Source organism: Stenella coeruleoalba (assembly GCF_951394435.1).
Source record: "Stenella coeruleoalba genome assembly, chromosome: 4".
NCBI classification, from domain to species: domain Eukaryota; kingdom Metazoa; phylum Chordata; class Mammalia; order Artiodactyla; family Delphinidae; genus Stenella; species Stenella coeruleoalba.
In genome coordinates, this window is record NC_137149.1 from 85,830,398 (window position 1) to 85,895,358 (window position 64,961).

At 35.1% G+C, this 64,961-nt stretch overlaps 1 protein-coding gene across 1 annotated transcript; it reads right to left on the reverse strand.

Annotated features, from left to right (window-relative positions):
• Window positions 1–5,188: 5,188 nt before the first annotated feature.
• Window positions 5,189–39,617, reverse strand: LOC307185332 (UDP-glucuronosyltransferase 2C1-like; the record flags this gene model as incomplete). Its single annotated transcript, XM_079919480.1, has 6 exons — window positions 38,641–39,617; window positions 32,453–32,601; window positions 25,704–25,835; window positions 13,376–13,463; window positions 11,811–12,030; window positions 5,189–5,468 (listed from the first exon to the last, which is right to left on the reverse strand). Exons 1-6 carry the CDS (start codon window positions 39,359–39,361, stop codon window positions 5,189–5,191), a joined length of 1,590 nt encoding a protein of 529 aa, XP_079775606.1. The 5' UTR covers window positions 39,362–39,617.
• Between the last annotated feature and the right edge of the window lie 25,344 nt (window positions 39,618–64,961).

Here is a 64,961-nt window from a genome sequence, read left to right on the forward strand (position 1 = left end):
AAGTTTTAAATGATGCTTCCTTATACAATTTTATGTTTTACTTTCCTTAATCCTATTCTTCAGCATACAGTTCCATATATAATCTCTCAGTTCCTGCTGGTAAATATTGGATAGGTCCTCCAGTTCTTTTGAGCTATACTATGTTTCCTCCCTTGGTTGATCCTTCTTATACCTGGCTTTATACCCTGTGACTTAACCCTAGTCATTGGCCTGTGGCCAAGAGGGGAGATAAGAGCAGATACTGAGAGGGACATAAGATGTTCTGTAGGGTAGAGGACCCTATATCATCCTCAAACAATGGAGAAGTGCTACCCCTTCACAGAGAGGAGTGGGCTCAGGGGAATCTAGGAATTCAAGATTTTCACATACATTAACTATTTCTCTGATGTCTTGGCATTCTTTTCTTTCTCAACCAGGGTCCTGCTCTTCAAAAAAGTTAAAACTACGTTGGGAATTTAAGAAGAACTGGAAATGTTTTATTTTAAAATAAAACTGATTTTTCTTTTTCTTTTGCCTTCTGCAAGAGATGAGAATTGCTTTATATTCTGACAAGGAGGCTCCTCTGGCTTTCTCACTTAGTCTTATTACGATGGTCTAAAGTTCTCATTCTATCATATTTTCCAAAGCACTAATTCTGCAGAAACAAACATGTACCTTCATTTTCCTCATAATTTCTGCTTTTTCCATATTTATCAAATACATGATATATCGCAAACACTGCTACCTTCTATTGGGTTTTAAAACGGGTCATGAGGCAGGACCAAACTCAAGGCTGGAGAAGTAGCTTCACCTCTTGACAGGAGGAGTTACAAAGAAAACGTAACCATTTATATTATACTGCAGTAAGAAACTTCATTAAATATAAATAAACTCATGAGGAACTACATCTTTCAAACATGGTTTTAGTAAAAAATCTACTTTAAGCATAAGAAAGTATGACTACTTTATGTAAACTTTATGTTTGTTTGCCTTACAAACCAAACATTTCTAAGGGCTCACACCTGATGTTCCTGCAGCTTTCAGAATGATATCTCTGATATCTCTTCTCCAGATCAAATTTTTCTATTACTGTATCTGTGCTATTTCTCTATTAGGAAGGAAAATTGCTTAGTTATGGATGAGTTGTCTCTGGGCATTGTTATTACTCCTTCCTTCTCAATGGATTAAAATTCATTTGCTAAGGAAAACTAAAGCTTTGGGGATTAACATTAGAATTATTATTATCAAGTATCTATTTTCTGATTCTACTATTACTGCCAATATGCTTTTACAACCAAGTCAGTTCTCCAGCCTAACTCTCCAGATTTTTTATGTCATTCCTTGAACAGGCACCCATCACAGCATTGTTGATTTAGTCTATGGATAGAAGCTGACAAAGGAGATATTTTGACCAAGCTATAATATATAAAAGTGCTAATTTTTAGCTTTTTGCTGTTGAATCTCTCTTTTACCCATTCCTCCTTGCTTAGTAATATTTTTCAGTTTTTCCAATACTTATATTTTTTCTTGAAACCAGAGACACAAATTTAGATATGGGAAAACACTTGATAGATTAAATCATGCTATACTTCTTCATGGACTTGTTCTTTCCAGGCAGTTATCAAGCAACCTTTTGTTTATATTAAATTGCAATAATCAATACATTTCAGGAAGTTCCAGCTTACCTAGGAAGAAATATATAAATGACATGGAGATGGAGGTGAAAGACATCATTTCACTTAGTGCATCTCATTCATCACTCACCTTACTGATCATGGATTAACCAGGAATTTAGTCCTGCAATAACCTTTATTCTATAAAATATACATAGGAGGATGAGTCTTTTCGCTATGGAAGGGAAGACTTGTTGATTCCTGGTGAGATCTGCATCATTAGGGAGGGCTCTTAAGCCACTGGGGTTTCTCTGCTTGCCTTTCTTTACACCCCAAAAGGAAATTCACCTTCCCATGTGTAACCTGTTTATTCTCTGGTGGCTGACTAGGTGCAACTGGAGACCAAATTGAGACACATGTGAGTGATGCAAATTCTTTATGCTGCACTTCCATACTTAGCATGGAAGAAATTATAATCTTTAGAAATCAATTTCTCATTTAACCATTTATATCGACCTTGGGGCATTTCTTCATTCTCAGTGAGCATGATGAAATAGCAGTTTTATATCAATAAAGGAAGAAAGGTCTAATTTGTTCCAAACTCTCCATGAGTTTTAGGATCATCACTATTGCTAACTGCATGATGAGATTTTATGTCTAGGAGTCCTGGAAAGGAGACAGGATCTAAAATGAAGCATGTTAACCAGGGCAAATGATCCACGATGTGGGGAGCTTTCCCTCTGTAGAAGAATCATGATTTTACCACCTGACAAAGGTGAAAAACAGGTGCCTGCATTTCATGGTGTCATGTTGACTTCTGATATCATATAGGAGTGGTTTACATCTGAAGATATAAAAAGGTCATCTCTGTGGGAAATTAATGGAGGAATTGAGAGTGAGACATTAGAGCCAGAATCTAGAACCATGGTAGAATTGGAGTGGGATTCATAAGCAAAGAACCTGCAGAGGAAATGACATTGAGAAGCCAAGGGTAGGTAGTGATTCAATGTGCATTGCTGAGCTGATAGTTCCTTGTTCCATAGGCAGCAGACTCAAAAGTCCCAACTGTATTGCCGTTTGAAATATCACCATTGATAGTCCCATAAATTTGGGGAGTATGGTAGGTCTGAGGCTGTAGGTTAATCATTATTTTTGGTAAAATATGTAGAACATTACAGTAACAAACACTCCTCATCAGAAAAGGGAAGCAAGTTTGACAATCAAGACATACAACCATATGAATCACTTTTTATTTATAACAGATAGAGCTTCACTTTGTGTTCACACATATATGCATGTGCATATGTACAAAATACCTGCATACACCTATTATTATTTTCAAATAAGTCATGACACAGAAGATATTTGAGCAGGATTTCCTAACATATAGATTATATAATATAGATTATATGTAGTTTACAAATAGAGTATTTTAAATCATATTGTTTTAACTGACTAGGAAAGCCAGAGGTCATCAAACTCCAGGAAAAATCTTCTTATTGAAACTTAAACTGGAAAAATATAGCATATTAGAAAGGTTTAACCTCTGCATACCTAAAATTATTACCAGATTGTTAATTTAGTTAATATAATGATGCATAGATAATATAAATAGGTAAATATTTGTGTTTAAGAAAAGCTTTGGTCTCTATAAATAGAATATATTCATTTATTTTTAGGAGTAGTTTTTTTTAATAAACAGAAATTGCTAACAACATATCCAAATCTTGAGTTTAAACTCCCTTATATTATATCATTTTATAAGAATGAAAAAGTAAAGAGATATCTTGACATTAAGATTAAACTATGATTTTAAAGATTATTATAGGAAAGAACATTACCTTATTGCCAGAATAAATGATTTAGAAGTATGGTAAGTTATTGTTTTGATTACATGAATTAGATCTTAAAACAAACAGCATTAGTGCTTACATTTTTGAAACTTTATACCTTAAAGTATAATAATTATTTATTTCAAATCTCATAAAATTAAGAAAATACATTTTTTCTGCTATATTTCTTTATAGTTAATTTGCCATTTAAGAATAAATTTATATTTACATTGTACTTATTTGTGCCACTATTCCTGTTTAAAAAAACAGATAAATGCCCAAATAATTTTCATTTGTCCTAAGATAATTTTATATTATTTTCTAAAATATTTTTATATTTGATAGACTTACGTTTGTTCTATGATAGTAACTTTCAGTCTATTTTGCTTGGGTTATAAATATCAAAGTCCATAGTAAATTATTACTGAACTTGGTTGATATGTATTATATTGAATAATTTTTTGACCTCATGGGCAAATTATTGGCAAGCATACTGAGGATAGACTTTTTGGAAATGAAAGAAAGAGACTTTTTTTTAAATGGAGAATTTGGCAGAATTTCAAAATAAAATCACTGTCAGAACTCCCCAAAATTGACCCTGTATGGTTAGAGAAGAAGGAGAGGGAATATTCTTTTTTTTTTTGAGAACTTTCTATTAAAATTCAACATGTTGTCTTCATGTTTACTGCAGATTTCAGGCTGACAACTAGTTAATAAGAAGCCTAAGTACTTGTGCTTGGTATAGTGATCACAATACAGTTTGTGAGAAGACCAGGGGAAGTTATGGAGTAAAAGAAAAGGAAGAAATGAGAAAACTCACCGAGTTTCTGATTATATGTAGAAATCATCCTCACAGCAGATAGTATTTCAGAGAAATGCATTTTTCCCCCAAAGAATCTGCAGTGTAGTCTAAGAAGTTTGCTTATTTCCAAATGTGTTTATTGTAAGTAAAATTAATGTAGGAAAGAATTTTTTAAAAAATTAAGTTACTTTTAAAAAGTGGGTATTAAATTCCAATCATTTACTTTTGCTCCATCATACTATTAACCATGCTAACATATGATAATTAGTTAGTTTTCTGAAGCCACAAAGTGTTACAATACAAATGAAGTACTATCATTATTAATATCCAAATGAAAGACAATCTTCAAATCAAAGACAAAAAATAGTGTTTTGTATTCTAAGAGAGACAAAGTCCAGTGTGTCATATGAAAGGAAAGTGATGGTGTAAAATGTGCTTAATAGCAGAGTAGAAACCCTAACAGTCTCCTGACCTTCCTGATTGGAAGGGAAACTCTGACTAGAGAGAGTATGCTCTACACTACTTCTTGTAAAGTTCCTTTAGATAATATGTAATAATTCTTACATGCTGGACCCAAAATGATGTTAGATATTTAGGAAATATTCAATATGATCAGTACTGAAAATTGTTAATCATTATGTTCCTAAGGCCTCAAGCAGCATCTCAATTTGTTGAGCTGAAAGCAATGAATGAAGTAAAACACTAAGTCTTTAATGGTAGCAACTTCCATGTGTTTATTTGTTTATCATCTCTTTTTAGAGAATAGATTATTTTAAACCTTAATTCTAAATCATGTGGCACATTTTGGGGGTGAGTCTTTGATCTTTGACCTGATAAGCTGAGGAATGGATAAGAACCCAGGAGAGTAGGAGAGGAATCTGTTCAAATCAGTGGCTGGATTAATTCAGATGGAGTTTATCAAGGTTTCCAGCCCAACTGTTAAAAAAACAAAAAAAACCCCACTACTCTTTCTTTTTCTTCTTTGCAGTTTTACCAAACTTCCAGTAACAAAACAGGCAACATTTAGTGACCAGGAATATAAAAGTTGCCACGCATGCTAGCAGGAACCCAATCACATCCAAAGAATTGTACTGGTACCAGGTGAGGTTGTGGATGGCTGGCCGAAGGTGTTTGGCTCCTTTGTGGCGCATGATAAACTCAATCCAGAAGACTGCTCGGTCCAGGGGCTTCATAGGCTGATCATGGTGAATTCTTGATAACTTCATAGCATTCTCTTTATAGCTAAGGATTGAATAAATATGTAGATACTCACTTGAAAAATTTGTTAAGGACATGAAATACCTAAGATTTTTATATATTATCAAAGGTATATTACATAATTATTAATACATTATTTCATAAATATATCACTAAGGGCACAGAATGCACATGAAAGTTTGTTTCCTCGAGATATTTCTAGATAAGGTGGTCTATCAGCTGGAATTCATTGGATGTTTCATAGTCTTAGTAATGATTGGAGGTAGGGGAAAAAATAATTTCTAATTGGAAGTAGAATTTTAAATGTTCAGAAATAGGAATGTAGAATATGTGAGTTGAGAATATAGAATTTGATCTCATTTGCTGAGTATGGTATTGGGAACATGATAGTGACAGGAAGCAGCATTGAGGGGTAGGTCTATGAGAAAGGAACCCCTTCCCCTTCCCCCTCAACCTTCCCCAGGTTCTGTCTGGAGTGTTAGTGTTAACAAGAAGCTAGTCTTCAACAGTAGCAAGAAAGATTTCAGTCTGTGATCTTCACGGCCCTGATATTTCAATTGAAAACAAAAAGCTTAATATGACCCTATGGGCAAGAAGTAGGGCCTGAGATTGAGTAGATGCTGGAAACTTTGCTTCAAGCAACAGAGGGATGCAAGTGCAGTGATGAGAGGGAAAAATGGCAATAACTAGAACACTAACCCTTCTAATTTTAGTCAAGGAACAGAAGACCAGTCCCTGGTTTTGGTTTAAGTTTTTGAACGGCTGACTTAGAAAAAGGATTTCCTTGGATTTGTGAAGGACATGAAGAAGGGAGGTTATTCTCCCACACTGAAGTGCAGTCACCATTGATGGAGAATACAGAACATTAAATTATAGAAAATAGTGGAACAGCATGTAGAAAGTTCTGAGGAAGATAATTGTGGCTAAAAAAAAAAAATTATACAAAGTCCTGTTGCTCTTTGGTTAAAAAGAAAATACTACAGGCCTTTCTTAATACACAAGAATTTAAGGAGTAAATACCTCTGGATATATCTCAGGAAAACAAGGAAACAACAACAACAAAAGCTCCAAGACACAGAAACAAAATATTTGTCAGATAAAAAAATAATAAAATCGTTCAGGAATAGAAATACTGTAATAAAACATGAATTACATCAAGTCCATATAAACACCAAACTAATGCTAAACAATGTTGGAAATGTGGTCATGGACAAGATGTGTATGTTGTAAGCTTTGATAATGTTGTAATGATAATGCAGCTGACAGAAATTAACATGTGATGTTTAAGAGACATGGACTGGAAGTTGAGAATTGACTTCAAGTAAAAGTCATTCTATACTGACCAAAATTGGAAACATTTACAAAATAATTATTCTAATCTCTACTGTCAAAATTTTTTCATAGATTTATATGAAATTTTTAGTAAGAATTTATCTGATATTAAAGAAATATTTATCCAAAGTCTGGCAATACTTTTAATTTTAATGTTTTTTCCTCACAAAGTATATTTATTTGATTTTTATGAGAAAGAATAACATAATAAATATAATCATTCATCATTAGGAATTTATTTATCTATGATTAGAGCTAATCTTCATGTTGTTCAAAGTTCCCCACAATTTATTCACTGAAGTAAGTTTCAATTTACTGAAAGTTTGTAATTTTGTATAACATCTCTTCATTCCTCCAACTCCTAGCTCCTGGTAACCACCACTCTAGTATCTGTTTCTGTGTGTTTCACTTTTTATATACAAATATAAGTGCTATCATACAGTATTTTTCCTTCTCTGACGTATTTCATTTAGCATGATGCCATATTATCACAAATGGAAAGATTTCCTATTTTCTCTTTGCTGAATAATATTCCTTTATATACATATGCCACATATTCTTTATCCTTTCATCCACTGACAGAAACTTAGGTTGTTTTTATATTTGGCTATTGTGAACAAGGCTGCAATGAACATGGGAGTGAAGATATCTCTTCCATATTCTGTTTTTATTCCCTTTAGATACATACCCAGAAGTAGGATTACTGGAGAGTGTAGTAGTTCTATTTTTAATCTTTTGAGGAGCCTCCATACTTCTTTTTTATAGTCACTGCACCATTTGCATTCCCACCAAGAGTGCACTAGAGTTCCCCATTCTTCATATCCTTACCAACACTTGTTATAACTTGTCTTATTTTTTTTTAATAGATCTTTACTGGAGTATAATTGCTTCACAATCTATGTTACTTTCTTTTGTACAACAAAGTGAATCAGCCAAATGCATACAAATATCCCCATATCCCCTCCCTCTTGAGCCTCCCTCCCACCCTCCCTATCCCACCCCTCTAGGTCATCGCAAAGCACCAAGCTGATCTCCCTGTGCTATGCTGCTGTTTCCTACTAGCTAATTATTTTACATTTCGTAGTGTATATATGTCGCTGCTACTCTAACTTCACCCCAGCTTCCCCCTCCCCCGCTGTGTCCTCAAGTTCATTCTCTATGTCTACATCTTTATTCCTGCCCTGCCACTAGGTTCATCAGTACCATTTTTTTTAATTCCATATATATGCGTTAGCATACAGTATTTGTTTTTCTCTTTCTGACTTATTTCACTCTGTGTGACAGATTCTAGGTCCATCCACCTCACTACATATAACTCAATTTTTTTTAAGGCTGAGTAATATTCCATTGTATATATGTGCCACATCTTCTTTATCCATTCATCTGTCAATGGGCATTTAGGTTGCTTCCATGTCCTGGCTATTGTAAATAGTGCTGCAATGAATATTGTGGTACATATCTCTTTTTGAATTATGGTTTTCTCAGGGTATATGCCCAGGAGTGGCATTGCTGGGTCATATAGTAGTTCTATTTTTAGTTTTTAAAGGCATCTCCATACTATTCTCCATAGTGGTTGTATCAATTTACATTCCCATCAACAGTGCAAGAGGGTTCCCTTTTCACCACACCCTTTCCAGCGTTCATTGTTTCTAGATTTTCTGATAATGGCCATTATGACCAGTGTGAGGTGATACTTCATTGTAGTTTTGATTTTATCTCTAATAATTAGTGATGTCGAGCATCTTTTCAAGTGTTTGTTGGCAATCTGTATGTCTTCTTTGGTGAAATGTCTATTTAGGTCTTCTGCCCATTTTTTAATTGGATTCTTTTTTGGGTTTTTTTTTGATATTGAGCTCCATGATGAGCTGTTTGTACATTTTGGAGATTAATCCTTTGTCCATTGCTTCATTTGCAAATATTTTCTCACATTCTGAAGGTTGTCCTTACGATCATACACCATGATCAAGTGGGATTTATCCCAGGGATGCAAGGATTCTTCAGTATATGCAAATCAATCAATGTGATACACCATATTAACAAATTAAGGAATAAAAACCATATGATCATCTCCATAGATGCAGAAAAAGCTTTTGTTCAATACCCATTTATGATAAAAACTCTCCAGAAAATGGGCATAGAGGGAACCTACTCAACACAATAAAGGCCATGTATGACAAACCCACAGCAAACATCACACTCAATGGTGAAAAACTGAAAGCGTTTCCTCTAAGATCAGGAACAAGACAAGGATGTCCACTCTTGCCACTCTTATTCAGCATAGTTTTGGAGGTCCTAGCCACAGAAATCAGAGAAGAAAAAGACATAAGAGGAATACAAATTGGAAAAGAAGAAGTAAAACTGTCACTGTTTGCATATGACATGATACTATATATAGAAAATCCTGTAGATGCCACCAGAAAACTACTAGAATTAATCAATGAATTTGGTAAGGTTGCAGGATACAAAATTAATGCACAGAAACCTCTGGCATTCCTATATTCTAACAACGAAAAATCAGAAAGAGAAATTAAGGAAACAATCCCATTTACCATTGCAACAAAAAGAATAAAATACCTAGGAATAAACCTACCTAAGGAGGTGAAAGACTTGTACTCAGAAAACTATAAAACTCTGATGAAAGAAATCAAAGATGACATAAACAGATGGAGAAATATACCATGTTCTTGGATTGGAAGAATCAATATTGTGAAAATGACTATACTACCCAAAGCAATCTACAGATTCAATGCAATCCTTATCAAACTAATGGCATTCTTCACAGAATTAGAACAAAAATTTTTACAATTTGTATGGAAACACAAAAGACCCCAAATAGCCAAAGCAATTTTCAGAAAGAAAAACGGAGCTGGAGGAATCAGGCTTCCAGACTTCCAACTATACTACAAAGCTACAGTAATCAAGACAGTATGGTACTGGCACAAAAACAGAAATATAGGTCAATGGTACAGGATAGAAAGCCCAGAGATAGACCCATGCACATATGGTCACCTAATTTATGACAAAGGAGGCAAGAACATACAATGGAGAAAAGACAGTCTCTTCAATAAGTGGTGCTGGGAAAACTGGACAGCTACATGTCAAAGAATGAAATTAGAACACTACCTAACACCATACACAAAAATAAACTTCAAGTGGATTAAAGACCAGACACTCAAATGTAAGACCAGACACTATAAAAGTCTTAGAGGAAAACGTAGGAACTCCTTGACATAAACTGCAGCAAGATCTTTTTTGACCCACCTCCTAGAGTAATGAAAATAAAAACAAAAATAAACAAATGGGACCTAATGAAACTTAAAAGCTTTTGCACAGCAAAGGAAACAATAAACAAGATGAAAAGACAATATACCTTGTCTTTTGATGGTGGCCATTCTACCAGGTGTGAGGTGATACCTTATTAAGGTTTGGATTTGCATTTCCTGATGCTTAGTGACATCAAACTGCTTTTCATGTACGTGTTAGCCATTTGTGTGTCTTCTTTGGACAAGTATCTATTCAGTAACTCTGCTTTATAAGAGTTCTTTATATGTTTTGTATATTAACCTCTTATCAGATATGTACTTTGCAAGTATTTTCTTCCATTTTGCCAGTTGCCTTTCATTTTGTGGATCATTTATTTTGCTGTGCAGAAGCTTTTAAGTTTGATGTAGTCCCACTTGTTGATTTTTGCATTTGTTCCTTGTGTTGTTGGTGTCATACCTAAAATATTGTTGGCAAAACCCTTGTCAAGGAATTTTTCCCCTTTGTTTTCTTCTGGGAGTTTCATGGTTTCAGGTTATGTTTTACTATTTAATCCATTTCTAGTCAATGATTCTAAGTGATGGAACATAGAGTTCCAAATTTCATTCTCCTGCGTATGATTATCAATTTACCCCAGTACCATTTAATGAAGAGACAACCATTTTCCTATTGATTATTCTTGGCTCTTTTTTCAAATATTATTCAACTTTGTATATGAAGGTTTGTTTCAGTGCTCTCAATCCTGTCCTTTGGTCTATGTGTCTATTTTTATGCCAATACCATACTTTTAAATTTACTATAGTTTTGCAGTATAGTTTGAAGTAGGAAGTGGGATGCCTTCAGCTTCATTCTTCTTTCTCAGGACTTCTTTGGTTATTTGAGATATTTTGTGGCTTCATACAAATTTAGGATTGGTTTTTCTACTTCTGTGCCCCAAAAGGCTTTAGAAGCTGGTCACTCAGTTCACTCTTCCCTTCCTGGTGAGGAACTCTTTCTAGCTGGGAATTTCTCTGTTGGTGCTGAGCAATGCTGGCCTGGGGATGGGATGATGCAGGCATAAATAAGCTGTCTTCACTGTTCTTATGTGATTATTCTCAGAGTTTTTTTGTTCCACATTGTTGCTAAAATTTCTTAAGTGAACTTTAGAGCTCTCCCAGAGATATTTTTATTCATGGATAGTGTCTAATTGTTGATCTTTTTCAGGGGACAGGGAGGCTGGGGTCTTCTATGGCTCCACTTGGAGCTCTCAATTTTACTTCATTGACTTTCTCTTGAAATATTTTTAATTAAAAAGTAACATGATCCCATTTTTATAGGATTATTTTTCTTTTCTATTTATTAATTAGCACAAGGAAATAGCTGAGGTAATATTTCTACTGGTAATTGGTTATAGCTACATGAGGAGAGTTAAGTGGGTTTTCATTTTTATCTCCTTATGTTTTTGTCATATTGCCTGAATTCTTTATAATGGTAATATCTGCAATTTTTAAGAAATAAACAACAAACACTATTAATAAAAATAATAATATTTAGTAATAGCTTAGTTTATTTAAATAAATTTAGTATTACTTTGAGATTGTACGTTGTTGCCCAGTAATCTATTGCCCAGGTGAATCTAAATGCATTCATAAAATTTGAAAGGTATAAGCCAATCATATTTAATGTTAGCCAGCCCCTGGTGATTATGTAAAAGTAATCAATTTAGTAGAATAAAACAATTTACTCCTTTTAAAATACTGATGCTTCTCAGAAAAGAATATATTCTATACTCACGAAGGGTTGTTAATAACTGCTTTCAAAGTGTTAAGCAGATCGGAACTTGTCATTCTTTGCAAGTCTACTTCAACAGCTGCCCCTTTGGCTTTTATACGAGCAATATTATCATGCTGATCACCAAACAGAGGAATTCCCACCATAGGGATCCCATGGTAAATAGCTTCATAGATCCCATTGGTTCCACAGTGAGTAATAAAAGCTCTGGTTTTGGGATGACCTAAAAAGAAAAAAATATATATCATTATTCTATGTTGTAAGAGTTTCAGAAACAGAAAATCATGACACTTGTATAAATAATTCAATTATGGAGCATCTTCTATATAATTCTGTGCCATGAGGCCATATGTAAATGCCTATAAACTCTAAAGAAAGCAGCAATTGATTATTCCATGCTAAGCAGCAACTAGTGATTCCAGCAATTAAGTGATCCCATAAGCCTCTGAAAGGTTTGCACAGAGTTAAATGATGAAAAATACTTGCCTTTGGACAAGTTTTTGGGGTGAGAATTCTTTAGTAAACAGGACTGAGGGATTTAAGAAAAAAATGCTTCTGTGGTTGGGGAAGGGGGGTAATATATGCAGGGTTTCAATGTGAGAATGGCTAGAAAGATAGATGAGGGCAAGATCATGAGGTTTCTGTTTAGGAAAATGGAATTTGCCCTTTATTTTGAGTAATATGGAACCATTTATAACATTATAGTTGGTGAAATGGTTTATCAGATTTTTTTTCAAATAGTTATAGTGAGAAAAAGAGAAGAGAGGTGGGAGAAAATGGATACAGAGTCAGGATGATGCTGAAATATTGTATACAAAAGTTAATGAGAGCCTGATCTAAAGGTACTTTCCTTGACTCTGATTCTGAGGAGGGAGAGATTGTATCATAAATGCGAGAATTATAAATTCCATATTTATGTTAGAACTTAACAAAGATTCTATCCTTGACCAAAGTCTAGTCAAACTCCTCTGAACTCTCTTCTCAACTAGGCCCTGATTTGGGGGTTTATTTGTTTATCTCTGCATTGCCCAATTTTAGCAAGCATCCTACTAAGTCAGTTTAGCGAGACTCTTCCAACTTGATATCTGATCACCCTATGTAGCTGTTGCTTCATACTTCACCATCCCCCAAGTGATGTTTGCCTTCAGCAAGAATCTGATTCAGGCAGTTTTGCCAGGGTACCCACTTGGCCCTGAGGTTTCCTTAGTAATCTGCCATCCAGTGACACCCCCTACTCTGAACTTTGCCTACAAATTTCCCACTTTTCCTTTTTGCACTCAGAGTTGAGCCCAATCTCTCTGACTTACTGTAGAAGTCTATTGCAGTAGTAGCTATATGTATCATGATGGTTTTGAATAATGTGTGCCTTACAGTCTTTATCAAGTGCCATTTATAATTTTTTCTTTAACAAGCTCCACAAGAAATGTGAAGAAGACATCAAGGGTTTTTTGTTGTTGTTGTTTATTCCTTATTTTGAATAGAAATTTGTTGGATTTATTTGTTACTGAGTAATCATTCAGATTATCCCTCATTCACTTCCATTTAATTTTGCTTCTCTTTGGTCTTACCAAGAAGATCATTCTGTGGAATCCACTCATATAGTCGGGTATTGGCTCCTAAAGTTTCTGGTTTCTTTCCTGTGTATCTCCATAGGACCTGTTAAGATAAATGCCTTTACTCTAGAAAATTTTTAGAATCACATCCTATCAGAAGGAAGCAACTGACTGAGAATTAATCTGGTTCGGTGCCTCCAGGTAATACACAAGCAAACTGAGACCTGAAGTGATTAAGTAATGAATGTTTTTAAACCATTGATGCTATAACCATGTTTACAAATGCTTGCAATAATCCTAATCGATAGGCTATCATCATCAGGTTAATTCTTACTTAGGAGATGAAGAAAAAAGATAACCTGTACCTGAAACAATTACATAGTGGTGTTACTAAGCCATTCTGGTAAAGAGGATTTTTGAAACAGTTTTCAGAGGCAAAGGGGAGAGATGTTATTTACCTCACTAAGAAACTGTTAGTGCTTTGACCTTTGTTATATATATATATGTATGTGTGTGTGTGTATATATATATATATATATATATACACACACACACACACATTAATATAGAATCAAGCATTGCCTTTTTTAATTATAGTAAAATATACATAATGATATTTATCATTTTAAAGTATTGTAAGTATAGAATTTGGTGGCATTAAATACATCTATAATGTTTGTAACCATAAGCACTATCTATACCCCAGATATTTTCACCTTCCCTAACATAGACTCTGTACCATTAAGCAATAACTAACTCCCTATTTCCTCCACTCCCTAGCCCCTGGTAAAGTACATTCTACTTCATGTCTCTTTGAATTTGACTACTCTAGACTTGTGATATAAGTGGAATCATACAGTATTTGCCCTTTTCCCACTTAACATTATTTCACTTAGCATTGTTTTCAAGGTCATGCATGTTGTACCATGCCAGAATTTCCTTTCTTTTTAAGGCTGAATAATATTCTGTTTTGTGTGTATATCACATTTTCTTTATCCACTCATTTACTATTGTGAATAATGTTGCTGTGAACATTGGTGTGCAAGTATTTGTTTGAGCTCCTGATTTCAATTCTTTTGGCTATATAGCCAGGATTAGAATTATTGGGTTATATGATAGCTCCGTGTTTAATTTTCTGAGGAACGACAAAAATGTTTTCCAGAGAAGATGCATGATTTTGCTCTCTTACTAGCAATGCAGGAGGTCTCATTTCTCCATTAACACTTGTTTTTTTTTTTTTAATAATAGCTGTCCTATGTGAAGTGGTATCTCTTTGTTCTTTGATTTGCATTTCCCTAATGATTAACGATGTTGAGCATCTTTTCATATACTTTTTGACCACTTGTATACCTTCTTTGGAAAAATGTCTATTCAAGTACTTTCCCCTTTTTCAATTGGGTTTTTGTTGCTGTTGTTGAGCTGTAGGAGTTCTTTATGTATTGTGCATGTTAGTTCCTTGTCAGCGATATGATTTGCAAAGATTTTCTCCCAATCTGTACATTGTATTTTACTTTCTTGATAGTATCTTTTGATGCACAAAAGTTCTGCATTTGATGTAGTCCAATTTATTTATTTATTTTTTTACTTTTTTTACTTATACTTTGGTGTTATATCTATGAAATCCTGACATAATCCAATGTGATAAAGTTTTCCCTGAGAATTTTCTTGGGAAAGTGTTACAGTTTTACTGCTAAAGTTTGTCTCTGATCCATTTTCAGTTAACTTTTGCATATGGTGTAGGGTAAGGATCCAACTTCAATCTTTTGCATGTGGATATCAAGATTTTATCAGCATTATTTGTTGAGAAGAGACTGTCCTTTCCCCCAATTGAATGGTCTTGCACTCTTGTTGAAAATCAATTGACCATATATATGAGGATTAATTTCTGCATTTTCTTCTGTTCCATTGGGTTATATGCCTGTCCTTCTTCCAGTACAACAGTGTTAATTTACTGTAGGTATTATAGCATATTTCTAATTTCAATGTTTATAAATGTGACTCCTTTAACTTTGTTGTTTTTCAAGATTTTTTTGTCTGATTGTAGTTCTTATAGTTCCATATGAGGTTGAGGATTGGATTACTCATTTCTATAAAAAAGGCTGTTAGAGTTTTGATAGGCATTGCATTAATCTGTAGATTGCTTTGGATAGTAATGACTTCTTAACCATGTTAAGCTTTCCTATCTATGAACATGGGATGACTTTCCAAGTATTTAGGTATTCTTTAATTTCTTGCAGCAATAATGTTTTGTGGTTTTCAGCAGCAAATATTTTACTTCCTTAATTAGGTTCATTCTTAAGTATTTGTTTTGTTGTTTTCGTAAATGGAGTTTAAAAAATTTCATGTTCAGTGTGTTCACTGACATTTATATAAACAAAACTGATTTTTGTATGTTAATCTTGTATTCTGCACTTTTGTTAAGTTTGGTAATTAGTTCTAGTAGCTTTTTCTGAATTCTTGAGATTTTCTATGCATAAGATCATGTCATCTGCAAATACACATTGTTTTACCTCTCTCTTTCCAATTTGGATGCCTTTCATTTCTTTTTCCTGTATAATTCCCATGCTAAAACTTCTAGTATAAGGTTATATAACAGCAGTGAAACAATACATCCTTGTATTGTTCCTGATCTTAGTTTCCACCATTGAGTATGATATTAGCTGTGGGTTTTTCAGAAATACCCTGTATCATTTTGAGGGCTTTTCCCTCTATTCCTAGTTTCTTGAGAGTTTTTATCAGCAGAGAATGTTGGATTTTCTCAACTTCCTTTTCTGTGTAAGTTGAAATGGTCATTTGATAGTGTTTTTATTTCCCCTTCATTATAATCATGTAATGTATTACATTGATTGATTTACTTTTGGTAATTCAATGAATGTAATATTTATTTACTTTGCATAAATAGCATAAATACTATTTTACTACGGTGAATACTGTTTTCAACATTCTAGCAGATCTGATCTGCAAATATTTTCTTGAGTATTTTAATATCTATATTTAGAGATGATCATGGTCCTTAATTTTATTCTTGTGTGAGGTCTTTATCTGGCTTTTGTAACAGGGAACATCTGGCCTCATAGAGTAATTTATTGTTTCCTTCTTTCCACATTTTTTGAATATTTGAAAAGGATTACCTTAATTATTCAATTCCTTAAACATTTGATAGAATTTACCATTGATGTTATCTGACCCTGATTTTTCCTTTTTGGCAGGTCTTTGATTACTAATTCAGTCTCTTAATTTGATATAGGTCTGTTGAAGTAATCTGTTTCTTTTTTAGTCAGTGTAAGTAAATAGAGTTTTTCAAAGCATTTATCCACTTCTTCTAGATTGTCTAATTTTTGTTGTGCAACTGTTCATAATATCCTCTTTTATCTTCCAGTTTTATGAGATATAATTGACATACAGCACTGTGTAAGTATAATGTGTACAGCATTATGATTCTACTCACATACATTATGAAATGATTCTCACAGCAGGTATAACATTAAAGAAATTTTAAAAAAAGTTTCTTGACATGAAAACTCTTAGGATTTACTCTCTTAGCAATTTTCACATATAAAGTACAGCAGTGTTACCTAAATTTATGATGTCTATTGCATCCCTAGTACTTATTTATCTTATAACTGGAAGTTTGAACCTTTTAACCACCTTCTTCCAATTGTCCCTTCCCCAATCCCCTGACTCTGATAACCACAAATCTGATCTGTTTTTCTGTGAGTTTGTTTGTTTCTTTTTTGTTTTTGAAATAAAACTGACCTACAACACTATGATAGTATCTGTTACACAACATAGTGATTTGGTATTTCTATATGTGTCAAAATGATTATCATGATAAGTCTAGTTAAAACATGTGAAGATATTACATACTTATTGTCCATGTTCCTCACACTGTACTTAGCAAAATAAATACAAATATATGTACTTGATTAAGTTGCTGATCTCTTAAGATTAAATGCATTTTAAACAACCTTGCCTTTTTACTTCCCTCACCACACTTACTGTTTTTGACATCATATTTTAAATCTTTTTGTTTTGTGTATCCCTTAACTAGTTATTGTGAGTATACATGATTGTATAATTTTGTCTTTTAGCCTTCCTTCTAGCTTAATACATGGCTGATTTACTGACTTTGCAGTATATTTGCCTTTACCAATGAGATTTTTCCTTTTGCAATTTTTATGTTTCTAGTTGTGGGCTTTTCTTTCTCACTTAGAGAAGTCCCCTTAACTTTTCTTGTAAACCTAGTTTGGTGGTGCTGAACTCTCTTAGCTTTTGGTTGCTTGTAAAACTTTTGAACTCTCCATCAAATCTGAATGAGAGCCTTACTGGGTAGAGGGTTCTTGGTTGTAAGTTTTCCCCTTTCATTATTTAAAATATATCCTGCCACTCCCTTCAGGTCTGCAGTGTTTCTGCTGACTAGTCAGCTTTTAGCCTTATGGGAGTTTCCTTGTACTTAACTTGTTCCTTTTTCCTTGGGCTTTTAAAATTCTCTCTTTATGTTTTATTTTTGCTGTTTCATTACAACATGTCTTGGTGTGGTCTTCTTTGGGTTCATTCTATTTGGGATTGTCTCTGCTTGGATGACCATTTCCTTTCCCAAGTTAGGGAAGTTTTCAGCTATTATGGCTTCATTACTTTTTTTTTTTTTGAAGAGTTCACATATTAACAGGTTTAATGTTTTAATATAACTCCCTCACCAATTCTCTTTGTATTAAAATTTCAACTTGGGGTCTACAAGCTATGGGTGACTAATTTTCCAGTTCACAGTAATGCTAAAGATTTTTTTTCTTTTAATCTTTATTGGAGTATAATTGCTTTACAATGGTGTGTTAGTTTCTGCTTTATAACAAAGTGAATTAGCTATACATATACATAGATACCCATATCTCCTCCCTCTTGCATCTCCCTCCCATCCTCCCTATCCCACCCTTCTAGGTGGTCACAAAGCACTGAGCTGATCTCCCTGTGCTATGTGGCTGCTTCCCACTAGCTAACTATTTTACATTTGGTAGTGTATATATGTCCATGCCACTCTCTCACTTCGTCCCAGCTTACCTTTCCTCCTCCCCATGTCCTCAAGTCCATTCTCTACATCTGCGTCTTTATTCCTGTCCTGCTCTTAGGTTCTTCAAAACCATTTTTTCTTTTTTTAGATTCCATATATATGTTAGCATATGGTATTTGTTTTTCTCTTTCTGACTTACTTCACTCTGTAGGACAGACTCTAGGTCCATCCACCTCACTACAAATAACTCAATTTTGTTTCTTTTTATGTATATATGTGCCACATCTTCTTTATCCATTCATCTGTCGATGGACACTTAGGTTGTTTCCATGTCCTGGCTATTGTAAACAGAGGTGCAATGAACATTGTGGTCCATGACTCTTCTTTTTTTTTGAAGTTTTGTATTTAATTTAATTTATTTTTTTATACAGCAGGTTCTCATTAGTTATCCATTTTATACATATTAGTGTATATATGTCAATCTCAATTCATCACACCACTCCCCTCCACCACTTTCTCCACTTGGTGTCCATACATTTGTTCTCTACGTCTGTGTCTCTATTGCTGCCCTGCAAACTGGTTCATCTGTACCATTTTTCTAGGTTCCACATTTATGCTTTAATATACAACATTAGTTTTTCTCTTTCTGACTCACTTCACTCTGTATGACAGTCTCTAGGTCCATCCACCTCACTACAAATAACTCAATTTCTTTACTTTTTATGGCTGAGTAATATTCCACTGTATATGTGTACAACATCTTCTTTATCCATTAATCTGTCGATGGGCATTTAGGTTGCTTCCATGACCTGACTATTGTAAATAGTGCTGCAATGAACAGTGGGGTGCATGTATCTTTTTGAATTATGGTTTCCTTTGGGTATATGCCCAGTAGTGGGATTGCTGGGTCATATGGTAATTCTATTTTTAGTTTTTTAAGGAACTTCCATACTGTTCTCCATAGTGGCTGTATCAATTTACATTCCCACCAACAGTGCAAGAGGGTTCCCTTTTCTCCACACCCTCTCCAGCATTTATTGTTTGTAGATTTTTTGATGATGGTCATTCTGACCTGTGTGAGGTGACATCTCATTGTAGTTTTGATTTGCATTTCTCTAATGATTAGTGATGTTGAGCATCTTTTCATGTGTTTGTTAGCCATCTTTATATCTTTGGAGAAATGTCTATTTAGGTCTTCTGCCCATTTTGGATTGGGTTTTTTGTTTTTTTGATATTGAGCTGCATGAGCTGCTTGTAAATTTTGGAGATTAATCCTTTGTCAGTTTCTTCAAATACAAATATTTTCTTCCAGACTGAAGGTTGTCTTTTCATCTTGTTTATGGTTTCCTTTGCTGTGCAAAAGATTTTAAGTTTCATTAGGTCCCATTTGTTTATTTTTATTTCCATTTCTCTAGGAGGTGGGTCAAAAACCATCTTGCTGTGATTTATATCATAGAGTGCTGTGCCTATGTTTTCCTCTAAGAGTTTTATAGTGTCTGGCCTTACATTTAGGTCTTTAATTCATTTTGAGTTTAATTTTGTGTATGGTGTTAGGGAGTGTTCTAATTTCATTCTTTTACATGTAGCTGTCCAGTTTTCCCAGCACCACTTATTGAAGAGGCTGTCTTTCCCCTATTGTATGTTCTTACCTCTTTTATCAAAGATAAGGTGACGAGGGGCTTCCCTGGTGGCGCAGTGGTTGAGAGTCCGCCTGCCTATGCAGGGGACACGGGTTCGTGCCCTGGTCCTGGAGGATCCCGCGTGCCGCGGAGCGGCTGGGCCCGTGAGCCATGGCCACTGGGCCTGCGCGTCCGGAGCCTGTGCTCCGCAACAGGAGAGGCCACAACAGTGAGAGGCCTGCATACTGGAAAAAAAAAAAGATAAGGTGACCATATGTGCGTGGGTTTACCTCTGGGCTTTCTATCCTGTTCCATTGATCTATATTTGTTTTTGTGCCAGTACCATACTGTCTTCATTACTGTAGCTCTGTAGTATAGTCTAAAGTCCAGGAGCCTGACTTCTCCAGCTGTGTTTCTTTCTCAAGATTGCTTTAGCTATTCAGGGTCTTTTGTGTTTCCATACAAATTGTGAAATTTTTTTGTTCTAGGTCTGTGAAAAATGCCATTGATAGCTTGATAAGGATTTCATTGAATCTATAGATTGCTTTGTCTAGTATAGTCATTTTCACAATGTTGATTCTTCCAATCCAAGAACATGGTATAGCTCTCCATCTTTTTTTTTTTTTTTTTTCTGTTCAGCTTCAGTGTTTTCCAGTACTTTATCTTTCAGCTCACTGCTCTCTTTCTCTGTATCGTCTAATCTGCTATTGATTCCTTCTAGTATATTTTTCATTTCATTTTTTGTATTATTCATCTCCATTTTATTCTTCTTTATATTTTCTAACTCTTTGTTAAAAACTTCTAACTTCTCACTTTGTTCATCTAATCTTCTCCTGAGTTCTTTGAACATCTTTACAGTCATTACATTGCACTATCAAGTAGATTGTTATATGCACTTCACTTAGTTCTTTTTTTAGGGTTTCATATTGTTGCTTCATTTGGAACATATTCCTCTGTCACCTTATTTCATCTAATTTGCTGATTTTTTTTAATGTATATCTGGTAGGTTGGTTACATTGCCTGACATTGGAGAAGTGACCTTTTGCAGGAGACATCCTATGTGTCCAAGCACTGCACTCTCTTCTAGTAATGAGAGCTACATGCTGTAGGGCAGCTCCAATTTGGGCTTCTTGGGATCTTCTGTGCTGTATGTTGAGTACTATGAGCCCTTGGCTCTTCTGAAAGTAATCCCCACTCACCTTCAAAGCCAGTGTTCTGAAGGCTTGACTTCCTGGTGCGGGAGATGTGTGCTGGGGAGCCCAATGTTTGGCTCAAACTGTTCACATCTTGGAAACAACCTCTGCTAATTTGCTCACTTGGAAATACGAATCTTTTTTTTTATAGATGACTTTTGTTTTATTTTATTTTAATTTTTATTGGGGTATAGTTGATTTACAATGTTGTGTTAGTTTCATGTGTACAGCAAAGTGAATCTGTTATGCATATACATATATCCATTCTTTTTAAGATTCTTTTTTCATATAGGCCATTACAGAGTATTGAGTAGGATTCCATGTGTTATGCAGTAGGTCCTTATTAGTTATCTATTTTGTATATAGTAGTGTATATGTGTCAGTCTCAGTCTTCCAATTTATCCCTCCCCCACTCTTACCCCCCTGTAACCATAAGTTTATTTTCTACATCTGTAACTCTATTTCAGTTTTGTATTGGGTTGGCCAAAAAGTTCTTTTGGGTTTTTCCATAACATTGTATGAAAAACCCAAAAGAACTTTTTGGCCAAGCCAATAGATAAGGTAACTTGAAGCCTTTTTTTAGATTCCACATGTAAACGATATCATATATTTGTCTTTCTCTGACTCACTTCACTCAGTATGCCAATCTCCAGGTCCAACCATGTTGCTGCAAATGGCATTATTTTGTTCTTATTTTGGTTCTTTGTTCTTTTCTCTTAACCATACTGCTTCTCCATCACTCCTATCTGGCTCATTGTGGTTCCTTCTTTATATCTTTAGTTGTAGAAGATCTTTTCTGCTCATCTTCTTTTTCTCATCAGTAGTTGCTCTGCAAATCAGAGCTATTTTTGTGTGCCTGTGAGAAGAGGTGAGATTGGGGTTTTCCTACTCTTCCATCTTGGACACAGCTCCATCATATCCTCTGATAATATTTTAATCTCTGTACAGCCATTAGTAATCTCCCTAGGTTCATTTCTGATTTTAATTATTTGCATATACTCGATTTTTCCTCTTTGCGAATCTAGCTAAAGTTTTGATAATTTCCCTGACTTTTTCAGAGAACCAGCCTTTGGTTTTATTGATTTTCTCTGTTTTTTGTTTGTTTGTTTTGTTTATCTCTGCTCTAGTCTTTATTAGTTCTTTCCTTCTGCTAGCTTTTGGTTTAGTTTGTCCTCTTTTTATAGTTCTTTAAAATATAAGATTAGGTAATTGATTTTAGATCATTATTCTTTTTCAATGTAGGTACTTGCAGCTATAAATTTCTCTCTGAACTCTGCTTTCTCTGCATCTCTTGCTTTGGTCTCTTGTGTTTTCATTCATTTAAACAAATATTTTCATATTACTTTTGTAACTTATTCTTTGACCTATTGATGGTTAACTGCAATAGCATAAAAACATGTGCTCCTTTATAGATCCATCCATCTCTCTATAATTGATGACATAAATTACATACATATACATACTGTTCCTAATTACATAGATCAATAATTGTTTTTATAAATTTTTATTTTAATCATTGAAAAATTTTTTTTTTTTGTGTGTGTTACACGGGCCTCCCACTGTTGTGGCCTCTCCTGTTGTGGAGCACAGGCTCCGGATGCACAGGTTCAGTGGCCATGGCTCACAGGCCCAGCCACTCCACAGCATGTGGGATCTTCCCAGACTGGGACATGAACCCGTGTCCCCTGCATCGGCAGGCAGACTCTCAACCACTGCGCCACCAGGGAAGCCCAAGAAAAAATTTTAATAAATGGAGTACAACAAAAATAACAATAATACTAGTTTTTATTATTGCCTTTAGTGCAATTTTACCTCACTGCAGATCTTTATTTCTTCTTATGGTTTTGTGTTACTGTTTAGCAACCTTTCATTTCAACAAGAAGTATTCCCTTTTGCATTTTTTACAGGGAAAGTCTAGAGTTAATGATGTCCCTCAACTTTTGTTTATCTGGGAATGTCTTAATTTCTACTCTTTAAAAAAATTTTTTTAAGGCCACATTGTGTGGCATGTGGAATCTTAGTTCCCCACCAGGGATCAAACCCATGGCCCTCGCATTGGGAGGGTGGAGTCTTAAATACTGGACCACCAGGGAAGTCTCTACTTCATTATTGAAGGACATTTTGCCTGATATAAAACTCTCAGTTAACAAGTTTGTATTTCAGCACTTTGAATTTATCAATCCACTGCCTTTTGGCCTCCAGTGTTTCTGATGAGAAATTGGCTGATCACTTTATTGAAGATATCTTTTAGGTGATGAATTCTTTCCCTTGTTTCTTTCAATAGTCACTCATTATCTTTGTTTTTCACCAACTTGAATATAATGTGTCTTGGTGTAGGTGTCTTTGAGTTTATCCAACTTGAAGTTCACTAAGCTTCTTGGATTTGTAAATTTATGTATTTTATTAAATTGGGACTATGTTAAGCCATTATTTCTTTAAATATTCTTTCCGCCCATTCTGCCCATTTCTCTCTTTCTGGGACTCCCACAATGTGTATGCTCATTCACAGGATGGTGTCCCACAAGTCCCTTAGGCTTTGTTCATTTTTCTTCATTCATTTTTCTTCCTTGAACTCGATAATTTCAAATATCCTTTCTTCAAGTTTGCTGATGATTTTGCCTGCTCATATCTGGTTTTGAACCCCTGAGGTGAACTTTTCATTATAGTTATTGTAATTTTTAACCTCTGGAATTTCTTTTTGATTCTTTTTAAAAATAATTTCTTTCTCATTATCAATATTTCCTTTTGTTCCTCCATCATTTTCTTCTCTTTGTCATTGTCTTCCCTTAGTTCTTTGTACATCTTTAAAAATGTGGTTTTAAAGGCTTTTTCTAGTAATTCCAAAATCCAGGCTCCCTCAAGAATGGTTTCTCTCAGTTTATTTTGTTTCTTTGATTGGGCCATACTTTCATCTATCTTTGTATGCCTTGTGATATTTTTCGAGTATTGTACATTTGCTTTTTATAATGTTCTATCTTCAGACATCAGATTTGCCCCTTGTTAGAGTTTGATTTTGTTGTTGCTGTTGTTGAAGTGTTTCTCTTTGCTAGAAATCAGGGTGAGGTTAAAGTTTTAGGTCTTCTCAGGTATTTTATGAGCCAGTGTTTTTCTCTGGACATGCACATAATTTTGTAAATTCCACTATTTGTGAGGTTGTTTTTTTAAAATGTCTAATTCTCTAATGCCTGGCTCCCAAATGGAGAAAAAAGAAAAAAAAAAAAACTTATCCTTTAAAACCCCTGGAAGTTGCTTCTTCTAATGAATGTTGAAACAACTGGGCCCAGCTTCTGTGCATATACCTCAATGACCATGGGCAGTAATCAGCAATTAGAATGCAGAACCACAGTATTTGGAGGATAAGGTCTTATTGTCTACTGGTTCCACCAAATTACACCAGGAATGCAGGTATGTTGGCTGCCATGGGACAGAGTGATGAAGACTTTGAAGATGCTGCTATTCTAAAGGAATGACATTGACTAAAATTAACCACAGTTCCCGCTCAGTTTTTCCACTGCGAGTTGCAAGTGCTCAGTTAGAGTCCAGAGTTCCAATATAGTTACTTCAGACAGTTTTTGCTAGTACAATTTTGTTTAGATAGAGAGACAGGTCTTAGTGCTTCCTAGTCTACCCTGGTTTCACCCCTAAACATTGTATTTTAATGCAATTGAAAGTTTAATATTTTTATGAAGATGGAATTTAGATTAAATATTTAGATGGGTGCTGCTTCCACAAAACAATTATTGAAAGTAATTTGGTTATGAATACAATAATTATCGTGAGCATTTGTAACTTAAATTTACATGCAATTTTCTATTTTAACTAAATGTAGGGGAAAAAAGTGTTCATGGTGGTTTAAAAACAGTGCCACTCAGTTATAACCTAGAATGGTATAAATAAAAAGTTATAATTTTGGGGAACTTCAAGGAGTGAACTGCATAAATCTTGTACTGTATTATTAAAGATTTTAACTGTTTAAAATGAAGAGTATCTATTTAGGAGTATTCCAGGAATCTAAGTTGTCAATTCCAGGCTCAACCATGGCCTGGCATAAATCCATTAATTATAAGGAAATATAGTCCTAAGGCATCCAGTGAATTAAGGCTGTATTTTTGAATATCTATTCCTTTATTCTCCATCAAGGTAGTTGTAACTTGTGTATATGTCTCAGATTAAAAAATGAAGAAACAAACCAAAAAACTCAATAAACACCAAAAAACAATGTTAGATTACATGGAAGCCTTAAAACCTAGACACAAAGCTGACTGATTGTTTGACAGTAGTGAATGATTAAGTTTTAGGTCACTATTTAAAGAAAATTGTGCAATATGTTTTCCTGTTAGTAATGTCAGGTTTAAAGCAAGATAAGAATCAAATATCCTGTTTTACCATTTAGTATTTTTTCTTTACAGTTCAGTTAAATTGACACTAACAATACCAATAACTTTTCCTACGTTTTTAAGCACACTTTTAAGGATATCTTCATGGAATTTAAAGAAGCTGTTACTGAAAAAGTAAGATTATCTGACCTTCTGAGGAATCTGGGCAAGGGCTGATGCAATCACATTAGACTTTTCTTCTGTGAGGTTTTTGATCATTGACCCCAGAGTAAACACCACAACTCCATGTTTTCCAGAGCTTTGAACAAACTTTTCTAACTCCTGTGAGGGAAATAGTCTTTGTTATATGAAAGTTGATATTTACAAGAATGTCACACACTTTTCTCAATATGTCTGAATTCTTAGAACACTTCTGTTTTTTCGTATGTTAACCATTTCAGTGTACAAAATATAACCTGAAATCACTGGTTATTAAGCAAATTAAAAATGATTTAAATGGAGGTTCCCTTCAGCATGATAGAGGGTAGTGTGTGTGTGTGTTTACAAATTATTGACTACATGTTATCTTCTCCCAATTACAGAGCTCTTTACATGTCTGATTTAACTTAGATATACAGGAATCTTAAGAGATATGTATACATTTACATATGAGAAAGCTATCTCAGTAAGGTTAAGTAATTTGTCCAAGTCTACGCAGCAGTAGCTGGCAGAGCCAAATTTCTAGTTTAAGTTAAATAGTTCTGGTGCTTCACTTTATATTTAGTTTTGGATGCTAATAAGATTATCATTCATTTTTCTGCTGAATCACAGTCAGTATAATGACATATTTTTTGTATATTTACTTTTTTCTGTTTTCTAAATTTCAATTTTCTTTTATTTTGGTTACATTTTCTCTTCGTATAAGCTTCCACAAACACATTTAGAAATGAGGTAGACATATAAATTCCTGACCATATAAGACATGCAGAAAGAACTATAATGAATACTCTGAGGTTAACAGTAATATAGTAGAAATATATGGCTTTCCATTAAAAATAAAAATATCATATCTAATTATAATGAAGTAAAAAAAAAAATCTTTTCATCCTATGCTGAACTAGTAGCAAAACTAATTCAACCAAATAAGAGAAGATAAAAATGTGTAAGACTTAAAGTGGAAAGACAAGGAAGAAATTTATATTAAGGAATTAACTCACATGATTATGGAGTTTGGAAAGTTTAATCTGCAGAATAGGCCATAAGGCTGGAGACTCAGATAGGAGCCATTGCTCTAGTTCAAGTCTGAAGGCTGTCTACTGGTAGAATTCTTATTTTTCTTGGGAGTGTTCAGTCTTTTGTTCTATTCAGGTCTTCAACTAATTGGATGAGCCTCAGCCACATAATGGAGGGCAATTTGTTTACTCAAGGTCCACATATTTAAATGTTTATGTCATCAAAAAAATATCCTCACAAAAACTTCCAGAGTGATGTTTGGCTAAATATCTGGGTACCTGGCCCAGGTAAATTGATGTATAAAATTAACTGTTACACTGTATTTATAGATGGATTGATATAATATGTAAAGCTATCAATCACTTCAAATTTATTTTCAATTATATCATCATATTCTCATAAATAATGAATAAACTTTGAAAAAGAAAAAGGAGTACTGGAGACTATTTCAATCCGATAATAATAAACAATACAAAATGAAATCTACTGACCTGCTAACAAAGTCAACAATAGAATAAAGTAGTGAGGCCAGAAAGAGAACCATGAGTATGTGAAACCCTCCTGTATGATAAGATGATATAATTCATTGGGATAATCAGTGAGAAAATATCACACTAAGTGGATGGTTTATTAACTGGTGGTACAATAATATGTTCATTATTCAGACAAAAAAGGGAGGTGAATATTTACCTCCTATCATGTATTAATTTTAAAAATCTGAATGGATTAAATGTATCATGTTAAAATAGAATATTATACATTTAACAATAAAATATAGGAGAATGTCTTTTTAACCTTAGTAAAGAGAAAAGTATTTTAAATGAGATTTTTAAAAGTACAAATCATAATGTATAAAAAGATGGATTTGATTACATCAAATTTGGTACTTTATGTTTAAAAAAGGTAATTAGAGAAAATATTAACAAATATATGGACTCATAGGAGAAGATATTTGCAATGGCTAGATCAAGGATTTATACCTATTCTAAGTGATGGAAAGAATTGATATTACTTGGAAAAAAAAGATTATCCAAAAAATATACAAAATATATGAGTTTCACAAAGGGAAAATAAGGATAATTGATAAGTTTCTGAAACAATGTTCAACTTTGCTATAAATGGAGATTACAAATAAAATTCATCAGTGTGATATCCCTTTACCTCTGTGAAACTGACCCGTATTAGAAAATAGAATAATAATCAAGGTCTAGGTAAAATGTGGAAGATGTAACCCCCTAAGCATTCCTGATACCAAAATTCTCTGCTACAGTCAGAATGAATGAAATGAATTTACAAATTGAAACTTGGATACATATGAAAAAAATTATATATACTAATAAGAATGAGAAAATGTGAATTATAGCATAACATCATTTATATAATTAAACAACTCAAATCATTTCTACATATAGTTTAAGGATACACAGTTATCTGTTTAAATTGAAATAAGATGATAAACATTAAATTCATTTGACTGGGTGCCCACTGGTTGTGGGGTAATGGAAGAGAAGAAGATAAAGAAAAAATGTAAGAAAAATTAATCAAAAGAGATGTTTGCCATGGGCTGATTATGGAGTGGAATGAACTGAGAGTATGATTAATACATTCTGTTGCCCTGAGATGCACGAAAAACAAATTCTGTAATTCCACAAACTTATGTTGTGGCATTCAAAATCAAACTGACATTTTTATCATGTTGTAGTGCGAGGGAAATTTTTCACTCCTCTCCCCAACGTTTTCGTACGTCTTCCTTACAAGAAAGAGATGAAAGTCTGAGTCTTACTGCAGATCCCTAGTTGGGTCACATTCACTAGAGGATTGTTGTGCTGAGAGTTATAAGAACACACATACATGATTAACTGTGATTCTCCCTGTATTTCTTCAGTAGATGCGGCTAAAGTTTAAGAAGAAAAGACCATGTTCCAAAGATACTGGCACAAAAACAGAAATATAGATCAATGGAACAGGATATAAAGCCCAGAGATAAACCCACGCACCTATGGTCAACTAATCTATGACATAAGAGGCAAGAATATACAATGGAGAAAAGACAGCCTCTTCAATAAGTGGTGCTGAGAAAACTGGACAGCTACACATAAAAGAATAAAATTAGAACACTCCCTTACACCATACACAAAAATAAACTCAAAATGGATTAAAGACCTAAATGTAAGACCGGACAACATAAAACTCTTAGAAGAAAACATAGGCAGAACACTCTTTGACATAAATCACAGCAAGATCTTTTTGACCCACCTTTTAGAGTAATGGAAATAAAAACAAAAATAAACAAATGAGACCTAATGAAACTTAAAAGCTTTTGCACAGCAAGGGAAACCATAAAACGACAAAAAGACAACCCTCAGAATGGAAGAAAATATTTGTAAATGAATCAACAAAGGATTAATCTCCAAAATATACAAACAGCTCATGCAGCTCAATATCAAAAAAACAAACAACCCAATCCAAAAATGGGCAGAAGACCTAAATAGACATTTATCCAAAGAAGATATACAGATGGCCAAAAAACACATGAAAAGCTACTCAACATCACTAATTATTAGAGAAACGCAAATCAAAATTTCAATGATGTATCACCTCAGACCAGTCAGAATGGCCATCATCAAAAAATCTACAAACAATAAATGCTGGAGAGGATGTGGAGAAAAGGGAACCCTCTTGCACTGTTGGTGAGAATGTAAATTGATACAACCACTATGGAGAACACTATGGAGGTTCCTTAAAAAGCTAAAAATAGAATTACCATATGACCCAGCAATCCCACTACTGGGCATAAACCCAGAGAAAACTAAAATTCAAAAAGACACATGTATCCCAATGTTCTTTGTGGCACCATTTACAATAGCCAGGTAATGGAAGCAACCTAAATGCCCATCGACAGATGAATAGATAAAGAAGATGTGGTACATATAGACAATGGAATATTACTTAGCCATAAAAAGGAATGAAACTGGGTCATTTGTAGAAATGTGGATGGACCTAGAGACTGTCATACAGAGTGAAGTTAAATCAGAAAGAGAAAAATATCACACATTAACACATGTATGTGGAATCTAGAAAAATGGTACAGATGAACTTGTTTGCATGGTAGAAATAGAACACAGATGTAGAGAACAAATGTATGGACAACCAGGGAGGAAAAGGGGGTGGGATAAATAGGGAGATTGGGATTGACATATATACACTAATATGTAAAAAATAGATAACTAGTGAGAACTTGCTGTATAGCACAGGGAACTCCACTTCACTGTACAGTAGAAACTAACACAACATTGTAAAGCAAGTATACCCTAGTAAAAAAAAATAATAAAATATTTTTTAAAAGTTCAATTTTTTAAAAAAGTATACTTGTCTTTATGTCTTTATTCTATACTTTCATCTATTTCTCTAATGTCAATGGTCAGGTTTTCAGGAATAACCCCTCTTCACAGAAGCCTTAGGCATCTAGTTTATAGTATTTTGATCCACCCCAAGTTCTGTTTTTCACTCTGGGTGATGTAATGCTCACAAAATGCAGCCAGTAAAAAGTCATGAGTTCTTATTCCTTGACTACTAATGTGAGACTACTGCTTATGGAAAAGGCAAATCTATGGAGAAAGTAAAAAAAAAAGGTGATTTCCAGAGATTTAGGGACAGGGAAGGATGAAGAAGTGGAGCACAGGGAATTTTTAGGACAGTGGAGAGTCTGTATGACAGTATACGGGTAGATACATGTCATTACGTATTTATCAAAATATAGAATGTACAACACAAAGAGTTAACATTTTTGTATGCAGTGGACATTGGTTGAGATTAATGTGAATGTTGGTTCATAAAATGTAACAAATGTGCTGCAGGAGTGTGGGATATTGATGGTTGGGGAAGCTGTGCATGGGAGGGGGCAAGAGATAGGTGGAACTCTCTGTACTTTGTGCTCCATTTTGCTGTGAATGTGTCTCTAAAAATAGTCTATTAATTTAAAAAACCATAAATACTATGTAAATCTGTCCCCTGAGATAAACCAATGTATTTGGTAGATGCTTGCTAGACACTGCATTGTACCACATTCAACATATGCAAATATGAACAAATCATTTTCCCTCACAACTGTTCCCCTTTCCTTCTCCTCGTAAATGATAATATTCTCTACTAAATTGCCTGTACAAAAAATAAATAAAGAAATGTAAAGAAATGACATGTACAAAGAAACAAAAAGCCAAAGATTAATTCTGGAAATCTCTCCCTTAATCTCTAGCCTATCAGAAAATCCTATTGACTTTCTTTGTAAATACTTCCTAAACCTCTCCATTTATACTCAAAATTGTTATCATATTGTAGTTTGGATCTCTACAATGGCTTGCAGGAACTATTGCACTTCTATCTCAGCTCATTTCCCTCCTTTAAATCTTGCTCCATTCCAAACAATTCAATAGATAATATTTATGAAAGGGTAAGTTGTATCACGTTACTGCTTAAAAAGTATACATTGATCATTCATTGACCTTAAATTTGAAGTAAAGAATACTTAGTACTGCCCATTTGTTTATTTATAACCTATCCTCCGATAATCTCTCCAGGCTAATTTCTCTCCTCTATTCAAACCAAACAGGTCACCATTACTGAACTTATGCCGGGATTTTGGGTGGGCCATCAATCTCTATTTGATCTTTTCTCAAACTATTATAATTTCCCTACTATGTCCAGTTTTTAGACTAGGTTATGCAAAATAACTTTCAGCTCCAAAATCTCAGTGGCCTAAAACAACACCTTATTGTTACCAAGTCCAAACTCGCTATGCTCACTGCAGGACTGCCCAATGAACTGAAGACGAGGTGCTGAGGCAAGGAATATGACTTTATTCAGAAAGCCGGCAAACTGAGAAGATGGCAGACTAAAGTCTCAAAATAACCATCTTATCGGGGTTTGGATGCCAGTTTCTTTTATAGCACAAAGTGTGTGGGGGGGATATGAGGGAGTAAAGTAAAAAGGCCGTAAGTTTTGCAAATATCACCTGGAACAGCCAGCCTCGGGGAGGGGATGTGTTAATTTCTTCTTTCTTGCAGCCATCCACAGGTGGACAGGGTCTGGATGTTTGCCTGAACAAAGGCACTTTGGTTTAACATTCAGGCAGAGGGGTAGGGTTCCCCAAGGCAAGCCATTATGTATAGACAGTATCCTTTTAGTGAACAACAGCAGCGGAAAGCAAAGGTTAAAGTAAAAGAAACAGATCCAACATGTAGTCAAGATTTGGCTCTTCCCTGTTACATTATTTCTTTCTCATGTCATATGTCCATCATTGAGCTGCAACTGTTATATATATTCTTTAACCAGGACTCAGATTGGCAGAGTAGCTACTCTGGAACACAGCCCAAAGACATCACAAAGGAAAAGAGAACTCTGGAGTAAGTGCACCTGATAATTGTGTTGGACCTGGAAGTGATACCTGTCACTTCAGTTCATTCTCATTGCCCTGAGAGTATTGGACAATTCCACTAAACTCAGGGGCTAGGGACATTACTGTTGTCAAATATGTGGCATATTTGATAAGCATCACTAATGATTACCACAATAATGTAGTAAATACTTAATGGTAATGTAATAGTCTAAGGTGGATAATTCCTGTGTCCAGGTTTTCAGTTTGAGGGTCAAATACTAAAAAATAATAAACTAGAAATGATTCCAGGAGGTAAATACTCAGAGAAGCAAAAAGAAGCACATTTAATTACCTTAGGTAAGGGCTTTGCAGGCTTGCAGTGCAGTCCTCCAACAAATTCAACATTAGGTAAGTAAGGGAATGGAAATTCAAAATCCCAGTATGTTCGAATCAACCACATTTCAGCTTTCCCCATAATTTCACATAATGTGGTACGTTTTCCTGAACAAAAATAAAAGACGATAGAGGGAAAACAATCTGATATGTTAAGTGGGACATGTTTTACGATAGAATTTTCTAAGAAAAATCTTTAAAGAAACAATATTAGTTCTATGCAACCCATGAGAAATCAATAGGACTTTGCCCCCCAAGAGTACACAATACTGAGATTATGAATAACCAAACACAGATTTAAGTATGGAACAAGCAAAAGCCTGCTGCTTTCTCTCTGCCAACAGACTCTTTCTGCTTGAGCATACCTGAGTCCCACTCCAAGCTCAGAATCAGCATGTGCTCCTAGCAATGAACAAGAAATTCAGCCAGTGATCCCAGCCTACTATGGTAGAGTCTCCTCCTCTTCTGGAATTCCAATTTATCTCATCCTCATTGCTCCAAAACCTCTGATACCTTTTAAAAACAGCTTTTGAAATGTATCCATCTTTTCTTCTGGTGTTTGGGACTATGCTTCCATACTTATTATATCCTATCAGGAATGGAAATCTTTTCATAAACATTTAAAAGTGATTATTCCTTTGCTGTACATAATTATATCTCCTGTTTTACAAGACTTTGTCCTCTTTGGTGAAGAGAGAGCACTGCATAATAATTTGGTGATGAAATATTTGCTATTTTGACATATTTAGCTGGTAAACAGTACAAAAGGGTTACCTTTGAACTGAAGTGGAAACCAAGTGAACATTAACAGAATAAGAACTCAGATTAGTGACTCTGAATTAAATCATTTTACTTAGTTGGGAACTACAGCTTCATTTTTGAATTCTATTCAATTACTGTGGTATAAAAACCTTACACAGAGTTTTGGTGTCCTTTTGAAATACGTACTCCATATCACTGATAGGAGGAAACTATAGCTATCTGGTTTCTCACTGCATGGCTTTTTGAATATTCTCCTTGATGTTCTAAGTGTGGTAAAGTTTTGATCAGAAAATATAAGGGTTTTGATCTTACCAGGACAATCTATCTATGTAAGAGATCACAAGCAAATCTCAGTAATTTAGGGGTTTTATTCTGGTAATGACAAAAGTATTCAAAATCCAGTTTCAGACCCAGTACAGACCCCATATTGGAGCCTTATTTGTATCAGCCATGGGTATAATTTTATTCTCTTTGTGTGATGCTTTACACCCACGCTTTTCTTAATGACAGTTTTATTGAGGTATAATTTATATACCGTACAATTCTTCTTTTTAAATAAACTATTGAGTAGTTTTTAGTACATTTATAACATTGTGAAACCATCACCATTATTAAATTAAAAAAAATTTTTATTACTTGCAAAAGAAATCCTGTATCCATTGGCAGTCATTCTTCATTTCTCCCTCTTCCCAGCTCGTGACAACCACTAATCTACTTTTTGCTTCATTTGCCTATTCCAGAAAAACCCTATTTAACTTAATATAAATGAAATCATATACTATGTGGTCTTTTTTGCTGCCTTCTTTCATTTAGCATAATGTTTTTCATGGGTCATCCACGTGGTAGTATGTATCAGTATTTCATTACTTTTTGCTGTTGAATGATATTTTTGTAAGGATATACGTCATTTTGTTTATTCATTCATTAGTTGGTGAACTTTTGGGTTGTTTTCATGTTTGTCTACTATGAATAATGCTGCTCTGAGCATTCATGTATATGTTTTCTGTGGACATATGTGTTCATTTTTCTTGGTTATAAACCTAGGAGTAGAATTGCAGGGTCATATGTTTGGTTCACTTTCTTTCATATCAAGATGATATCTTTTTCCTGTTAATTCTCCACTACTGATTTAGTAATCTGGTGTGATTAATGCATCTTATTGAAATGAAGATAATATTGTAGGAGAAATAAAAAAATAATTGATCTGAATAAGGAGATTGTGAGAAAATATGTCAAATTTGGAAAAACTTTTCCAAATTTCCAAAAGCAATGCCACATTTGATATAATGCTGGGGCATTTGTTGAATGATTAAAGGATTATTTACATCTTCAGGAAAGTGTGCCTACATTTTATTTTGTTATTATTGATTTATTTTGGACTTTTTTGTTCAGACACTGTGAAGTTAAAAAGTTGGTGTGTATATTTCTGTCTGGTAGAAAATATCATCCCCTAAATTATGATTTTATTGCCCTATTAGACATTGACCATTTTTGTGTCTAACCCAATAGTATTATCTTAACATTCCTTTGTCTCCCAAAATGTTATATTAATATTTCCTCAAAATATGGTTTGAACCAGATACCTTCTTACTTGTTTTCTCCTCAATTATTTGAACATATCTATGACATGATTCAATTTATAATTGTATAAGTTATGAGTTACAGTTTTGAAATTTGAAAAATATACTTGGAATACATTTTATAATGGAGATACTAAATTGATACTGAATGATAATCTATATCTAATAGCATTTTAAAATTTATGAGAGTAAAAGAAATTTTTTTCTTCTATTTACCAAGACTTTATTATTCTTTCTCAGATTATTGATATATTCCCCAAAAGAATGTTCTAAGGTGCCAAGAGCTAGCAAGGAATCAGAGACAGAGTTGTGTCCTATAACTTATGTCTCACTATAAAAGAGCTTCCAAAACTGAGTACAAAATTGCTGGAACCAGAGGTAAACAAATAACTTCAATACACCTATAGATCAGTCACTGCTTGATCCATGGCTCAGAAAATGTCACTAGGATGAGATTTTAAGTTATCTTTTTTCGGTTTTGCCTTTTGCAGCTTGGACTGTGACTTTGGGTAAGTGATGGGTACAGCAGTTTCTGTCCACATTTATTTTTGTTTTAGGGTCAAGTCTAGAGATATAAGCACCTGTTTCTGTCACAGAGTGCCCAGAAAAATCCTCAGTGCAACATGTCGACCTTGATTAAGTCATATGCCTTTTTCAAATATATGGCATATTCCTGGGCAGCATACTTCATTAGAAGCACTCATATTGTTTGTGAGTTGTTGAAGAAATAATTTCTCAGAGGAAATTTTTAACAGATATCCAAAAAAGAAAAATGGAAGTGGCTACATAAAATAATAGATCACAACCAAAAGGGTAAATTTTAATTCTTTAGGAATAAAATTAATTTTTAGTAATGATAGGGTATTAGAGATACTTCTGTTAAAATACATACCAAAGAAAACACTTTTAAAATTCATATGGAAGTGCAAAAGACTCCAAATAGCCAAAGCATTTGTGATAAAGAAGAACAAACCTGGAGGCATCACACTTTCTGATTTCAAGCAATATTTTAAAGCTGTACTAATCAAAACAATATGGTACTGGCATGAAAACAAACCCATTGATCAGCCCAGAAATAAGCCCATGCATATAAGGTCAACTAATATTTCACAAGGCAGCCAGAAATAGTGGAGGAAGACAGTCTTTTAAATAATTTTCGCTGAAAAAATTGGATATTCACATGCAAAAGAATGAAACTAGACCCCCATTTTACTCTGCTACAAAAATTAACTTGCAAAGGATTAAAAACATAAATATAAGACCTGAAAAACCATAAAATTCCTAGAAGGAAACATGGGAGAAAAGCTCCTTGACATGGGTCTTAGCAATAATTTTTAAAATATGACACCAAAAGCATAAGCAATAAAATTAAAAATAAAAAAGTGAAGACTACTTCAAATTAAAAAGCTTCTGAAGAGCAAAAGAAATGATCTACAAAATGAAAAAGCAACCTATGAAATGAGAGAAAATATTTGCAAACCATGTATCTGATTTGTCATTACCACCCAAAATGTCTAAGGAACTCATAGAATTTGACAGCAAAAAAACAAACAAACAAAAATGCAAATAATTCATTTAAAAAAATGAGCAAAGGACCTGAGTAGACATCTTTCCAAAGAAGATATTCAAATAGCCAACAAATACATAAAAAGGTGCTCAGCATCACTAATCATCAGAGAAATGCAAATCAAAATCACAATGAGGAATCACCTCACACCTATTAGGATAGCTATCATCGAAAAGACAAGAGTTAACAAATACTGGTGAGGATGTGGAGAAAAGGGAGCACTTGTGCACTGTTGGTGGGAATGTAAATTGGTGCAGGTACTTTGGAAAATAGTATGGATATTCCTCAAAAAACTCAAAATAAAATTCCTACTGTACTCTCATGTCCATTGCATCATTATTTACAATAGCCATAATATGGAAACAATCTGTTTTCCAATGGGTGATGGATAAAGAAAGCATGGTTATATAAACAATGGAGTAATATTAAGTCATGAAAAAAAGGGACAACCTTCCATTTGCATAAACAAGAATGGAACTTGAAATTGTGGTAAGTGAAGTAAGTCAGACTGAGAAAGACAAATACTGTTTGATATCATTTAGATGTGGAACTTCAAAGAAAAAAAAAGAAAAAAACGTTTCAGAGAATAGATTGGTTGTTGCAAGATCCTACGGTTGGAGGGTGGGCACTATAGATAGGTAAAGGTGGACGAAAGTTATAAACTTTCAGTTCTGGGGATGTAATGTATAGTATGGTGACTATAGCTAATAATACTGTATTGAATATTTGAAATGTGCTAAGAGAATAGATCTAAAGTTTTCATCTCAAGATAAAAAAGACTTTTAACTATGTGTGGTGATGAATGTTAACTAGAGTTATAGTGGTGATCACTTCACTATATGTACAAATATAAAATCATTATGTTGTCCACCTGTGATGAAACAAAATGATTTTAAGGCAGGACAAGAAAAATTTAAAGTAAAATTTTCTCTGCCATTTGAGCTACTACCCTGCTCCCCTTTAGTGTCCATTTTGCATCTGCATTGTACATTAACAAGATCTCCTTAGAAGACACAGGAATGTCTGCTCACAAACAAAACAAAAATGAAACAAACAAAAAAGCCAGTTTCCTCCTGGTGCCAACAAGGTAACTCCTTAGGATATAACATTCCTTCCTTAATCCCCTAAAGGGTCACAGTAACTCATTACTCGCTTTGTTGGCCTATGTAAACTGTCAATACATTACTCTGATGTATAACCCTTTGATGTAAAACCCTTTGTCTCAAAAACATATAACTGTGCTTTGACTTCTAATGGGTGAAACATTCCTCAGAGCTTTCTGAAAGACTGTCTCCTGGGTTATAATCCCCACATTGGCTCAAATAAAGTTGTCCATTTCTTAGATTGACTATTGATTAACTTTTTCATCCACACCTGAAACTAATACAATGTTATATATTAATTATATCTCAAAAAATCTAAATAATATAAATAGGATACTGCTTCCTCTAAGATAACTAATATACTATGCAAAATCATCCTTAACACAATTAAATAAAAGTTTCTTTAATAAAAAAATCAATTATGCAAAAGGAAAATTAAAGTGGTTACAGACTTGCTTAAATTGAGAAAAGCTTTGTGCTCAGTGTCAAAGCTCTCTAGTTGACCTCTAATGCAATTATGAATAGAACAATAACAAGATAACAATGGGATAAGTTTAAAAGTCTAGAAACATGGTCCTTTAGAGAAAAATCTTCCTTGTTTCTCCTTTTGAAGACAAGAGCAAATGAAATCAAGATATATTTATTTATTTTCCAGTTTCATGCTTACCACTTTCCAACCCCAGGAATCAGTCAATCAAGCCTTGATAGGATGCAAACAGAAAGCCTGAGAGACAGCAGGTTAATCAGAAAGAAAACAAGTGTATAAAAGGAGAAGTAAACAAGAGAGAAGTAGTCTAAGGTTATGGAACTTAAGCACACGTCAGATTTGGCTTTTCCAGATACTCTGGAAAAAAAATTAGTAGCATCAAATAGAATTTATGGAGAAATATAGAGAATATTCCTTCTCTGATATGTTTGCAGTACTCAATGATCTAAAAAAAAAAAAGAAAAAGAAAAATTTAAAAAAAGAAAGAAAAAGAGCTGTTTTTATTGTTTTCACTCAAAACAGTTAAGCAACAGGAGCTTGGGTCCTCACTTAAAAAAAAAAGTCTTTTGTAAGTTTTCCTACAGTCAGATAAATATTCACATTTTACATATGAAATATGAATCATTATTACATGCAAATTTCTCTTACCTAAAATCTTGCTGTAATACTCATCCCATTCTGCAAATGCATAGTATGAAGACATCATATCACTCATTGTATACAATAACCAGTTCTCCAGCCTCTGTATAAAAGTCATGTTGTCTGTCAGTCTTGATGTGATGCCAGGAACATATGAAGAAGGCATAGGAAGCCTGGCACACAATCTCTCAATGACATTCCCATAGGAAAACCGAAAAGAGTATATAAACGGAATATTGAGGAGTTCAGCCACCAATTCCCCACAAAAGCTTAAAGGGTCAGCAATACAGATATCAAATTTAGCTGCCTGTAGCCTGCTGAGTAAATCCTTGTTTGTGACAGCACTGTCACATACTCTTTTAGCTGATGCTAAAAAATTTTTTATAACTTTTGTCATTTTCACTTGCCTGTCCCACCATGAAAGTTTCGGCAGTTCAAAAGAAAGTGTATAGAGATCAGCACTGAATTCTTCCATGAAACTTTCTTTACTTATTGAAAGTTGAAGTATCTCCACATTAAAGGGAATCTTGGTATGATCAAGCAGAGAACTTGTTGAAGGTACCAGGATGGTTATCTCATGTCCATGAAGGTGGAGTTCTTCCAGAATAACTTTTAGATTAATCCAATGACTAAAATCCATGGGCCACACAAGTACCTTCCCAGTCCTTCCAAAGTCAAAGAACCATAGATGCAGCATGAAAAGGACACAGAAGCCTTTCACAGTCTTCATGATATTAAGTTTGCTCAAACTAAATCTGGGCTTAAACCAAGTGCATGAAACTCACAATCCAAAGATTTGTACTTGACCCTCCCAATCAATTTATAGTAGGTTGGGCTGAACTTTGAGTTGTGTACTTTGTATTGAGGAGTAAAATGAAATGCAAGTGCCTTGATGGAAAAAAAAATGTCAATAAAGTCAATAAAATAAGTTAGGAAAAAACAAACCTCAGAATGAGAGTTACCAAACTTCTTTTAGAGGATATCAAAAAAAGGGTGTGTGAAGTTAAACACAAATCCATAATAATTTCTAAATAATATTAAGAAAATCCATCATCATCTGATGCATATTCAAATAAGACTAGATTGTTTGGATCTTTTTCTCTGGTTTTATTTGAATGTTCTTTTGAACAGAATGGTCTCTGTAGTGTTTCTCATACTGATAATTCTGCCAAATATTGCAGATAAGAATGAGGCCATCACTTACTGCCAGAAGGAGAAAATATGCACACTTTGAGATGTTAAGGCAGGGAGATTTAGATCCAAATGTTCTGAAGCTAAATTCAGTGCCTTTCCTGCTAAATCACATCTATCTTTAAGAGAAGAAGAAAAAGATATCTTTTTACTGTTATTGAAGATAGGAGTTCAAGTTCTGGTTCTCATCAGATTAATGTTATATCGAGAAGAGATATCTTAGAATGCAGAAGTCATGAAGAACATAATTAGATAATCTTATCCTTCCTTCCAGCACATCCAATTCTATTTTCCTTGCCTTCCTGTTCTAAGATACTTTTTATAATGTAAAATTCCATTTTTTGCTTGGATCTTCACCACTGGAAGACACTATACCATGTAGAAATGTATTCAATGATATTTAGGACAATAACTTCATCTATAATCCTTTTGCTTAAAAAGTTGATTTTCCTCAAGCAATTAATCAATAAGAATATATGATGATAATAACATTATCATGAGAATAACTGGTCCTTAATAAAAATATAATTGTGTAATTATTCAATTGCTTACTATTTCTATACATTCTACTCACAAATTATAAATCAACCTATTTTCATTTGTAGTCTTCACTGCATCTATCTGACTCTAGTCATTTTTATATCTAACTTTGACTTACTGCAATACCCTTCTGATATCACTGCTTCAACTTCTGCATACCTGCAACTCACTCTCCATAGAGAAACTTCTCTGATTTTCAAAAAAAAATCTGTTTCAGAAATTATCATACTTGAGTAAAATGCTTTAATAACTTTCTCTCGTCTATACATTAAAACCTATACTCTCTGAAATGACCCACAAGATCCTGACTTGTTTTCTAATCTTATGTTGTTCCACCTCCATTGATATCAGCTTCCTTTGAGGTTTTCATGGTAAGAATTTCTTTTCTGTAGTGACATCAGCAAGACTGCAGAATAGGATATCTCTACTGTCATCCCCACAGAGAACAGTGATTTTGGCATTCCCCCAGGGGTGAGCATAACTTTCTGGGAATCAGAAAGTCTAGTGAAGAAGTTTTGTTCCACCACTGAAGCAAATAATTCCAAAAATGTGTGCATTGAAGAGGGTAAGAAGAATAGTTTCATTTTTCTGTGTCATTCCTTTCCACATTATTGTGGCTTAGTGCCAGGAAAGATACATGTGAAATGTAATGTCTCCCACAGGGGAAAGTGAAGTTGTATGAGTGAGTGCCTGGTTTCCCCAGCAATAAGGAATGTACACTTTTTCCTCACCTTACCGAGATTACTGAGGTGATCTGAAAAGCGTAGGGGCTACGAAAGGCTGGGATCATTGCCAGGCCTTAAACTCATCAAAGCACTGCTACTAACCACTTTGTGATTCTTCCTGCTAAACCATTTGTGGACTCCATCAGGATTCCCACCATCTCCTTGGGCACCTCATCTGCAGACCCCTCTGAGTGACCACAGGTTTCTCCAGTGCTTCGTGTATCTCACCCACACCACTCTGCTCCTCCTCCCTGACCCACAAAAATGTATCCTTCTGTGCACTGCCATGGACAGCAGGAATTAGCAAGTGCAGAAATCAGACCCATGTCTGTTGGATTGGAAGAATACTCACAAACTAACATTTCAGGACTCAGTACTAGGGAAAATAAATGGAAGATTCTCAACATGTGACTTGCATTGTGGGATCAATAGGAGACATACAATTGAAAGAAATCCCCCACAAGAGGGAAGAAGCAATGTGGAACAGACGTATCCATAGAAATGTTCTGAGAAAGTCTAAAAAACACCTCATATCAGACAAAGAAATACCCATTGGAATATTATTGGATTTCTCAGTAGAAACTTCACAGTCCAGGACAGAGTTGGTTCGTATATTCAAAGTTCTGAAAGACAAAATCTGTGACCCAAAATATTTTACCTGAAAATGATGTCCTTCAAAAATAGAGATAAATAATTTCCCAGAAAAACAAAATCTGAGTGAGTAAAAAATTACAGACCAATATCTTTGATGAATATAGACATAAAATTTTTCAATAGGACATTAACAAACCAAATTAAACAGTGCAAAAAAAGGGACCATACACCATGATCAAATGGGATTTATCCCTGGGATTCAAGGATGGGTCAACATAAGTAAATCAATAATGTGATACACAACATTAAGAGAATGAAAAATAAAAATTATGTGATCATCTCAATAGATGCAAAAAGTTTGGAAAAACAACATCTTTTCATGATAAAAACACTTAAACTCGGTATAAAAAGAACATGACAACATAATAAAGGCAATCCATGACAAACCCACAGATAACATAATAGCAAATAATAAAACATTGAAAACTTTCCCTCTGAAGTTTCACCAGGAACAACGAATATGTTCTATTCAACAGAGTATGAGAAGTCATGGCCAGAGCAATCAGCCAAAAATAAATAAATAAATAAATAGATAAATAAAATAAACGACATCCAAATTTGAAAGGAAAAAGTAAAATTGTGTTTCTTTGCAGATGACATGATCTTATATATAGGAAATTCTAAAGACTCCACCAAAAAAACTGTTAGAAATAATCAGTGGATTCAGTATATTTTCAGGATAAAAATAAACATAAAAGAAATAAGTTGTGTTTCTATACACCATTAACAAAACACCTAAAAAAGGGACAAAGAAAATAATCCCATTCAAAATGGCATAACAAATAATAAAATGCTTAGGAATAAATTTACCTAGGAGGTGAAAGGAAAGTTCTGTACACAGGAAACTATGACATTTTTGAAATTAATAGAAGAAGACACAAGAAATTATAATGATATACAAAGTCATGGATGAGTAGAATATTGTTAAAATGTCCATAATAACCAAAGCGTTCTCTATTTAATGCAGTTCATATAAAAATTCCAACGCATCTTCACAAAAATAGGAAAAAACAATCCTAATATTTGTATGGAGCCACAAAACACCCTGAATTGCCAAAGCAATCTCAAGAAAGAAGGACAGAGCTGGAGGCATCACACTTCCTGATTCAAATTATATTACAAAGGAATAATAATCAAAACGGTATGGCACTGGCATAAAATATGCACATAGACCAATGGAACAGAATAGAAAGTTCAAAAAAAAGCTGTCATAAGTAAGGTCAACTAATATTTGACACAAAATCCAATAACTCTAAATGGGGAATGGATAATCTCTTCAGTAAATGGGGTAGGAAAACCAGATCACCACAGGTAGAAGAATGAAACTGAACCCCTATACAACACCACTCACAAAATTAGCGTGAAATGGATAAAGAATTAAATATGATAACAAAAACTGAAAACATTCCTAGAGAAACAGACAGGAGAAATGCCCCTTGACATTGGTCTTGGCAATGATTTTTTGGATTGACACCAAAAGCACAGCAACAAGAGCAAAAATAGACAAGTGGGACCTTATCAAACTAATAAGTTCTGCACAGAAAAAGGAAAAATCAACAAAAGAGAAGGTAACAGAATGGGAGAAGATATTAGCAAATCATATATCTGATAAGATATTAATATCCAAAATATAAAAAGAATTCATATGTCAAACCCAATCTCCCAATTTGCTTTGCTGTACAGCAACTAACACAACATTGTAAATCAACTATATTCCACTAAAAATTAATTAAGAAAAAACTCATACATTTAACAGTAAAAAAAAAAAATCTAATTTAAAAATGGGCAGACACATTGAATAATTTTTCCAAAGAATACATATATATGACCAACAACTACATTGAAATGTGCTCAACATTTTTAAAGATCACAGAAATGCAAATCAAAGCCACAGTGATATGTCACCTCACTCCTGTTAGAATGGTTATCATCAAAACACAAAGTATAAAAAGTGTTGGTTAGGGGGCTTCCCTGGTGGTGCAGTGGTTGGGGGGTCCGCCTGCCGATGCAGGGGACGCGGGTTTGTGCCCTGGTCCGGGAGGATCCCGCATGCCGCAGAGTGGCTGGGCCCGTGAGCCATGGCCACTGAGCCTGCGCGTCCGGAGCCTGTGCTCCGCAGCGGGAGAGGCTGCAACGGTGAGAGGCCCGCGTACCGCAAAAAAAAAGAAAAAAAAAAAGTGTTGGTTAGGATGTGGAGAAAAGAGAACTCTAGTATACTGTTTTGGGAAATGTAAATTAATATGGCTACTATGGAAAACACTATGTAGGTTTCTCAAAAGAAAAATAAAGCTACCACATGATTAAGCAATTCTGCTTCTGGGTATATATCCAATGGGAATGGAGACAGAATCTTGGAGAGATATCTGCACTTTCATGTTTATTTCAGCATTATTAACTACAGCCAAAATATGGAAACAACCTGAGTCCATCAGTGGATAAAGTTGATGTGATACATTGCATACAATCAAAAATTCTTTAGCTGTGAGAGAGAAGGAAGTCTTTCTTTTTGCCACAACATGGACGGACCTTGAGGTCATTATGTTAAGTTAAATAAGTCCGATAGAGAAAGACAAATACTGTATGATATCACTTATATATGGAATCTAAAAATGCTAAACTTATAGAAACGGAGAATAGAATGATGGTTTCCAGGGGCTGAGGGTTAAGGTAAAGGGGGAGAAGATGGTCAAAGGGCACGAACTTCCAGTTATAGGATGAATAAGTTCTGGGCATTCAATGTACAGAATGGTTATTGTTAATAGTATTGTATTATGCTTGAAAGTTGTTAAGTGAATAGATTTTCAGTTTTCTTACCACAAAAGAAAAGAATGATAATTATGTGATGTCATAGAGGTGTTAATTAATACCAGTATATATTTGTAATATATAAGCATTTCAAATCACCTCAAAATTATACGTTATGTGTCAATTTTATCTCGATAAACTGGAAAAAATAAAATTTTAAATAATGCTTAGATGTCACGAAAAATTTCTCTGCATCAACGCTTTTTCAGAATTATATTTGTCATGAACTACAGAAGAGTTAAAGAACTTTGACCCAGAGCCAACAAATTTATCCATTATCAACATTACTCTCTCAATATTATTAGGTGTTTACTGGCCTGGATGTACTTTAGCAGGAATAAAAGGTGTTTACTTTGTTCTCCTAATCTTAATAAGTTTGGAAAAACAAAAGGGTGTGCTTTCTCTTGCATATGAGTTCAGCAAGTCACTGAATTTCTACATTACAAAAATTCCCTTTTTGTTAGAAATCTTCCTCAGTTTCTGCTCCCATTTGTCTACTCAAAGACTATTCCAAGTTGGTTAAACTGCTTAGTAATTAAGTCATTTAAGGTATTGACTCCATTTCTGGCCATGATAGGGTTAACAGGGACCAGACTAACCCTCTGCCATGAGCAAATAGAAAACTGGACAAATTATACGTAACACTATTTTCAGTTATGAATATCAGGCATCACAGAAACATGACAACTAAGAGAAGGGAAGCTAATGATGTGAACCCTAAGATCACTATAGCTTTCTGACTGTAGCCACTTTTGAGATTACATTGCCCCAAACAGAATCAACAGCAGAAACTGGGGGCATCAATGATTGAAGAAAAAGAAATTAGAATTTGAGGCGAATTGACATCTAGGATAGGAACAGCATAATTTGGAAATTCAAAATATCCCATACTGTTTTCTACCAAATAAGTAAGCTACTCATAAGACTTTGTGTTCACACGCTGAAGTCAATTTTCACCCATGGCCTTAAAATATTTTGATTTTTTTACCATTTTTATATCTTTCAGTGTTATGAACTGTTAAAATTGCTAAAATTCCTGGTTAATGGAATGTGACCTTTTTGCAGAGTTCATGCAGTTAATAAGATAAAATAATTCCTAGTATACGTGACTATTCCTGTCAGGGTAAATAGCCAGTGTGGAAGAGATCCAAGTTAGGAAATTGGCCCCCAGTATCCAGTTGGTCTACTCATACAACAGTGCCTTATCAGGAACTCAGTGTTTAATTAGATTCCTAGCAGATGTGATCATCTTGATACTCAGTTAGGGAGTAGTTACATAAGCCTTGGTAAACAGGAGCCCATATGTTGGAGCCCATGCATAGCTCCACTCACTGTCACCACTTTGTTAATTTGTTCTAGGGACAGGCACTGGGGTGGATGATAATAAAGGCTGTCTGATGTGACCTGGCTGGGTAATTTTGCCTACTTTATTGCTTATTCCCTATTCTATGATGGATAATCTCTGGTAGGAAATAATATTCTGTCCTATGGTTGAATGTTCCATCTCTAACAGGGTCCCATAGCATGCCAGGGGTTGTTTTTCCAAACACATGTAATTCTTCAGTCTAGATGACTTTGTAATGCTGTGTTGTGATTCTGCCATTAACCTTGGCAGAGATTCCGTACAGTGTCTTTTCTCACTATTGATGTATTTAATACTATAAGGTCTACCTAATATTATAGCCCACCACAGGCTACACCAACTGCAGAATTCTGTTCTGCTATGGGCCCACTCAAAACTGGTAGTGTTTTGTGTTACCTGGCATATGAGTCACAGGATGGAATACATATGCTTTCCCCAATTCCTGGAAAGGCCTACAAATAACTACTGTTTTTTTCTCTTTGTAGAAAGAAAGGCAAATACAAAAATCTATTCTCTTTTGGAAATCATGTCCTCAAATACCCCTGATCACTGGATTCCAATTAATGTCACTGATGTGGCAGATCACACTTGAATATTCATAGGGTTTATCTCCCACTTTCTAAGGTGCATGTGACTTACACAGGTGTCCAACATAATAGTCACTTCTTGTTCATCCTGTGTGATTAGCTCAATGTTATATCAACATAGTCAGTTCATACAATTTTCTGAAGGATATCCAGATAATTCATCTCATTGACCTATATTATGAGTGAAGAGAAAAAAGTTTATTTTATATAGTCCTCAGTAAAAATTGTAAATGTTTGCTGTTTCTGTTCCAAGTGAATGAGCCCTCTGTCTGATCTTCTCAGATAGAGATGGCAGAGAACACAATTACCAAAGAAATGACCTCCTACTATGTACCTGAAGATGTGTTAATAGGCTCTAGCAGAGATATCCCATCTTAAAGAGAGGCTGAGAGTAGAGTGAATTCTTGGATGAGTTTGCAGGAGGCCAGTACCATTTTCCAGGATCTTTTGGTTTTGCAAGGCCCAGATATGATGGAGCTAATCATCCTGCATTCTTTAACTTTTTAAGACCGTTAATTTGTACCATCCATAGAAATGTGATCTTATCTTGTGTTTGTGCTTTGGTTTGGATCAGGGTGGTGGTGAGAGGAAGATGTTTCAAGGCTATAGTGGATATCCCAAAATACATCCATGTTGTAACTATGAAACTGATCTTATATAGAGAAAGGGTCCTTGAAATGTACACTCATACCTTGTTTTGTTGTGTTTTGCTATATCGTGCATCACACATGTTGGCTTTTGACAAAGTGAAAGTTTGTGGTAACACTGAGTGAATTAAGTCAATCCGTGCCATTTACCAATAGCCTTTGTTCACTTCATATGTTTTTGTTACATTTGGGTGATCTTGAAATATTTCAAATTTTTTCATTATTATTATATTTTCGATGGTGATCTGTGATCAGTGATCTTTGTTGTTACTATTTTAAGTTGTGAGGTTGCACCAGAACACCTCACTCATATAAGATGATGAACTTAATCAATAAATATACGTGTTCTAACTTCTCCATCAATTGGCTATTCCCCTGTCTCTCTCCCACTCCTCAGATCTCCCCCTTCCCTCAGGCACAACAATATTGATATTAGGCCATTAATAACACTGCAATGGCCTCTAAGTATCTAGTAAAAGGAAGAGTTGAATGTACTTCGTTTTAAATCAAAAGCTAGAAATAATAAAGCTTAGTTATGAAGGCAGGTGGAAAGCTAAGGTAGGCCAAAAGCTAGGCCTCTTGCACAAAATCAAGGAATATTTTTGCAAATGAAAAGTTCTAGAAGGAAATGAAAAGTGCTACTCCAGCAAGCACACAAATGATAAGAAAGTGAAATAGTCTTATTACTGATGTGGAGAAAATGTCTGTGGTCTAGATAGGAGATCAAATCAGCCACAACATTCTCTTAAGCCAAAGCCTAATCCAGAGCAAAGACTTAACTCTCTTCAGTTCTGAGAAGGCTGAGAGTGGTGAGGAAGCTGCAGAAGAAACGTTGGAACTAGCAGAGTTTGAATCATTTAGTTGAAGGAAAGAAGCCAACTTCATAACATAAAAGTACAAGGTGAAGCAGCAAGTGCTGATGTAGAAGCTACAGCAAGTTATCCAGAAGATCTAGCTAAGATCATTCATAAAAGTGGCTACCCTAGGGCTTCCCTGGTGGTGCAGTGGTTGAGAGTCTGCCTGCCGATGCAGGGGACACGGGTTCGTGCCCCTGTCCGGGAAGATCCCACATGCCGCAGAGCGGCTGAGCCCGTGAGCCATGGCCACTGAGCCTGCGCGTCCGGAGCCTGTGCTCCACAACGGGAGAGGCCACAACAGTGAGAGGCCCGTGTACTGCCAAAAAAAAAAAAAAAAAAAAAAAAAGCAAAACAAAACAAAACAAAAAAAAGTGGCTACCCTAAACAACAGACTTCCAATGTTGACAAAAGATCCTTATATTGGAAGATGATGCAATTTAGGACTTTCATAGTTAGAGAAGAGAAGTCAATGCCTGACTTTAAAGTTTCAGAGGACAAGCTGACTCTCTTGTTAGGGGCCAAAGCAGCTAGTGACTTGAAGTTGAAGCCAGTGCTCTTTTACCATTCCAAAAGTCCTAGGGCCCTTAAGAATCATGCTAAATATACTCTGCCTGTGCTTTATAAATGGAACAACAAAACCCAGATGACAGCACATCTCCTCTTTACAACATGGATTACTGAATATTTTCAGCCCAGTGTTGAGTCCTCTGCTCAGAAAGAAAAGGTTCCTTTCAAACATACTGCTCATTGACAAAGCACCTGGTTACCCAAGAGCTCTGATGGAGATGTGTAATGAGATTATTGTAGTTTTCATGCCTGCTAACACAACAACCATTCTTCATCCCAGAGATCAAAGAGTAATTGCAACATACAACTCTTATTATTTAAGGAATACATTTTGTAAGGCTATGGCTGCCTCAGATAGTGATCCCTCTGATGGAGCTGGGCAAAGTCTGTTGAAAATTTTCTGGAAAGGATTCACCATTCTAGACACCATTAAGAACATTTGTGATTCATGGGAAGAAGTAAAAATCTCAACATTAACAGGGATTTGAAAGAAGTTGATTTTAGCTCTCATGGATGATTTTGAGGGGTTCAAGATTTCAGTGGAGGAAGTAACTGCAGATGTGGTGGAAATAGCAGGAGAACTTGAATTAGATGTGGACCCTGAAGGTCTGAATTCACTGCAGCAATCTCCTGATAGAACTAACAGGTGAGAAGTTGCTTCTTATGGATGAGCAAATAAAGTGATTTCTTGAAATGGAAAGTACAGCTGGTGCAGATGCTGTGAAAATTGTTGAAATGAAAATAAACGATTTAGAATATTACATAAACTTAGTTGATAAAGTGGCAGCAGGGTTTGAGCATATAGACTCCAATTTTCAATGAAGTTCTACTGAGAGTAAACTTCTATGGAACAACATAGCATGTTACAGAGAAATTATTCATGAAAGGAAGAGTCAGTTGATGTGCAGACTTCAGTGTTTTCTTATTTAAAGAAATTGTCACCTAGTCTTAAGCAGCCACCACTCTGATCTGTTAAGTCTTTAACAAGGCAAGACCTCTACCAGCAAAAAGATTATGACCCACTAAACGTTCAGATTAGCAATAAAGCACTTTTTAATCAAGGAAGGTACATTTTTGTACACTTAATAGACTACATTGTAGTGTAAACATAACTTTTATATACACTGAGAAACCAAAAAACTTGTGACTGATTTTATTGTGATTTTTGCTTTGTTGTGGTGGTCTGAAACCCAAACTACAATACCTCTGAAATATATCTGTAATTAAGTTAAGCATATAAAGATAAGTTCATACTGGTTTTAGGATGGGCTCTAAATCCAATGACAGATATTCTTATGACAAGAAGGATGGAAGGGGTTTATAGACACAAAAGGAAAAGGTGATGTGAAGAGAGACAGCAATTGGAGAGAAACCACAGCCAAGGAGCAGCATGCATTGTCAGTAGCCAACAGAATCTAGGAGAATCATGGAATGGATTTTTTCAAAAAATCTCAAAAGGAAATGGACCTTGACACACTTTGATTTCAATCTTCTGACTTCCAGAACTGTGAAAGAATAAATTTCAGTTGTTATAAACTACCAAGTTTGTGGTAATTTGTTATAGCAGCCCTAAGACTCTAATACAGACTGCTTCTACCCAACCTTTCCCACTATTACAACTTTTATCCCACATGTCAAGGATACAGTTTGGATTTGTGCCACTGACAAAGTATTTCTATCCAATTATATATTTGAGGGACTGAAAAAATCATCAGTTGCCCCAGGATGCTGTCATCCTCTTGGGAAAAAATTGAGGAAATTATTAGCATGTACACTTACTGTGATGCTACAGCGTTCTTCCTCTAAAGGACTTAGTCTCTTCATTAGTCAATGGATCAGGTCTAAAAATTCCAGGTCTAAAACTTGGCAAGTGATTATGATTTGAGTGAAGCGATGGTCCTCATCCTTCTGATACTGATCCTTGAACTCTTCTGGTAGTATAGACAGGACAATGCCCATTTTGGTGGCCTATCTGTTTATCTCTATCACCATACTGATAGCTTTTCATGGGTTAAGGCTGCCTGGCTGCCACTCTAACCTCACTGTTCACTGTGATCATTGTGACTGCTTGACTTCTGATGACTGAGTGCCATTACCTAGTCTGTATTATTTTTGGACTTGATTACAATTAACATTATTGAGCTCAGTTTTGTTACTGCCAACAGCCTGGCCCTCACAGTATGGCCACAATGAACATTTTATAACTTCAGTAAACAATCATATGGTAGATTTTCCAGACTTACAAGCATATAAATCTTAATATATCCACTGCTCTAAGCCTTTGGATTCCTTCTTTCACTGTTTCTCATGGCACTTTCAGCATATCACTTTTACTTCCTATAGTCCATCACTTTTTCCAAGTTTCTCCTGGAGTCTAAACTCAGGTATTAAATCCTATGTCCTGAGAGAGTGCTCTAAAATTTAAAAAGATGCTTCCTTATACAACTTTAAATTCTACTTTCCTTAATTCTTTCCTCAGCATACAGTTCCACATATCATCTCTCAGGTACCTGCAGGTAAATATTGGATAAGTCCTCCAGTTCTTTTGAGTTATACTATGTTTCCTCCCTTAGTAGATCCATCTTATACCTGGCTCTATACACGTGATTAACCCTAGTTATTGGCCTGTGACCAAGAAGGGAGATAAGAGCAGATACTGACAGGGATACAAGATGTTCTGAAGGGTAGAGGACAGTATATCATCCTCAAACAATGGAGAAGTGCTATCCCTTCACAGAGAGGAGTAGGCTCAGGGGAATCTAGGAAATCAAGATTTTCACATACATTAACTATTTCTCTGTCATTCTGCTCTTTCTCAACTAGGGTCTTGATCTTTGAAAAATTTAAAACTAATTTGGGACTTTAAGTAGAACTGGAAATATTTTATTTCAAAATGACACTGATTTTTTTTCCTTCTGCAAGAGATGGGAATTTCTTTATATGCTGCTAAGGACGCTCCTCTGGCTTTCTCACTTAGCCTTAATATGATGGTTTAGAGTCCTCATTCTGTCATTATATTTACCACAGAAAATATAATGCAGAAACAAACATGTACCTTCATTTATTCTTAATTTCTGTTTTTCTCGTATTTATCCAGTACCTGATATATCACAACCACTAGTAACTATTCTTCCAAAAGTATATGGTCCCAATTCACCATGACTAAAAGTAGTAAAATATTCACAGTTATCACAGTCCAGGTATTATCTGTGTACAGTGGAGTATTAGAAAAGTCCCTTTTTTACTCATTACATTTTCCCTCAAGTATTTGAAAAGAAACCTTATTTTTTGTGTTTGTTAGAATTCATACACACACATATATATGTATAATATATAAATTTCAAATTAAAAAGATATATTTTGTTAAGAGTAGTGAGGAGATGGAAATATGATAGTTTCTCAATGAAAGTTTATCAACCATTAAAGAGTTTGTACAAGTAACTTAGAAGTCCTTGACACTCTGGACTTTGTTCCAATTTGACATTGATCCACTATATTAATATTCTTTGGGCTTGTTTATTTAAAGAGCTACATATGTACTGTGTTTTTGATAAATCATAATATCATTGTTACATATTGCTGTATAACCAACCATTTTTTTAATATCTTTATTGGAGTATAATTGTTTTACAATGGTGTGTTAGTTTCTGCTTTATAACAAAGTGAATCAGCTATACGTATACATATATTCCCATATCTCCTCCCCCTTGTGTCTCCCTCCCACCCTCTCTATTCCACCCCTCTAGGTGGTCACAAAACACCGAGCTGATCTCCCTGTGCTATGTGGCTGCTTCCCACTAGCTATCTATTTTACATTTGGTAGTGTATATATGTCCATGCCACTCTCTCACTTTGTCCCAGCTTACCCTTCCCCATCCTCATGTCCTCAAGTCCATTCTCTACGTCTGCGTCTTTATTCCTGTCCTGTCTCTATGTTCTTCAGAACCATATATATGTGTGTGTGTGTGTATATATATATATATATATATATATATATATATAATTTTTTGCTTGTTTAGATTCTATATATATGTATTAGCATACGGTATTTGTTTTTCTGTTTTTGACTTACTTCACTCTGTATGACAGATTCTAGGTCCATCCACCTCATTACAAATAACTCAATTTCATTTCTTTATATGGCTGAGTAATATTCCATTGTCTATATGTGCCACATCTTCTTTATCCATTCATCTGTTGATGGACACTTAGGTGGCTTCCATGTCCTGGCTATTGTGGTACGTGACCCTTTTTGAATTATGGTTGTCTCAGGTTATATGCCCAGTAGTGAGATTTCTGGGTCATATGGTAGTTCTATTTTTAGTTTTTAAGGAATCTCCATGCTGTTCTCCATAGTGCCTGTATCAATTTACATTCCCACTAACAGTGCAAGAGGGCTCCCTTTTCTCCACACCCCCTCCAGCATTTATTGTTTGTAGATTTTTTGTTGATGGCCATTCTGACTGGTGTGAGATGATACCTCATTGTAGTTTTGATTTGCATTCCTCTAATGATTAGTGATATTGAGCATCCTTTCATGTGTTTGTTGGTAATCTGTATATCTTCTTTGGAAAAATGTTTATTTAGGTCTTCTGCCCATTTTTGGATTGGGTTGTTTGTTTTTTGATATTGAGCTGCATGAGCTGCTTGCGTATTTTGGTGATTAATCCATTGTCAGTTGCTTTGTTCGCAAATATTTTCTTCCATTCTGAGGGTTGTCTTTTTGTCTTGTTTATGGTTTCCTTTGCTGTGCAAAAGCTTTTAAGTTTCATTAGGTCCCATTTTTTAATTTTTGTTTTTATTTTCACTTCTCTAGGAGGTGGACCAAAAAGGATCTTGCTGTGATTTATCTCATAGAGGGTTCGGCCTATGTTTGCCTCCAAGAGTTTTATAGTGTCTGGCCTTACATTTAGGTCTTTAATCCATTTTGAGTTTATTTTTGTGTATGGTGTTAGGGAGGGTTCTAATTTAGATCAATGGAACAGGATAGAAAGCCCAGAGATAAACTCACATTCACATGGTCAACTTATTTTTGATAAAGGAGGCAAGAATATGCAATGGAGAAAAGACAGCCTCTTCAATAAGTGGTGCTGAGAAAACTGGACAGCTACATGGAAAAGAATGAAATTAGAACACTCCCTTACACTATACACAAAAATAACCAACGATTCTTAAACTTAGGGTTAAAACAGCACCATATTATTTGCTCATGACCCTCTGGACCAACAATTTGGTCTGGGGTCAGGGAAGTGTTATCTTTGGAGCTTCCCTGAGCTTACTCTTCAGTACAGAGTTAGCCATCAGCTTAGCTGGAGCAGAATGGTACAAGAAGGCATCAGTCACATGGCTGGAGTTTGGCAGATTAGTAGGAAGCTTTGATTTTCACTTTCTTGTGGCCTCTCCAACAGACAGGCTTGGACTCTTTTGAGATGAGAGCAGAATTTTGAACACCTTGCATGTAACTTCTAGGCCTAGGTCACTTCTGCTTCTATTGAGTTTTAGAACACGTCATTAGTCAAGTCCATATTCAAAGGGTGGAGAAGTAGCTTCCACCTCTTGATAGGAGGAGATACAAAGCAAACAAAGTCATTTTTAATGCACTACAGTAAGAAACTCATTAAATACAAAATCACCAGAGCTAGGTTCGTTTGATTTATTACAGGAAGGGTGTAGAGTAATTTGACTGGACTTTATTACTGCTTCAGAACAGGGAAGTCAAAGGAAGATAGTTAGGGTGTTGGGACCTGGTTAGTGATATCAAGGAAGACTTTAAAGAACAGGTTGTGATCTGACAAGGTTTATGACATAACTTTGGATTGCTGGACATGGTGAGGTGAAGTCTTGAATCTAGGTTATTAATATTATTGTTATTATTTTCATTATTATTATTTGGCCAAATGTCCTATATTTATTCACATATGAGCTGTGTTTAATATAGTCATGATGGTTATAGTGCATAACATCTGACAGCAGCAAGACCTTTTGAGGAACTGAATATCAACTACATTATATCATGCAAATATCTATACACACAGAACATTTCTTTTTTAAAGTACATAACATTATTAAAATGTAAAATAAAATATATAAACACAAAAAAAGACAAGAAAAAATATAATTCTTCCAGGGAACTACAAATGGAAGAGTCAGTAGAGTACCTCTGCTGCACTTCAATAAAGTGGAACTACCAAGAATAAACGTGTTTATTGAAATAACTGAACTAAATCCTGGTATCTCAGTGCTTAATCTAACAGCCATTTGTAATACTCAGACTGCTGCATTGTCAAAGCAGTTGTTGAAGTCATGCACACCAACTCAAAGTACCAGGATATTTGGCAGTGGCATCCAGAACAGGAAATGCAAATTCTTCCAACAGGAAAGGATTAAGTCAGTTGTGATATTTTTACTGTCAAGGGTCAAGAGAAGTACTTTATACTGCTGATTGTTTCTCTAATATTGAATAAATTACATGACAAAACTTGCCTCTATAATTTTGCTTTAACTACATATTTGTAACTTTTACAGTAGTCCAGCCCTTTTATAACTTTATCTCCTGTGCTCTTTAAACCAGCCTTGCAAATTGGCGCAGAAAACAAGTCCCCATTTTTCTTATATAATACCATTCTTCTCCATTCCTCAAGATTAAATTAAGAAAATCTGCATTCTTTACTGGATTATTAGTCTAAGTTTTTCTCCACCACTGGGGAAAAAAACCCCAAAAACCTACTTGTAAGGCTGCTTTAAAAACTGTTTGGTGTGTGGATTAAAGACCTAAATGTAAGGCCAGACACTATAAAACTCTTAGAGGAAAACATAGGCAGAACACACTTTGACGTAATCACAGCAAGATCTTTTTTGACCCATGTCTTAGAGTAATGAAAATTAAAACAAAAATAAACAAATGGGACCGAATGAAACTTCAAAGCTTTTCACAGCAAAGGAAACCATAAACAAGACAAAAAGACAACCCTCAGAATATGTGAACATATTTGCAAATGAAACAACAGACAAAGGATTAATCTCCAAAATATACAAGCAGCTCATACAGCTCAATATCCAAAAAACAAACAATCTAATAAAAAAATGGGTGGAAGACCTAAATAGACATTTCTCCAAAGAAGACATACAGATGGCCAACAAACACATGAAAAGATGCTCAACATCGCTAATTATTAGAGAAATGCAAATCAAAACTACAGTGAGGTATCACCTCACAGCAGTCAGAATGGCCATCATCAAACATTCTACAAAAAATAAATGCTGGAGATGGTGTGGAGAAAAGGGAACCCTCTTGCACTGCTGGTGGGAATGTAAATTGATACAGCCACTGTGGAGAATAGTATGGAGGTTCCTTAAAAACTAAAAATAGAACTACCATGTGACCCAACAATCCCAGTACTGGGCATATACCCTGAGAAAACCATTCAAAAAAACACATGCAGCGCAATGTTCATTGAGCCAGGACATGGATGCAACCTAAATGTCCATCTACAGATTAATGGATAAAGAAGATGTGGTACATATATATAATGGAATATTACTGAGTCGTAAAAAGGAATGAAATTGGGTCATTTGTAGAGATGTGGGTGGACCTAGAGAGTGTCATACAGAGTGAAGTAAGTCAGAAAGAGAAAAGCAAATATCATATAATAATGAATATATGTGGTATCTAGAAAAATGGTACAGATGAACCAGTTTGCAAAGCAGAAATAGAGACACAGACATAGAGAACAAATGTATGGATACCAAGGGGGAAAGGGGTGGGGTGGGAGGAATTGGGAGATTGGGATTAACACATATACATTATAGATACTATATATAAGATAGATAGCTGATGGGAACTTACTGTATAACACAGGGTACTCTACCTAATGCACTGTGGTAACCTAAATGGGAGGGAAGTCCAAAAGAGAAGGAATATATGCATGTATGTGGCTGATTCATTTTGTTGTGCAGTGGAGGCTAACATAACATTGTAAAGCAATCATACTTCAATAAAAATTAATGAAAAAAATAAAAATGAAATAAAAACTGTTTGGTGTGGCCTAAAAAAAACTGTGAGCAGAAACTAACTCAACATTGTAAAGCAACTATATTCCAATAAAAAATATAAAATTAAATTAAATTTTAAAAAAAGTTGTGAGGAACCTATCTCTGCAGCTGTGTTTCAAATGTGCACTTTTATACTTAGAGTAGGCACACTGAGGATAATGTTAAGGTAATGAAGCTTTCTTAATGTTATTGAGACCCATAATCACCTATAATTTATGTAGTAAATTTAAAAGTTAAAAAACACATTCTAAATTAGTTTCTAATTAATTCTAAAATTGTTCTAATTTAATTCTAAAGATTAAAAAGGGAATATCTTAACCTGTAATTAGTTAACAAACTAATATTTTTAATATTTGCAACATCCAAAATGGTTTAGTTGAATTTAGGAACTTCCACTGTTATTAAGAACTCTGTTTTAAAGAAACAGTAAAAGAGGAAATTAACCCTAAAAAACTCAAAACATTTTCCACCAGATACTGATATAAACATGTAACAAAGATTATAAAATGTTATTCATTTAAATATATACAAACTCTTTTAAACTCAAATACTGTTTTTAACTCATCAAATACATATATAAGATGAAGAAGGCACATTGAAAGAGACTATACTGCAACAGCCTAGACCATACTGTTAACTCGAATAAGCTGCAATTTTTTTGCAACAAAAATGCCTTGCCTTTTTCATTCCAACATGGACAGAGATTTTCCTTATAGGCATGTGAAAATTAATAAAGAGCAACCTCATTTAAAATGGAGTCAGAGGTCAGAAGAGCTCTCACACAGTACCACTTGGTCAATAACAGGAAGGACTCTCAATTACAGACCCCAATAAGAAGAGTCATCAACAGTTAAGAATTGTCAGTTACAGGTCTCAACAGGAAAGATGTACATTGCATCTCCTTCAGAAAATTGAACACCCCAGCAACTAAGCCGGTGAGAACATTTTCGCTCTGATTTCTCACTTTTGTCCAATGGGTTTTCCTTCAAAACAATCCCTCCTAACTTCTTCATTTTTCTCTATAAAATGACATTCCTTCCTTTTTCTCTATAAAATGACATTCCTTTCCTTTGTTTATTGGACTTGCCTATGGCTTTTCCTATAGCCTGCTTGTCAGGAATTGTAATTATTTGCTGTTCCCAGATAAACCCATTTTGCTGGTTAAATTCCTGGCTGTTTTATTTTTTAGGTTAACAGACAACTGTAGCTATTTCTCAGTTGAACTCATTATTTTGGATTTAATAAAGATCATGTCATGTGTCCACATGTGAGTATTTAAGGCAGCATCAGCTGCAAAATGTTTTGCGCACACTTCGCTTTATCTTTCTGACACTACACCATCAGATGATTTATCCTTGTGCCTAGGTTTGTTCTCTTGTGGGTTATCGTCCCCACACCCATTCTGTTTGGACACTGGCTGAAGTTACTTCAATTGTTCACTATGAAGAGCTGCCTGAACAGAGAGACTTGGGACATATAACAGAGGCCACATTTGGGCAGTGGTAAGAAGAATCATTCAATTTGTGTTACAGGTTGTTGTCATAGAACTGCAGGAGATTTTTCATTATGAAACTGCACACAGCACATTTGTGAACCTTAAAAACATTTCTCTTTAGCTTTTCCAGTGACTGGGTAATAGTTCCTTTGGGAAATATAAAGTCTAAAACTGATTCTGAAACCAAGCAGGACCTTGGGGGGCTTTCCCCAGGATAGAGAACCCCATGACCCCTGCCTCTTGTTTGAAGAAAAACTGTTGGCCTCCTAGGCCTTCCTTGAGATCCAAAGAAATTCAGTCAGAGAAGTGAGAAAATGCAGAAACAAAGGAAAAAAGTCAAGTGAGACAAAACAATAATAGTTTAGACATAAAACAAATTCAAGGACTTTTAGCTCCTCCTCAAGGCTATAGATCATATCCTGAGACATATCCTTGAGTTGTTTTGCAAATATTAAAACCCTCACCGGGTGGAAAAAATTAACTGCATATTGACCACCAGCACAAAGACCACCCCAGACCAGGTGAAACCAGAAGGTTGATGAATGAGATTCCCAAAACATCACCCTGCTACCACACCAACCACTGATAAGAGAATTGTGCATGAGCTGATCACACACTCTGCGATCCTTTCCCTCATACTGTTTTTATTTTCATTTTTTTAAAAAATAAATTTATTTATTTTTGGCTGCATTGAGTCTTTGTTGCTGCACGTGGGCTTTCTCTAGGTGTGGCGAGTGGCGGCTACCCTTCGTTGCGGTGTGTGGGCTTCTCATTGCAGTGGCTTCTCCTGTTGCAGAGCACAGCCTTTAGGCACATGGGCTTCAGTAGTTGTGGCACGTGGGCTCAGTACTTGTGGTTTGCAGGCTCTAGAGCACAGGCTTAGTAGTTGTGGTGCATGGGCTTAGCTGCTCCGCGGCATGTGGGATCCTCCCAGACCAGGGCTCAAACCTGTGTCCCCTGCATTGGCAGGTGGATTCTTAACCATTGCACCACCAGGGAAGTCCCATAATTTTTTTTAAAAACCGTTTTCTGAAAGTCATTAGGGAGTTCAGGTCTTTTGAGCATTAGCTGTCTCTTCTCCTTGTTTGATGCCTTGCAATAAATGCTGTAGTCCACTTCATCACCAATAGGTGTCAGTAGATTAGCTTTTCTGCACATAAGGTGAATGAACCCAAGTTTTGTTCTGCAACAGTTTTTCCATTTTCTCCTTTAGAGTGGAAAACTTGGCATCTTCTTTTGTTTCTGTTTTCTTCTCATTTGTCACTTCTGTTCGTTATTTTTTTTAGAGTCTCTTGTTACAACTTTTTAGAGTACTTATATGTAATTATGTATTAGAATGATAATTTGTTTATTTAAAAATCTTCAACAACAATTATTTATAGATGTTATACACTGTGCTGTGCATTGTGATGACTGAGAGACAGTTCAGAAAGAATCCCTGCCTTTTTAAGTTTATAGTCTAAAAAAGAAGATAGAAAAAGGAAACAGGCAAAAACCAAGGGAAAAATGATCATAAATGCTGTAAAAGAAACAAACAGGTTTGGAGAAGTGAGACCAATTTAGGTAAAAATTGTTGAAGTGGAAGTTTAATATCTGTCACCTCCTCCTATAAATGACTTTAATTTCCATGAAAAGAGGTGTCAGGACCTAACAGACTGTCTATTCCACTGTAAGTGCAAGGTAAATAAGTTGAATGAGAAAAATGAATGAATGGATGACTTACATTTATTAAATGTCTACCAATTTCACTGAACTGAGTTCGTTGTGTACATTATCTCATTTTATCCTTATAGCGACCCTAAGCCATCCAGATTTTATAGGTAGTAATATTTTTATAGGTAATATGTATCTTGTCCAAAATCAGAGAACTTGTTACATGCTGGGCCATCTGATTCCAACATGGAGATGTGTGGCCAAGGTAATTAATCATTAGAGGTAATCGTTCTATAAAATTAGACCTATTCAGTACATAATAATATTCTTACTTCAGTCCTGTTCCATTTATTCTGTGCATTGACTTTTATTCACTTAAATTTTACATTTGAATGTAAGTAAATAATTGACTTTTATATGTATAATTTCTCCAAGATAAACATTTAAAAAACACTCTTTAAATTCAGTCATCATGTCCATAAATATTCTGTTATTCAAAGATCATATTGTGAGTTAATCTCTAACAGCTCATATATGAAATAAAATGGGAAGGAGAGAGAAGAAGAAAACAGTTAGTATATACAAATAACACATACATATAACAAGAAAAGAGAAAATATCAAAGATACTTTAGTCCTCATTTCTGTAAATTGGTTATTATGTCATAGTTGATATCTGTGGTTTTCTTCTTTAGTGCCCATCTCATACTTCCTTGTCTTCAGCCAGAAACTTCTCTGGGTTCTTTACCTGGAGGGGTGATCCAAATCTCCACTCCTACAAGGTGTGCTTCTTTAACCAACTTGCCTTACTTGGTTGCTGTTAGTGTTCCATTAAGATTTGCAACTTGGTTTTGAAGCAAAAGAGGCATTCCAGAGAATCCCCTGAGTTCAAGACATCGTCCTATTTATCTCCATTTTGTCACAGCAGCTAAACTTCCCCTTGATAATCAGAATGAGTCACTCCATACAATAGATTAACTTTTCTTTTTTTTTGCCTTTTGGTTGAGAGGCAAAAAAAGCCCCAAGTGACTAGGTGGTAGTCTCATCTTCCGATTCAGTGGAACCATTATTGAGTCCCCTGGTGGAAATCAAATAAGAAGAACAAACCTGACTCCATATTGGACCCATTCCTTTAGCTCTAACCTTTGTGCTCTGTTGCCTGTGCTTAGTGATACTGGCTCTGTCCCTTTGTAAAAGAATGTTGCCTATAGCCTGGAATATATATAATAGCCCTTTCTCAAGGCTCTGCCTCCCAGGCTTGATCTTTAAAGGTATAAAACTTTTCATTCACATAGAGATAAAAAGTTGCAAAACAGAGAATAATATTTGTCTTTTTGGAGGTTTATAGGAATATTGTGACTAGACCTATGTGGACAGGTGCAAGAGCAAAGGATTATCACATCCCCTCTGGGTCTGGCCAGCACCAAGAAGTTTGCACCAACCAGCCACATCCAATTCTCTTTCAGTATAAAAGAAACCTGAATTCTAGCTTGAGTAAGATGGTTCTTTGGGACACTAGTCCACCATCTCCTCAGTCCTTGCCCCAACACGTCATCTTTCAATTTGTTGGCCTTTTGTGTGATGAACAGTACAAGTTTGGACTTGGTGACAGAAAGGTTCCCCATTGAGAACTGAGGTCAGTCGATGGAATGGGAAGCAAAAATTCTGCAGGTGTAAGAGTATAATCCCACTTCCACTTCTTGATTCTGGCACTTACGTATGCGGGATATGGGGAGATATCACTATATAATAGTCTCTGAATTAAAGCATACACTGTCTCCTATAAAACAAACAAAAAATCTTTTCAGGGTGTTGCCTTCCAAGTGTTGCTGTAACTCATCAGTGAGCCATTCCATCTTTCAATTAGGCTAGCTACTTCTGGGTGATGGGGCATATGTTAAAATCCATTGTAAACCCCATTCACTCTGTGCCTTGTCTATTCACTCTTTCCATGATGTCTTTAATGAGTGGAAGCTATTTGTTTTAATGTGCTTCAATTTATCATTTTTCTTTTTTTATGATTAACGCTGTCATGGTCTCTAACATGTTCGCCATTGGGTCTGCATACAGCAGAACTGTTACAGGTGTTTGTGTAGGTGTGACTCTCTCCAGGTTCCTGGGAGGACTCCTACAGGGTCACTGAGTGGGTCCTTGGGCAGGCAGGACTAGCCCTGGACCACAACTGAGTGAGGCTGGAACAGGGTCACAGAGCTGCTTTTAAGGTTCACAGCCAGGTCCAAGATCTGAAGGCCTGCCTCTGGGGGCATGAATAAGGGTGTGTCCTGCCAGATCCCTGGGCAGGCATGACTGTGACTAGGAGGGATTGGAGCTGAATCAAAGGGGTTGCAGGACCTGAAGTTAGGTTGAGGTCAGGGAACCTGCCTCCAGGGGCACAGATGGGCATGACTCCCACTGGGTCCCTGGGCTGGCAGGAGTACATATAGACCACAGCTGCAGCTAAGGTTGGTTAGTTGAGGGGCTGAAGCTAGGTTATAGGGCTGCTTCAGGATCCGCAGTAGGGACCAAGATCGGCAGACCTGAGGCACGGGCAGGTGTGGCTCTGAGTCCTTTGGTGAATGATGCTAGTAGCAAGATGAAGGCCAATCAGGGCTCTAACCAAATCCATAGGAACATGGGGCTGTTTCCAGATCTGTAACTAGGATCATAGTTGGCCAGCCTACCACCAGGGTGCAGACCTACCAGACCTACCTTTTTAAATGCAGCTCTATTTACAGTAGCCAGGACATGGAAGCAACCTAAGTGTCCATCGGCAGATGAATGGATAAAGAAGATGTGGCACATATATACAATGGAATATTACTCAGCCATAAAAAGAAATGAAATTGAGTTATTTGTAATGAGGTGGATGGACCTAAAGTCTGTCATACAGAGTGAAGTACGTCAGAAAGAGAAAAAGAAATACCATATGCTAACACATATATATGGAATCTAAGAAAAAAAAAAGGTCATGAAGAACCTAGGGGCAAGATGGGAATAAAGACACAGACCTACTAGAGAATGGACTTGAGGATATGGGGAGGGGGAAGGGTAAGCTGTGACAAAGTGAGAGAGTGGCATGGACATATATACACTACCAAATGTAAAATAGATAGCTAGTGGGAAGCAGCCACATAGCACAGGGAGATCAGCTCGGTGCTGTGTGACCACCTAGAGGGGTGGGATAGGGAGGGTGAGAGGGAGGCTGAAGAGGGAGGGGATAAGGGAATATATGAATATATATATACATAAACACAATGGAATATTAGTCATATAAAAGAAAGAATTCTTGCCATTTGTGACAACATGGATAGACCTAGAAGGTATTATGCTTGGTGAAATAAGTCAGACAGAGAAAGACAAATATCATTTAATTCCCTTATATGTGAAATCTAAAAATAAAGCAAACAAACGTGAGAAAACAGAAACAGACTCATAGATAGATATAGAAAACAAACAGGTGGTTTCCAGAGGGGAGAGGGCTGGGGGAATGAGTGAAATAGGTGAAGGAGATTAAAAGGTACAAACTTCCAGTTATAAAATAAATAAGTCAAAGTGATGTAATGTACAACATAGGGAATATAGTCAATAATATCGTAGAATCTTTGTACGGTGACATGTTGTAACTAGACTTATACTAATGATCGTTTAGTAATGCATAAAAATGTTAAATCATTTTGTTGTACACCTTAAACAAATATAATTTTGTAATTCATTTATACTTTAATAAAAGATATAATAAAACTTCTAGTCCATAAGAACATAATAAAAAGCCAAAAAGAAAAATAATTTTTAAAAATCAGAGAAATAGAAATATATAAAATGATTATAAAAGTAAAATATGTCAGTTTCACTAGAATATACCACTGGATAAAAATTTCCAAGTAAAAGATGTAAAGCTTACATAGGTTATAAAAATTCAGTTATGCACTGGGTAAAAGGTATACCTAGATATTAGTATAGTGTGTAACTTCCAAATAAGTAGAAAAAAATTAAAAAAAGAAAAGCACAGCAAAACAAGAAGCATCCAATTCTGAAAACAAAAGAAAAATGGGAAAATATAATCTGAAATCCAGAAAACCCATGAAAAGATAATGACAATGAAATATAGTAGTTTCCAAATAAATAAATGCAGATTAAAATTTTGTGTTTAGAAAATACTCATAAACAGTAGATTAAAAAATATCTAATTATATGGGCTTCCCTGGTGACGCAGTGGTTGAGAGTCTGCCTGCTGATGCCGGGGACACGGGTTCGTGCCCCGGTCCGGGAGGATCCCACATGCCGCGGAGCGGCTGGGCCCGTGAGCCATGGCCGCTGAGCCTGCGCATCTGGAGGAGACTGTGTTCCGCAATGGGAGAGACACAACAGTGAGAGGTCCGCGTACCGGAAAAAAAAAAAAAAGAGAAAAAAAAAATCTAATTATATTTTAGATAGAAAGACAACAGCTAAAGCATTACAACATTTACACATTTAAAGTAAATATATGAAAAATATATCACATATATACTTGACTAAAGAATGCAGATATTGTTATATTGATATTAGAAAATAATTTACTTAGACTAAAAACGCATTATCAAAAACAAAAGTCACTGAGAAAAAAATATTAAAATTTTCAGTTCACTGGGAAACTATAATAATTCTATGTGAGTGCAACTAATAACATCACCTTAACTATAAGGGAAACTTTGATAGAAGTACATGAAAAGCGTAAAATTAAGTGAAAACTTGAGGTGGATATTTTGATTATATCTACAGCTTTGTGATAAAGAAAATGTAGTATTGAAATCTTTTTTGGATTTACAATACAGTTATACACACAAATTTGGGTAAATAATTGTGGTATATTGATGTAATGGGATATTACAATGGTGAAAACGAACAAGCTACAGTTATTGCAAAAAAAGTCCGTAAATCAGAAAACATATCAAGAAAGTTAAACATGGGATATTTTGTAATCAAACTGCTTTATTCACACAGTTGTACAGCCACACAGACTTTGCCTCATTAGTCAGAGATAATGAATGGGTCACATCTCTGCTATTTTATTAATTCCAAATGAGTAACGCCAAAGCAAGATATAAAGATTTCCACTTCACAGTCTCAGTTGTAGTGGTATTTGTCATTCTGTGGCCTGTAGTGGTATTTGTCATTCTGTGGCCTGTGCAAGCACTTTGTTTGCTTTTCCAAAAAGC